Here is a 60,948-nt window from a genome sequence, read left to right on the forward strand (position 1 = left end):
AGTTGCAGGCTCCCTCCCTGGCTGCCCTGTCCCCACACCCTAAGGGTCCTAGCTCTTGCTTCTGAGTTCCGGGCCTGCTTCCCCCACCAGACCGTGTGCACTCAACAATTGGCATCCATCGTGGGATTTCAGCCCTGGGTACCTGTGATAGGTGAGGCCCTGCTTTAACCAAGTCTTAGGTTCAACTGGGCAAGCACCCGAAAGGGGGAAACTGAGGCTCCTCGCGGTGAGTTCTCTGGCCGGTGGGGGGGAAGCCGGGGAGACAGGGTGGGCACTCACCCCCTGGACCATGCTGGAGAAGTTGGCCTCCGGGACGCCCTCCAGGCGATGCAGGACATCGTCCACGTGGGGCACCTGAAATTGGAGGGGGGTGGGTAATGACAAAGGCTGAGAGGGATCCCTGAGGGAGGAGGGGGCAGAGGCCGCTGAAGCCTCAGTTTCTTCATGTGTAAAACGTCGGGACCAGCACAGCCCTGTCCTGGGTGGCCGTGAGACCTCAAGGAGCTCATGGCACTCCTCGTGCCGTAGGAAAGCTGCTGCCCCTCTACCAGGACGACCAGCATTAGCCCCGGGAGGGTGCAGAAGCATGGGGGTCTGCCTGGGGAAACAGGGCCCAGGGCGACTCCGGGGGCAGCAGGCAGAGCAGCCCCCCTCGCTCTAACGGCCTCTGTCCGGCCGGCACCTGGCTGAAGTCAGCTCCCAGCTGCAGGCCATGGGCCTGGCTCAGGGTCTCCTGGCAGCCCTGGCAGCTGGGCTCCTGCAGCAGGTCTCGGAGGCGCTCTCGGTGCACCGAAATAGCCTGCTCCAGGTCCTGCTGCCCCTCCCGCAGCTCCAAGAGGGTGGCATTCAGGGCTCGGAGGTGGTCCACGGAGACCTGCAGGGCTGAGAGACCCCCCAAATCTTGACTGAGCAGTCCCCCCACTGCTGCCACTTCCTCCGAGGCCTGGAAGGAAGTAGAACATCTCTCCCCCCCCCCCTCCCCCGCCCCACCCAGCCAAAGGGAGCTGCCAACATTGACCTCTAACCCCAATAGTTATAAGGGAAATGGCCCCAGGGCACATTCGGGCAGGATCTGGGCAAGGGTGCCCAAGGGGATCCTAGGACAAAGCCAAGGGTGGGGCTTGGCTAAGGCGGCAAAAGAAATCCAGGGCCGAGTGAGGGTGGGGCCTGGCCTCAGGAGACAGCACCCTGGACGCTGGCCCCACTCACGCTGGCCCCACTCACCCTGGCCCAGGCTGAGCAGCGAGGCCAGCACCTCATACACCGCGCTTTGGAGCTGGGTGTGGACCGCGGTCCCGAGGCTCCCGGCAACACCTGAAGAGCACAGGGCAGTCTGAGGGCTGGTCCCCAGGCGCCGGGAGCCCTCCCTGCCGGTCCACCCAGCCTCCCCAGGTTCTGCAGCAGCCTGACTGCCCAGCTGGGCCCAATCCCCACCTCTGTGAGGGTGTTCCCAGGGGGAGCCCAGGATGAGGGGATGAGAGGGACCCTCAAGACAGACCTGGGCAGCGGGCCCCAGGGGCTGGCCAGGCTGCCGGCCAGCTCTAATCCTCACCATCCAGGTCCTTCAAGACGCGATTCTGGGGAACGGAGAACTGCTGTGCCACAGCCTGCAGCTCCTAGGCAACACAGGGCCGTCACCTGGCAGGGCCCCTTCATCCTTTCCCAGCCCTTCCCCTGACTCAGGGGTGCATGTATGTAGTACAGTGACGCTCCAGCAGGGGGCAGCCAAGTACATGTTGGAAGGACCCACTCTGCTCTGACCTGCCTAGGCCTGGTGCTCATGTGGATGAGAGGTTACCCGGTGCTCACCTGGGGGACATCAGAGACCAGGCCCCGGAGGCTGAGCAGCATCTCGGGCACGGCCTCGACACTGGGGCCCATCTGCTCATGCGCACGCTGGTTGGTGACAAAGGCACAGACAACACCGATCCTGTGGGATGGGGCGGAGGAAGGAACTCGCTGGATGTCCTCGGGCACCTGGGCCTGGGCCCACCCTCCCGCCTGAGCCGGGCACCCCTCACAGCAGCACGAGGGTGGTCAGCAGCAGGAAGGTCATGAGGGTGCCGCGCTCACAGGCCATCTCCTTGTACTCCGTCTTCACTGGGCCCCCACAGCGCTGGTGGCCACGGCAGCAACAGAAGCAGAGCCCGGCAGTGGGCACCACCAGGAGGTAGAGGCCCGCGATGACAGCGCACACCACGTAGCCAGCCTCGTACCGCACCACCTGCAGGGCAGGGCGGCAAGGCCGTTCTGACCCACCAGCCAGCCTGCCCTGCAGGACACCCCAGGGCCACCAGGAGGGCGGATGCACCCAGCGGGCACTTTCACAAACGTCCTTGAACCCACGCAGGTTGCACATGTCCGTATTGTCCGTATTGTTGTTTACCACCTTACAACGGAGGAAACTGCCCTCCAGGGAGGTTGGGGTTCATTGCAAACCCCAGTTAATGGCAGAGCTGTGGTTTGCAATCAGGTCTGCTGACTGCAGGGCTCATGAAAGAGGGGAAGGGATGCCCAAGACCCACCCCGAGGGACAGCCAGCCAGGCGGGCTGAGCTGAGGGGGCCTTCTGCCTGCCGGCCCCCAGGCTCAGCCTGAGCTCCCTCTCCACCCTGCCCAGCCTCACCTCATCCACCTTCACGGAGGCCGGCTCATTCAGCAAGTTCCTCACCAGCTCTACGGAAAAAGGCAAGCTGGGTGCTGGGGGCTGGGGATTTGGGGTTTGGGGTTTGGGGTTTGGGGCAGTGACTGCTCTGCCCTTGTTCCCGCCCCCACACCAGGAGAGGCGGGCTCTCTGGAGGGTCTCCTCCCACCACCAAGGCACCCTGGGAGAAGGCAGTGTCACCACAGCCCCTGGCCATCATGCCCAGGCCTCGGATGGAGTGGCTGAGGGAAGGCCTGGCCACCCCCCTTTCTGGGCCCTACAGGCTGGCCCTGCAGCAGGAAGCCAGGCCACCGTCCTGGTGAAGAGTGGAGCTGAGCCTGGCCTAGCAGCTCCTCCCCTGGGAGGCAGGGGACAGGCTGAAAGGGCCCTGCAGCCCCTCCTGCTCCTCCCAGCCCCACGCACCACTAGACCCAGAGGAAATCCTAGCCAGCTCTTTGGGAACTTCTAACGTAACCTCTATGTTAGGTCAGAGAGACTGAGGCTCAGAGAGGAAAAGGGCTCCCCCAAGGTCCCACAGGAAGGTCCTGGGGGCGTCTCCAGGTGATGCCCCTGGGCAGGAAGATGGGGGTGGGGAATGCTGGGGATCCTGCCCTCCAAAACCCCTGCTCCACGATGGAAGGGGACAGGGTGCTGGCCAGGGCCCGTCCTGTGGCCCGCCTGGGGAGAGCACACTCACCGGCAGGGAAGGGGTTGAGCTGCACAGTGGAGAGGAAGCGACGCACGGTGCCGTAGAGGTGGTCCAGGGGCCCTGGAGCGCGCACGCGAGGGGCCAGCCACCGGTCCCTGGCTGCCCGCGTGAAGGTCAGGCGCGTAGGCGGGCCAAGGGACTCACAGTCCGTGGCCCGCGCCCCCGGCAGGCTCAGGGCCAGCATCAGGCCCAGGCCCAGAAGAGACGCCATGAGGCCGCCGCGGCTGAGGGCAGGCGGATGTGGGCTCAGGCGGCAGAGAGTGCAGGAGGAGCACAGGGCCGGCCGTGCATCCTTCACCAGCCCCGTCCTTCAGATCTCAAAACTGGCCCGACGGGTTTGGGCTCCAGAGCTACCTGGGCGCCCGCCCAGAGCGCTGGAAGGGCAGGGCGGAGGCCTGGAGTTGGGGGGCAGGGCCTGTTTGGACCGCCCTCGGCACCTGGGGTGTGGGAGCCTGGCGCTCTGGCCCCTCCCCAGGTCCTCCTGGGAGGGCTGCCTGCGAGCTGGGTTAGAGGCGCACTCAGTAGCTCTGGATTGGCTAGCGAGGCCCAATTGCAAATATTACATTCTGTGCTCAGACCAGCAGCCCAGACTGGGGGCTGGGAAAACAGCCACCCAGGGAAGCCCTGACCCCAGGGCGGCAAGAACAGCCTTCCAGGCCCAGGAGCCAGGCTCCTCTCCCAGCTCCTTCTGGGGCCCGCGGCCCTCTCACCCACACCTCTGCTGCCAGCCCACCTGCACCAGACAGGCCACCAGGCTTTGACCCGAGTGGCTCTCGGAGGGGCCACACAAGCAGGCACAGGCCTTTGGGTGGGCAGGTTCCCATCAAGGTGAGCCCCCTGGCCCAGGAGTGCCCCATCCAGTCACAGCAGAGAGAACTGGTCCAGGCTGTGCCCGCGATGTGTCTGCACAGGCCTCTGCTTCCTAAAGGGCTGTGTGCCTGACACCGAGACACTGCCTGCGGCTGGGGAATCCGCCAAGCGAATGGTTTGGCCCTGGCAGCGTTACCCATCACACCAAACCCACCCCGATGGCCACCCGACGAGGGGATCGGTAAAATGAGCGTCTCACATGGCACACCGGGCAGTCATTAAAGAAACGGCTGAGGAAATGGCTCTTTGACCTGGAAGAAACTCACAGGGCACAGACGCGAGAAAACGGCTGATCACGTAACAGCAGGCGAGGGAAGGCGTAAAACTCGAGCAGCTGTGGGTAAATCCACTAAAATCACGGCGGTTTTTATTCTCTTCTGCTCATCTCTACTGCCCAACTTATTTGCCCGGCACATGTGTTGTTTGTGTCCAAAGAAGTAACAGGAGTTTGTGAGATTCCATGGGAGCCCTGGAGGGAGGGCTGCTGCCCTGGTTTTCGGGGTGAGTGAGTTGCTCAGGGATTTTTTGCTGCTCATGGGGCGGGGGGGGGGGGGGTGGTCACTTAAATCTGAGTCAGGGCCAAGTCGGCTGCACATCCTTACCCTTCCCATCGCTGCCCTGCAGTTTTCTTAGAGCTGGGCGTCAAGAGGCACAGTCATGGAAGGAAGAGTCCTGTTAATAACGGGGTGCTCATCTAAGGGTGACTCAGAGATGAGGATCGCTGCGGGACGGGCTGGGGGTGTCCTGGCTCCTCAGTTCCGGTGGCGGGGGAGGTGGGGGGGGCAGCTCTGCCCCTGGAGGCCCAAGGCAAGTACATGGCGGGAGGCCCCTGACCACTCTGCCCTGGCACTGCCGCCTAAATGCAGGCCGTGCCCAACTCCCACCCTTCCCGTCTGACTCACTGAGCCCAGCACCTGTGCTGGGGCGCCCCGCCCCCAGGCTGCCATCGGGAAGGGCTGCTCTCCCCAGCGCCTGCCTGCCCCTCCTCTTCCTCTCCTCCTCCAAGTGGAGCTGTTAAAAAGTTACTCGCCTGGCGATGGCTCCCTGACTTCACTTCTGCCACCAGCAGGATGGAAATACCCCTTTCCCAGCTGAATCCCATCCACTTATGGAGCTACTAGTAGCTACGATTGGGCATTTTTTGGTATTTTCTGAGTTGGGCGCACTGGGGGCAGCGGAGAAACCCTGGGGGCTCAGGGCCATGAGCAGCCCGGGCCCCCAGGCTTGCCTCTCACCCTTCCTCTCTTCTTAATTCAAAGACACGTTTTCTCCAAGAAAAGACAAGGGTACCAGCCTCTTTCTTAGCTGAGGGCAGAGGGTTGATGAAGACACTGAATGCCTGCTTGGCAGTGGACAGGTGAGGCCGGAAGAGGGGAGCGTCCGGAGTCAGTGGCCACACCAGGCCTGTCCTTCCCAAGTAATTCTCTCTCTCTCTCTCTTTAATCCTCACATGAGGGTGTGTAGAGAGAAGAAGGGGGTGGGGGGGGGGGAGGGAGAGAGAGAGAGAGAGAGAGAGAGAGAGAGAGAGAGAGAGAACAGTTGTCTCCTGCATTCACCCGACCAGGGATCGAATCTGCAACCTTTTTGGTGTGTGGGATGGTCTCCAACCCACCGAGCCACCGGGCCAGGCCCCCGAGCGGAATCTTGATGGAGCAATCTGTCATCAGACTGGCTGGCCAGCCCGACTCCTCCCCTCCCACAATCCCACCTGGGAGAGCAGGCAGGGCTCAGGGGCCGCATGGGGCGCTGGACAGAGCAGGAAATGAAACTGCTGGAGGGCCGAGCAGATGGGCTGTGGGGGCTGGGCTCACTGGCAGCAGCCATGCCCCTGCAGCAGGCTAGAGGGCTTTAGGAAGTGGGACGCTCCATGTTTGGTGCTGCTCTGCCTCCTTTTATTCATGCCTTTCTGGGCATGGGGCATATAAGTAGGTCCCTTCCTCTTGCTACCCCCTGGGGCCCTCTGCCCTGGAAATTCTTTGATTGACCTGGGATCAGCTAACCATGGTTACCTTGGGAACACTTCCTGGGGCCACATTCCCACCCCTGGCTCACACACTCTCAGTTTGATGGTCCCTAAACCCTACAGCCCTGAGCTGGGAGAGGAGAGTGTGGGGGTGGAGACCTGGGCAAGGGGAGGGACTTCACCCTCCAGAAAGCAGTTGGGAGGACACCAGTTGTGGCCACCCTCTGGGAACAGAAATGTCCAGCTGTCCTCAGAAAAACAGCAGGCCAGAGGGCTGCTTCCTCTTTTTGCTGCCTCAGGTGTCCATGCTGTGCCCTGGGAACAGGTCGTAAACCAACCCAAAGGGCAAAGACCGGGCCAACAAGACGAGAGCGGGCATTCACGGGGCACAGAGGCTGGAGCGGGCATTCACGGGCCACAGAGGCTGGAGCGGGCATTCACGGGCCACAGAGGCTGGAGCGGGCATTCACGGGCCACAGAGGCTGGAGCGGGCATTCACGGGCCACAGAGGCTGGAGCGGGCATTCACGGGCCACAGAGACTGGAGCGGGCATTCACGGGCCACAGAGGCTGGAGCGGGCATTCACGGGCCACAGAGGCTGGAGCGGGCATTCACAGACCACAGAGGCTGGAGCGGGCATTCACGGGCCACAGAGGCTAGAGCGGGCATTCACGGGCCACAGAGACTGGAGCGGGCATTCACGGGCCACAGAGGCTGGAGCGGGCATTCACGGGCCACAGAGGCTGGAGCGGGCATTCACGGGCCACAGAGGCTGGAGCGGGCATTCACGGGCCACAGAGGCTGGAGCGGGCATTCACGGGCCACAGAGGCTGGAGCGGGCATTCACGGGCCACAGAGACTAGAGCGGGCATTCACGGGCCACAGAGGCTGAAGCGGGCATTCACGGGCCACAGAGGCTGGAGCAGGGCCAAAAAGCCACCAAATGCGTAGGCCACCCAATGAGCGTCATTCTGAAAGTTCTAGGTGAGAATAAAGGGCTGCCTTGGTGAGAACATTTTGGTGAGAATTTCCATCACCATGAGCCTAGAACCAACTCTGGTTTCTTGTCTCTCATTCTTGCATCCAATCAACTGTGTCCTTCCAGTGCCACCTCCCAAGCAGGTCTCCAGAATGGACCATGGAAGCCCTGGCCTGTGTGCTCAGTGGTTAGAGTGCTGACCCTGGCACCAAAGGGTCACAGGTTCAATGCTCGGTCAAGGGCATGTACCTTAGTTGCAGGTTCAATCCCCTGGCTCCAGTCGGGGTGAGTGAGTGAGGAAACCCAGACTATGTGACTCCCTGGCGTCAAGCCCTTCAGCGCTTCAGCGCCCGCACCAGCCTCAGGGTAAGTGAAAGCCATCATCTGTGCCACCAGGTCCCTCACTGGGGGCCTCTCAGCCCCATGCAGCTTCCGGAAGTGCTTGCTGTCACTGTCACACTCCTCTCTGCCCTTCCCTGCCCACGTGATGCCCCCCCCCCATTCTCCTCGCCTCTCTTTTACCCCAGTGCTGCCCATCCTTTAGCCTGGGCTCGGTGCCATCTTCTCTTGGAGGCCCTGGCGTTCCCAGCGCAGTGAGGGATCCCTTCAGGCCCATGTTACCGGTGCGCGCGTCTGCCTCCCCGCGTGCTCGGACTTGTACCCCCACCTCAGCCCCAGCACAGTCCCCAGACACAGGCATGCTCCCTACATGTCGTCCTGGCCTTGAGGAAAGCGGGTTTCAAAACATTCGAAGGTAAAACACGTTCTCAAGACCAGAGTTTGAAAGTGAGTGAGCTTCCAGCGGAGATGGGAGTGTCTCCAGCTGCAACCTGCGCTGTGGGGTGGTGGGCCTGTGAGGGAGGGTGGGGCGGACAGGAGGTGCTCCCCAGTGAGCACCTTGTGCCTGGGGCCGACTTCCCGACTTCCGAGCCTTGCCAAGCAGTAAGGACAAGCAGTAAGGACACACAGTAAGGCTTGGCACGTGCTGGAAGGTTCCTGTGACAGCCACTGCGGGCGTGGCTCTCGCAGGGCCACGGGCATGGCCAGGAGGCCGCAGGCGTGTGGGACCTCAGGCAGCCTCCCTGTCAGAAGTGGTCAGACTGGGGGGGGGGGGGGGCGGGGGGGGCGCAGGGCCCAGGCGCACAGGCTCTCGGTGGCAGGGGGAGCTTCCAGAAGAAGCAGCCAGTGCTAGAGGCCCTCCAGGAGGGCTTACTGTGGGGGCTTCTGTGCTGGCAGCCCAGGCTCCGGGGGAGGTTCTGCACCCTCTGCCTGGCCAGGGGAGCCCCTTGGGACCAGAGGGTTGCCTCGTCTTCACGCCTCGTTGGTGTCTGCATCAGCTGAGAAGACAGGGTCTTCCTCGTTACCAGGGCCTCCCCAGCTCCCCTCTCTCCAGGTCAGCTCCCTGCTCTCCTGCTGCACTTGTGGCCGCAGTCCCCGGGAGAAGGCAGGCAGAAGTCTGGTTTCAGAGCCTGGGCACTGGGGGCCTCCTGCTGCCCATGGGCATCACAGGGCAGGCTCTGCCCCTCAGGAGCCCGTCTTCGGAGGGAAACAGGCACAGCCGAGATGAGCTGCTGGCCCTGTGGGAAAGGGCCTGAGCCCTGTCCAGGCGTCCTTCCCTCCTCTGCAGGCTCCGGCAGAACCACGGATGGAGCCTCTTCCTGGGCACGTCTTATGCTGCAGCTAGAAAACCTGACCACCTTGTCCCCTTGAGACAGTGCAGAGTGGACACAGGGTGTAGGCATGAGGCCCTTCCAGTGGAGGCTGCAAGAGGAGCCCCTGCCATGCCCGGGAGACTGGGTGCCGCCCAGGGGGTGGAGTTTGCCTGCTCTGGCTCAGGGCCTGTCTCCTGTCAACACCACCGCACGACCCTCCCCTCCCCCCACCCCAGCTCAGGTGCCTGGTCCTGGTGACAGAGTGAGGATTCGGAAGAATCTCCATCCCCGGGAAGGGTGGGTTCAAACCCACAGCAGGAAACGGAGCTGGAGACGTGTGATGGCCAATTGGCAGGCAGATTCCTAGATGCGTAACCGTTTGTGGAAACACAAGGAGAATGGGTTAGCTGACAGCAAGTTAGCACGAGTCAGTAATGAGGCCAGACACCCAAGAAGCCTCGGTAACGCTAGCGGCCCGAGAGGTCAAAGGTGCCCCCTGCAGAGGCCCGGTCAAACCGTCTTGTGCTGCTCGGCCTGCTCTGAAGCATTTACTTCCTCTGGAGACAGCGGGAGCAGAAGAGGCAGGGCCAGAGCACCTGTGCCCAGGCTGGAGCCACCAAGGGCCAGGAGGAGGGCACGGGAGGTTCAGGGAAATACCCCATTGCCTTCTGGTCTTTGTGCCAGGAGAAGCCAAGAGACCTGCCCTGCCTGCCCGGTCTGCTCCCACCTCTCCCCACCCACCCTCCACCTTCACAGACCTGGCCGCCCAGGCCCGGCCCCAGCCTCAGCGTCCCAGCCTCTGAGGGAGGGGGCAGCGCAGACCAGCCCTCTCTCCCAGCAGCATCGCCCTTTCCTGTGTGCATTGCTCTGGCCGAGGAAAGGGCCGAGTGGTTGCAGTCCCCTCGACCAGTGGAAAGGACATAGGGACCCCCTGACACCCTTGGTCCCAGGCACCACTGCCCCCTGCAGCAGCCCCTCGCAGGTGCACCCCCAGGCAGGACGCTGTACACAGGAAGGAACCGGGCGGCCGCTTTTCTGGGCCCCTTCGAAAGGAAGGCCTGTCCTCTCTGGGGGACCCACAGCGAGAACTCTGCCCGCCCCCTCCATTAGAGAAGGCCACTCCAGGGTGAGGCTGCCACTGTGGCAGGCACATCCCGTGCACACGTGCTGCTAACTGAAACTCAGGTGTCACAGACATAAAATGTGGACATTTCCCCAGGACAAGGTGGGGGTGTGGGTGACACAGCAGTCGGTGTCCCCAAAACAACAGAGCACCATACACTGTGGTAGGGGCTTCTGAGTCACACACCATCTCCGTGAAGTGAGTGGGGGCAATGGTGAAACTGTTCACCCCCACGGGGGACCGTGTCTTCCTGACAAGATGCAAGTCCCCAGCCTGCAGCGTGAAGAGCTGCTTTCTCCGGGCCTTATCCTGGGGTGCAGGGGCACCTCACAGGCCTGAAGTTCCCTGTAGGGGCATGGGGCGGGCTGTCTGCGGCCAGCTCCACCCCACCTTCCCCATCTACATGCTGCACCAGGCAACTTTGGGGACCAGCTCAATACAGGGCTGGGGAGTGTGTGTGAGAAGGGGGTATAGGCAGGGCATTGGGTCCCTCAGCTGCTCCAGGGAGGGGGGCAGGGGGAGTCCTGGGCTGCATGGGGCTTCAGAAGCACCTTTGGGGAACCTCCAGTTGGTTGCAGGCCAGCTGGGATTTGGGGGTGACACCTGCCCCTGAAATGTGTGGAGAGGCAGAGAACTCCTTGCCAAGGTCTGGGCAGCCTGCGTGGTTCCCGGGGGACAGTTGGGGCTCTTGGGGATGGGCTAAAGTGCCGGCAGGACAGACCGTACGGGGAGCAAAGCAGTTGCGCCAGGGGCGGGTCCCCACCTCGCTCCGGCTGGTCATTCCAACGCAGAGGACAGTGGAGAAGGACTTGAAATGGAGATGACACTGGGCAGTGACATCCAAGTGCCGTGGACAATGGAGCAGTGTTTCCAAATGCAGGAAACCGCGGGTCTGACGGAGACAAGTGACGTGAGGGAGCCTTCACATGGGAGGAGTGTGGGACAGACGGGAGGACACTGGGCCATTCTTTCAAACCCTCGGGGCTGTGGGGCAGTGACTCCAAAAGCAGAGGACCCTGCACGGGGGACATCAAAGCAGAGTGAAGAGTCCGGCCTCTGGCGTGCACAGCAGGCGGCGCCCCTGACGCAGAGCTGCGGAGCCGTGCCTGGTGCCGAGGACAGCACAGCTGTGCCTCCCACACGCAGGGGACGGCAGGCAGTGCCACCCAGATGCGGAGGACACTCGTGCACTCCCAGGGCAGCAAGGAGAGCTGCAGGGCGTCCCAGCACAGCGGGCAGGGCGCAGTGCCTCCACGTGCCACAGAGGGCGCCTCGGTGCGTCCGCACCGCCTGGAGACAATACCTACAGTTACCTTGTTTTCAGTCACCAAGCTTGTGGTGACTTGTTTCAGCAACAGAAATCAGATACAGAAACCTGATTCCCTCCATCTCAAATATGAAACTTCTGGCAAAATAGCAATGCGCATTGATTTAAAAAGGAAACGGTGTGAAAGGGATTATACTGAACATCAGCAAACCGCCCCTTACCTTCTCTGCCCAAGGCACACCGCCCCCTCCGGATCCTGTGTTCTGGCACCTCCGTCCGTGTTCATAAAGAACGCCCTTACCCTGCTCTTCAGCTCTGTGAACTGTAGATACTGCGATTCACTTTCTGTTCTGAGAGATTAAAGCTGTTCCTGGAAGATGTGCTCCCCCCAAAATGATGGCACGAGCCACGGATGAGGAAGACACAGGGAACCAGTGTCCGGAGCCAGTGAGGCCAAGAGAGGGCTCCGGAGGAAGCTGTTAGCAGACCTGCAGCTGCCCGGCCGGCCAGCTGGGGGCAGAGAGGGGCAGTGAGGGTGAGGTCGGAGGGGTGCTGGGCGGGGGGGGGGGGGGGGGGGGGGTGTCTAGAATAAGGGGTGTGCGACAGGAGGTGCTTGATGGACTATTTGGAAATAATTAACCATCTGTGCCCAGTAAATTATGCAAGTCACCAAACAAGGGAAACTATATAACAGAGAAAGGGGATTCGTTCAGAGCACACATACCCGTGGGCCGACCCCGAATACAGATTTACTCAGCGTCCAGGTGTTCCCGAGGGAGGAGGGACAACGAAGGGAGACAGTGTGACCATGGAGGTGTCCGAAGACAGAACCAAGAGGGGGAGCTGTGACTGGGGCAGAGAAGGGAAGGGGCAGCTTTGCTGATTTTCAGTACCATCCCTTTCACACGGTTTCATTCTTAAATCAACGCGCATGTGTTATTTTGCCCAACGTTTATTATTTTGGATAAAGGGAATGAGATCCCTGTATCCGTTTTCTATTGTTGTTGAAACAAGTCACCACAAGTTTGGTGACTTAAAACAATGAACTCTATTATCCCCCCGATGTGTGATCGACGTCCGGGGGCTCGCTGCTTCCTGGGCTCCGGGTCTCCCCGGGCTGAAGTCAGGAGCTGACGGTGTGGGCCCTGGTCTGACGCTCAGGGTCCAGCCAACTCCCATGCTCCTTCAGGTCATCGAGAGTATCCATCCCTGAGATCCTACACCCGGGGTCCCCCTTTCCTTGCTGGCTGTCAGTGTGGGCCACTCCGAGCTTCTAGAAGCTGCTCTCTGCTCCCTGCACACAGCCCTCACACCCCACAGCCAACAATGGTGCAGCAAACCCTTCGCACACCAGGAATCGCTCTGACTTCCCGTCGGTGTGTTTCTCTCGCCTCGTCCACCTCATCTTTCTCGATGGCTCCTCTGCTTCCGATCCGGTGGGCCCACCGGGATGTTCTAGGACTGGCTTCCTATCTTAAAGTCAGCTGCTCGGTAACCTTACCTATACCTGCAGCGTCCCATCATGCAGTCTCTACAGTAGTGTTTGATTAACAAGGGACAGGAATCTTCAAGGGACATCTTTAGACTTTTGCCTATGACAGGTTTCTTGACGTTAAAGCTTCTCACTGTTTTATTTTGTGAGTATGAACTCTGACTCCGCCAGAAGGGGTCTTCTATGCCGGGTGTATGTGTTAGGATCAGATTCAGCTGACTATGTCAGAAAACACAAAATAGCAATAGAAAACCAAACAGAAATATATTCTCACATAAGATAGACTGGAGGTGGCAGTCCGTGGCTCACCGATGTTCGTGCAGCAGCCACCTCCCAGGCTCCTGCTCGGCACCATCCCCAGGCAGGGTCTAACCTCGCAGTCGCCTTGGGGAGCAGATGGCAACTGGAGGTCACACATTCCACCCTGGGAGAGCTGGGGGGAGGGGCGGCTCGATCCCTCCTGGCTGAGGCAGCCGCCCAGACCAACCTTCACCCCAAGGCTGGGCATAGCGACAGGGGGCTGGAAGCGAGGTGGGCCCAGGGGACAGGGAAGCGTGGACCTGGTGGATCCCACCTTCGCTGCCACCCTGGGTGTCCCCAGCAGATGGCTCTGCTCTCAGACCAAAGTTCAGAAAGTGCGTCTGGTTTCCTTTAACCTGCAGAATAACACATTACGTCTGCCTGCCCAATACATTCATGCCCTGCTCTCCTAGTCCCCAAGCAGTGAGAGCATTTTAGGACCAAATCACATAGTACTGAAGGAAATACAAACATCCGCAAGAAACTGCATCAAAATAGACTCCTGTGCTTGTCACACTAAACCTTTCCCCTCTCACCTGTGTTTCCCTCCCTGGGCGCGAATGTGACGCAGCACAGGGAGAACACACAGTCCCGCAGGGAGCAGGGAGCGTGGTGCCCCTGGGGCTGGGCGGCGGGCCAGCCCCAGTGAGTGGCCACAGGGACTTCCGCCTGGCGGTCCCAGGTCCTCCCTTCATGTCCAAACCAAATGGCCCAGCTCCCACCCACAGCACCCCCTCCACCTCCGTGCAAGGTCACCTCCTGTCAGAGACCTGGGGCACAGGAGGACTCTCCCGTGTCCCCTGCTCACCCAGCGGCTGGTCACAGCCAGGACTCTGGGTGCTAACCATTTCTCCACCCCTGCAGCACCACTCAGGAATTACATCAGGATATTTGTGTAATGGTTAGGGGGTGAGGAAGGTACCTGCCCCAGAGGAAGGGAAAACCCTCAACGTGAATGGCACTCATCGCAGTCCCAGCAAGTCACCATCCACAGGCCCTGCCTCCCTCACGTCATCTAAGTCTTCCTCCATCTCAGGTCCGGGTACTGAAGACCCAACTAGCCTGATGGCGACATCCAGAGGGCCTCTGCCTGGGGCAGGGGTTCGAGCTCCTCCACGTGCACAGCCCTTCTCAGGTGACATGTTACACTCAGAGAGAGGCTGCTCTGGTCCAGGCTGGCCTCCCACTCCACACTCCTTAACCTCAGGAGACCTCAAGCTCCTCAAATGCAAAAGGGGCCTTGGCCATGCTGACCTCTGGCTTTGACCCCTCCCCCCCAAAACTGACAGCTGATGACCTCTGGCTGCAGGAGAAGTTCTGGCCTAGAAAACACCTTTCTCACAGAGGACGCAGGGCCCTCGAGGGCAAAGCGCCAGGCTCTTCACTCTCACATCCGGGCCTTCCTGGCCCCAGTGGGAGAGCGGACAAAACCAGTAACGGAGAACCCTGAGGCTCTGATGGAGGGGCAGCGGGGGTGAGAGCTGACATCTGTGGGGATAAATGACCACCGTGTAGAGCAGTGATGGCGAACCTATGATACGCATGTCAGAGGTAACACGCGAACTCATTTTTCTGGTTGATTTTTCTTTTTTTTTTAATATATTTTATTGATTTTTTACAGAGAGGAAAGGAGAGAGATAGAGAGTTAGAAACATCGATGGGAGAGAAACATCGATCAGCCGCCTCCTGCACATCTCCTACTGGGGATGTGCCCGCAACCCAGGTACATGCCCTTGACCGGAATCGAACCTGGGACCCCTCAGTCCGCAGGCCGACGCTCTATCCACTGAGCCAAATCGGTTTCGGCTTCTGGTTGATTTTTCTTTGTTAAATGGCATTTAGATATATAAGATAAATATCAAAAATATAAGTCTTTGTTTTACTATGGTTGCAAATATTAAAAAACTTCTATATGTGACATGGCCCCAGAGTTAAGTTAGGGTTTTTCAAATGCTGACACCCCGAGCTCAAAAGGTTCGCCATCACTGGTATCGGGGCTCAGACTGCTCCAGGATGGCCAGGCCAGGCGCACCCTGTGGGAGGAGTCGCCGGCCCTTCAAAAGAAGGTGACAAATGGGAATTATGGGCGTCAGGAGGATGGGGCCAGGAGGACAAGAGCTTAGGGAATCAGCTAGAACCGGGGCCGAGGCTAAATCAGGGACCAGGCAGGAAGCCTGAGGCAGACACACACTCACTTCAGAGTCCGTGTGAGGCAGTCAGGTGACCAAGCGGCAGGGGGACAGAGTTTGGCATCAAGGGGTGGCAGCAGGCTGAGCACAGCAGGCACCAGATACACGGGTGAGAGCCAGGTGAGTGCAGATACCAGGGCACCCAGGGGGTGAGCGCAAGTCCCTGCAGGCAGCGGGCAGCCGAGGGCAGCGGAGAGGAGGAGGCCTCTGCTCCGCTGGTGCAAAGGCAGCGGGATCTTGGCATGAACTGGAGGCAGAGCTCCCTGGTCAGCTTAGGGCCTCCAGGTTCCACTCAACCAAAGCCCCGTCAACAAGCCTCGGGGGCCAGCGTCGCTGCTCATGGGTGGATGCGGCATCCAGGGCACCCTGGGAGCTTTCGGAGAGAAGTGGCCTGTGTCCAGGCCTCAGTGGTGACACAGCGGGAATCCCCTCTCTGACTCTCTCTGGCAGAAAATCCTGCCACCGGACAGCACCTGCCACCCTTTGGAGCAGCCCTGGGCCTCCGCACCTCCACACCAGCTGCAGGCAGACCTGTCCCAGAGCCCACAGCATCACGAAGCGTGACCACAGGTGACCCATCTGACCATAACACTCCCTGACTTAAAACACTCCCAGGCTTTGTGCCCCTAATACAGTCCTTCCCCCTGCATTTGTCAACCACGGCTCCAAAGGCAGCTCTCCACGTTCATCCAGCCTCACCTCAGGTCCCATCAGACTGAGCAAGACTGCCTTTCCCAGCCTCCCCTGTGGCTGGGTGGGGCCATGTGACTAACTCTGAGGAATGGGCTCCAGGCAGAAGTAAAGTGAGTTACTTCTGGGCTAGAGCACAGCAAAGCAGAGGGGGCACAGATGCCACACGTCCAGACGGCGATGTCACAGGAAGGTGGCACCTCCCACAGCCATGGCAGAGCTGCCAAACCCAACACCCTTCACCCACACCCCCCTGTACACACACAGCCCCAGCCAGCGTCAGACATTGGCCAGAGTGAAAATCGATCCTTGCGGGACTGGGCACTGAGATCTGGAGTTAGCCTGTCATTGAAGCATCCCCTGGACACTCCTCACCAAACACGCCACGTGTGGACCTGGCACGCTGGGCACCTTCTCACGCTGGTCAAACCTCTCACAACCAACTGTAAGCTCCAGCGACATCTGCCACAGACACAACATTGCCTCTGCCCCTGGCGTGACAGTCCTCCGCGCCTCCATCTCTCTGCCACTGAACATGCTGTGTCTTGACCCAATGACCCTTGTATAGTTCTCCCAAGGACCTCGTGTAGTTCTTCTGGCCAAGCTGCCTACTGCCCTCCCCGCTCCCCGCCCCCAACCCCCCACCCCCGCCCCCTGCATCCAGCATGGAAAACAGTTCTTGCAGCATGGAAAATGCTCAACAAATGCTAGCAATTATCAGGAAAGCGGGCTCTTTGATCAACGGGAAATTGGGGGACTGGGCTCTGCGAGGGAGGAACCACCGAAGGTGAATCATTTAGACTTTTCCAAACTCGTCCCCAGAGGACCACGCCACAAGTCAGCCACACAGGGAGAGCACGTTTCCATGTCTGGGAACTCCTCCTCCACCCGCTTTCAAAGGCGCCTGAAGCACATTGTCATGGTTACCTGCAATTGTGGCATATTGGCACGCAGATATAATTTTTGGAAACAGATAAAAGTCGTCTTCAGCTAAGCCTGCTGGATTAAGTAGGTAACCACGATGAGTAATAGTGTTTGCTCAAAAGTGAGTGACGGTGACTTAACAAAACCAGTTCTTTCCTGGCTCCAGACACACAGGTATCTCTTGTGATCTGACCCCTCCCAGGCCCCGGACTGACTGGTAAAGCACTGCCACCTGGTGGCTCAGAAGGGAACTACAGGGCCGTTCCTGAAAGGCCAGAAAATCCTTAAAAATGCAAAACCAAAGATCCTGGGCCTGCATCCTCAGAGGTCTTCAGTTTCCCCCGTCTCCAAAGTGTTCCCGGAAGTTAAATTAATGTCATCTACTCTGCAACGCTAAGTCTGCGAGGCTGTGAATATTTCCTGCCTTCCATTTTCAACTTGGAGACGTAAATCATACACATACTCACATAAACTTAGACACATTCTAGAAAGATTTTACATGCACTGCAAGCACACATCTTAACGGGATAGTTCGGACAAACAGACACACCTGTGTACTCCACATCCAGTCAAGATAAGGGGCATTTTCATCAGCCTGGGCAGCCCCCGTGGCCTCCCCAGCAGCCCCCCGCCCCCCAAGAGGCGGTGACGCTGCTCTTTCCCATCGCTGCTGACCAGCTTTGTCTCCTCTGGTTTCATCTGCGTGCACTCATACAGAACGCACTGTAGCGTTCTGCCTTCCACGTCCCGTGTTGCTGGGATTCGGCCAGGCATCAGCAGCTCATTCTTTTCATGTTGAGTAAGAAGTAGTGCATTGTGTGAATGTGCCATCACTTGTTGTTGCTTTTATTATGCTGCTGCTGGACATTTGGGCTATTTCCAATAACAATAGTACTACTAGGAGCATTCTGGATTAAGTAATTTTGGAACATATTTTTCATTTCTCTTGCGTAAATATTCAGGAGTCTGATTTCTGGGTCAATGGGTAGGTGTGTGTTTACCTTTGCAAGAAACCACTAAGCCATTTTCCAAAGTGGTAATAGCATTCGTACCTTCCCAGCAGAAGTGCGTGAGTTCCCTTTTATTTCTAAATGTTGGGGGAAGTCCAATTCTACAGGAGCAGCAACATAAAGTATGATTTCAGCATTAGGTGAGGCAGGTGTTCGATAGAATGCCTCACACTCTAAAATGGCAATGTCGGCCCGACCAGTGTAGCTCAGCGGTTGAGCATTGAGCCAAGAACTAAGAGAGGCCACTGGTTCAATTCCAGGTCAGGGCACATACCTGGTTGGGGGCTGGGGGGGTGGGGGGAGGCATGCAGTAGGCAGCCAATCGATGGTGTTTCTCTCTCATCAATGTTTCATTTTTCTATCCCTCTCCCTTTCTCTCTCTCTAAAAAATCAATAAAATATATATTTTTAAAGTGGAAATGTTGGATTAAAACATAATAAATCCCAGAAAAACAAAAAGCTATCACCTCACACCTATTAAAATGGCTGTTATAAAAAAGACAAGAAATAACTGCCACCTGCTGACTCAGAAGGGAACTACAGGGCAGTTCCTAAAAGGCCCTGTGTTGGAGAGAATGTGGAGAAAAGGGAACCCTAGTACGCTGTGGTGCGATATAAATTGCTGCACTCATTATGGGAAACAGTATGGAGGCTCCTCAAAAAAATAAAAAGTAGAACTATCATATGATCCAAAAAAATCTAAAGCACTAATTCAAAAAGGTATCTGCACACCCATGTTCATTTACAACGTTATTTACAACAAAATTTGTGCACTCAGGGAGGGGGGGCCCTCAGCCTGGCCTGTGCCCTCTTGCACTCCGGGAGCCCTCAGGGGAGCAGGCCTAAGCCCTCAGTCAGACATCCTTAGCGCTGCTGCCGAGGTGGGAGAGGCTCCCGCCACAGCCACTGCACTTGCCAGCGGCGAGCCCAGCTTCTGGCTGAGTGGCACTCCTCCTGTGGGAGCACACTGACCACCAGAGGACAGCTCCTGCATTGAGCATCTGCTCCCTGGTGGTCAGTGTGCATCATAGCAACTGGTTGTTCCTCCGTTTGGTCAATTTGCATATTGGCTTTTTATTATATAGGAGGATAGCCAAGATCTAGAAGCAATCTAAGTATTCATTGGCAGATGCATGGATAAAGAAGATGTGGTACATATATACAACAAAGTATTATTCAGCCGCAAAAAAATAAGGAAATCCTGCCATTGGTGACAACATGATGGACCTTGAGGGTATTATGTGAAGTAATTGTAGTAAGTGAAGTAAGTCGGACAGAGAATGTATGTATGTCTGACCTCACTCCCCACCATGTGCCTGTCTGTCTCTCCTGTTTTTATTAATAATTACAATACATTTATTGTTATAGAAAAGTTTTATAATTTTTAAAAGTTGTTGACAGTATTACAGAGAAAGAGAGAGAGAGAGAGAAACATGGATGTGAGAGAGAAACATAGATCGGTTGCCTCCCATACACACCCTCAGCAGGGATTGAACCTGCTACCTAGGTAGATGCCCTGACTGGGAATAGAAACTACGACCTTTTTGGTGCACAGGATGATGTTCCAGCCAATGGAGCCACCAGGGATATCAGGTTTTGTTTGTTTGTCTTTCTTATTTGTTATTTGTTGTTTTCAGTTTTATAACCCACATGGATGAAATCATATGGTTCTTTTTCTGTTTGACTTATTTCGCTTACTTAGCATGATATTCTCAAGGCCTATCCATATTGTTGCAAATGTCAGTATTTCATCTTTTATGCCTGAGTAGTATTCTATTGTATATATGTACCACATCTTCTCTACTCAATCACCTATCAGAGGACACTTGGATTGTCTCCAGGTCATGGCCACCATAAATAATGCTGTTATCAACATAGGGGTGCATGTATCTTTGCAAATAAATGTTTTTAAGTTTTTCAAGTAGAAAGCCAGAAGAGAGTTTGCTGGGTCATGTGGTAACTCGATTCTTAATTTTTTTGAGGCGCTTTCATACTGTTCAGGTCCTCTGCCCATTTTTTAATTGGATAGTTTGTTTGGTGTTGAATTGCGTGAGTTCTGTATATATTTTGATATTAATCTGAGCTGTTGTTTGCAAATATCTTCTCCCACTTGTTTGGTTGCCTTTTCATATTGTTGGCGGTTTCTTTTGCTGTGCACAAGCTTTTTAGTTTGCTATAGTCCCATTCATTTATTTCTGCCTTTACTTCCCTTAGACCTTGGGATCAAATTAATAAAATCTTCTCTAAGACTAAAGTTCATAAGTTTCATACTAATATTTTCTTCTATGTAATTTATTGTTTCAGGACTTATATTTAGGTCTTTAATCCATTTTGAGTTAATTTTTGTATATGGTACAAAAATTACCATATTCCTATATATTCCCCCAAATTACCATTCCTATATATTAATAATAAAATTTGGGGGGGGGGAATGAATTATGCAATTCCTTTAACAATTGCAAGAAAAAGAATAAAATACCTAGGAATAAACTAACAAAGAATGTGAAGGACCTACATACTAAAAATTACAAAGCATTATTAAAAGAGAAAGAAGAAACACACACACAATGAAATGAGAAGATACTCTGTGTTCATGGATTGGAAGAATCAACATATTTAAAATATCCATATTCCTCAAAGCAATATACTGATGTAATGCAATCCTCATCAAAATCCCAATGACATTTTTTTTAAATAGAACAAAAAAATCATCAGATTTGTGTGGCACCACAAAAGACCCTGCATAGCTAAAGTAATCCTGCAAGAAAAGAATGAAGCCAGAGGAATCACACCCCATGACTTCAAATTATGTATAAGCGACAGTAACCATGACAGAATGATGCTGGCAGAAAACAGACACATAGACCAAGGAACAGACTTGAGAGCCCAGAAATAAACCCACATGTATGTGGGCAAATAAGTTTTGACAAAGGAGTCAAAAACTTACAATGAAAACACTCAATTCTAAGAGCATTAGTGATGCAACAGTAATATTCTTGGTCTCCTGGCAACAATACTGATGGTATTGAGGCCAATGGAGTGCAGAGAGTGTGGGGAGATCAGTCAATGCGGAACTACGAAGAAGGAAGCTAGTCTTCAGAGTAGGGTTGCTGTTAAATTTAACAAAGTGTGCTACCCAAAGACACGGTGGGAAATCCCATAGAAAGGAAGTTTTGATTTGATACTTTTTCCTTGTTTCAACTATGAGTAGACACTAAAATTACATTTTAGTAGAAACTTATTTTGTTCAACTAAAATGTATGTAATGAATTTCATAGAAAACTAGTTCTTTTATTAATAATTGTTTCCATAATTATGGTTGTGGTTAAATTGAACTCAGTTAATATGCTGGAAAGATGCATTATTTTAATATTTTAATTTATGTGCTAAGTCAACAGTAATAGATAAGAGACATAATATAACTGATGTGTTAATATGGTATCAAGACTTACATTTATTCACAACTCCAGGGTAAGGGAATTACAAAAGCCTCTAGATCAGCGGTTCTCAACCTGTGGGTCGTGACCCCTTTGGCAGTCGAACGACCCTTTCACAGAGGTCGCCTAAGACCATCCTGCATATCAGATATTTACATTACGATTCATAACAGTAGCAACATCACAGTTATGAAGTAGCAACGAAAATAATTTTATGGTTGGATCACAACATGAGGAACTGTATTTAAAGGGCCAGAAGGTTGAGAACCACTGCTCTAGATTAATTCACTAAAACAGTGGTCGGCAAACTCATTAGTCAACAGAGCCAAATATCAACAGTACAACGAATGAAATTTCTTTTGAGAGCCAAAATTTTTAAACTTAAACTATATAGGTAGGGACATTGTTATTAACTTAATTAGGGTACTCCTAAGCTGGCCTTTGCTAAAAACGTCCTCAGTCTGAGGGGTCGACCTCAGGAAACATACCCCCACTTTTTCTAACGCCACTTCTTCAAAATAGACTCGCCCAGGCCGGAAACTGACTTCTGCGCATGGGCCACGAAGTTTCAATCGCACTGTATGTGCGTGCCCACACGTGGTATTTTGTGGAAGAGACACACTCAAGGGGCCAAAGAGCCGCATGTGGCTCGCAAGCCGCGGTTTGCAGACCACTGCACTAACACATTGGCATCTCAATAAATAGCCTAATAGTAAATGATTTTTTTTAAATTTTGCTCCAGACATATTTAAAGTGAAGTATTAAAGTAAAATTCTTATTTTTTTAATACCAAGTGTGCTTAATTACAACATATCAGCAAAAGAAAGTTATATCCAGTAAGCTAGTGTGTTCACATGTTTTTTTCTATAGTTTTGAACTCCCCTCCCCTCTGAGATCTGGCAGTCAGTTCCATGTTTCCATGCCTCTGCACCTATTTTATTCATCAGTTTATTACGTTCATTAGATTCCACATTTAAGTGGAGGGGGAGATGGGAAGAGATTAACCAAAGAATTTATATGCATATATGCATAGCCAATGGACAGACAATAATGTGTGTGGTGAAGGCCTGAGATGGGGCAGGGGCTGGAGAAGGGAGGTAAAGGCCGGGGAGGAGCTGGGGGATATCTGTAATACTGTCAATAATAAAGAAGATTAATACATTTAATAGCACTAATAATAAATTTAATGTATTTTATTAAGGCCATTCCATTTTAAACTGTCAAGGACTGCATTTTGGAAAAAAAAATTGTTTTAAAGAATACTATTCAGCTGTTTTTTCTTGTGAGAAGCAGCTATGGGAGAAAGAGGAAAAACAAAAGGAACTAAATATTCTAGCCAAATCAGGAGCAGCAGGTGTTGAAGTCAGGGAGGGAACTCCTCATGACCAAGAGAGTTAAGAAAAGAGACACCAGGAAAACAAGCCACTTATTTCATAAAAACTGCCTTCTGGGGATGAATTTAAGTTGTGTTTGTGTTGGCAATGATTGAAGTAGTGTGGGGAGGAAGAGGAGTTGTGTGTGTGTGGGGGGGGGGGGGGGCAGTCGGATGGGTGGGAGTTAGGAAAGACATAGGCCAGACAGTATATTCACTGGAGAAAGTTCAGCACTAAAGAGGAAGGAAAGAAGTGGAGAGATCGCCCTCCTGCGGTAAGTGGAACCCACATGACTCAGTACACATGGGCCACCTTGAATTGTGTGAGGACAGGTTGCCTAGAAAATGTTTTTAGCTACAAGGGGGATGCGTCTGAGGAAGGAAAGCCCGTGGGCCTAGGGCAGGGGTGGGCAAACTTTTTGACTCGAGGGCCACAATGGGTTCTTAAACTGGACCGGAGGGCCGGAACAAAAACGTGGATGGAGTGTTTGTGTGAACTAATATAAATTCAAAGTAAACATCATTACATAAAAGGGTACGGTCTTTTTTTTTTTTAAGTTTTATTCATTTCAAATGGGCCGGATCCGGCCCACGGGCCGTAGTTTGCCCACGGCTGGCCTAGGGTGTGAGATTTAAGCACTCAGCTGCCTTTGGACAGCAGTGGCTAGCAGCCTTGGCAGCAGCTGTTGCAAATGCTTGCTATTGCCTTCTCCTTTCCTTTCTTCCTTAATTCATTTCTTTCCTTCCTTCTCCGCTTACTCCTTTCTTTTAATTTTTTAAATGAAATACTATGCATTTATTCTGTGGATACTTATATAACTGAACCTTTATTAACACATACAGAAGAGAAATTCAAAGTCCTAAAGCAATCTAAAAATGATGGGAAAGTATTTGAGTGTGTAACATTATTTTTTTAAATATATTTTTATTCTACATGATGGAATACTATGCTGCTGTAAAAAAGAAGGAATTCTTACCATTTGCAACAGCATGGACGGAACTGGAGAGCATTATGCTAAGTGAAATAAGCCAGTCAATGAAGGAAAAATACCACATGATCTCACTCATTTATGGATAATAAAGACTATTATTAAAAAAATAAAATAAAATATATTTTTATTGATTTCAGAGAGGAAGGGAGAGGGAGAGAGAGAGATAGAAACATCAATGATGAGAGAAAATCATTGATTAGCTGGCTCCTTCAACCCCCACACCCTATCCCCCCCGCACTGGAGATGGATCCAAGCATGTGCCCTACCAGAATCAAACTGGTTCATAGGGTCAACGCTCAACCACTGACCAACACTGGCTGGGCTGAATGTGTAACTTTATTAAATGTGTTTTTCTTTATTTTTATTGTTGACACCATTACAGATATTTCCATTTTCCCTTCTCTTGCCCAACTCCACCCAGCCACCACCCTCCCTTCCCTCACATACTATTGTCCATGTCTCTGGGTTATGCATATGTGCTCTTTGGCTAACACTTCACCTTCTTTCACCCAGTCTTCCCATCTCCCCTCCGCTCTGATAGCTGTCAGTCTGTTCTGTTACCCGTACCTCTGATTCTATTTTGTTTGTCCATTTATTTTGTTCATTAGGTTCCACATATAAGTGAGATCGTATGGCATTTGTGTTTCTCTGGCTGACTTATTTCACTTAGTATAACAATCTTCAGGTCCATCCATGCTATTACAAAGGGTAAGAATTCCTTTTATTTATGGCCATGTAGGATTCTATCATGTAAATGTACCACAGCTTTTTTATCCACTCATCTACTCATAGGCACTTGAGCTGTTTCCAGATTTCAGCTATTGTAAAGAACGCTGCTATGAACATAAGGGTGCATATACTCTTTCTGATTGGTGTTTCAGGGTATTTTTAGATATAGTCCCAGAAGTGGGATTGCTGGGTCAAAAGGCAGTTTTATTTTTTAGGAAACTCCATACTGTTCTCCACAGTGGCTGCACTAGTCTGCATTCCCACCAGCAGTGAACTAGGGTTCCCTTTTCTCCACAACCTCACCAGCACTTGTTGTTTGTTGATTTGTTGGTAGCCATTCTGGCAGGTGTGAGGTGATAAATCATTGTGGTTTTAATTTGCACCTCTGATGATTAATGAGGTTGATTATTTTTCCATTTTTTCAGATGGTCTATTGGCCATCTGAATGTCCTCTTTGGAGAAGTGCTTATGTAGGCCCTTTGCCCATTTTTAAATTGGATTGTTTATCTTCTGGTGATGAGTTGTATAAGTTGTTTCCATATTTTGGAGAGTTACCCCTTATCAGATGAATCGATGGTGAATATGTTCTCCCATACAGTGTCCTTCCCTTTTCATTGTGTTGATGGTTTGTTTGATTGTGCAGAGCTTTTCAGTTTGATGTAGTCCCATTTGTTTATCTTTTCCTTTATTTCCCTTGCCCTAGGAGACATATCAGCAAAAATACTGCTTCAAGAAGTGTCTAAGATTTTGCTATATATGTTCTCTTCTAGGATTTTTATGGTTTTATGACTCACATTTAAGGCTTTTATCCGTTTTTAATTTATTTTTGTGTATGGTATACGTTCTTGGTTTGGCTTCATTTTTTGCATGTATCTGTCCAATTTTCCCAACACCATTTATTGAAGAGGCTATCTTTACCCCATTGTATGCTCTTGCCTCCTTTGTCAAATATCAACTGACCATCAAGGTGTGGGTTGATTCCTGGGCTCTCTGTTCTGTCCCATTGGTCTATGTGCCTGTTCTTATGCTAGTACCAGGCTGTTTTAATGTATACACGTTTCTCCCTGACTGTCTCTGACCACCCTCCCCTTTTCCTGTGTGCCTGCCACAGGCTCCCTCCAGAGCCTCCCTCTAGTGACACACCCAGCACCCTTCCAGGGTGCTCCTTCCCGGACCGACTGGAAGAGAGCAGCGGTTCATAAAGTGCATTCTTATGGCTGACGGGGTTCAGTGAGGGGAGAAGCTAACAAGTATATGAGTATTTGAAAGCCGAGGCGTTTCCTGGAGCATTCTGGTGAGTTCCTACTTTTCTGCCTCTTCCAATATTGTTCATGATCCCTGTGAAAGTTGCATGTGCTGTTGGCTATAATTCCAAGGTCCTCTTCAGCCTCCAGAAAATCCTTGACCCCTTGAGTGTTGACAGGGTCATCCACCAAAGGATAAGAGCTCTAGAATGAAGTGGGGAATGCTCACCTGGTCACTGAGTATATTGTGAGGGTCCTGGCGAGCGGAACAGGGTCCAGTGCAGAGGGGATGGGGCTGTGGTCTCACGAGGCCGTTCAGCTCCCGGCTTGCCCAGCAGCCTCCCGCACTCCGGAGTCTTCTCCGTGATGTCCACCCAGTCGCGCCCTCCAAAGGGACCGAGAGCGCTCTCGGGCCAGCTCCCCTCGCTGGGGTCGGTTGCAGTTTGGGGCAGCAGCGCCTTTGCATGAGGCGCATCAGAAGCAGAAGCAGCCTGACACCAGTGGTGGCTGTGGAGCTCTGGTAGCTGCGACCCCCACCAGCCGCGGAAGGAGCGGAGGGAAGGGGAAGGGGCGGTGCTGCCAGGAGCGCTCACATTTCCCTGGAAGGGACTGGGCTACACTGAGGAGCTGGAAGGCGATTTCCTCAGAACAGTGCACACTTTCAGCGCTTAAAACCAACAAGCAACATCGCAGCAACACAGAGAAAAACACACGCACACACAAGCCAGCGTAAGTGTGGGCGCTGGAGCAGAATGGGAGGAAAGTGATAAGATTTCTCTGCAGGAGGCAGCCAATCGATGTGTCGCTCCCACATGAATGTTTATGTATTGTTGAATTTAGAGTTAGAAAAATACATTGTGATCAAAGTCTGTTTTTGTCTGTTTATCTAAATGTAGGTATATGTGTATCTATCTATATGTACAATCATTTATGATGTCTAGTTAGACTTGTATTTTTGAGTCCTCATACAAATTTTATAGACTTTCTATTAGCTTTAATTTTTAGTTGAGAAAATAATAGTGGATTATTAAAATGTAAAGAAAAAACACTTTGATTATAATTATCTGCAATATTCAATGTAATACTTTAAATAAAATAGACATAGCCAAATTAAGAGGAACCAGGTATGGCTATTTGGACTTTTTCTTTTTCAGTTTTTTGTGTTTTTTTTAGAGCAGTGGTTCTTAAAGTGTGGTTCCCTAATCAGCATCAACAGCATACATGGGAAGCCGGTATACATACAAATATTGTTTTTCAGTTTTTTTCTAGAGTAGTGGTTCTTTTTTATTAATTAAAGTTTTTTAATTATATTTTTATTTATTTCAGAGAGCAAGGAAGAGGGAGAGAGAGATAGAAACATCAATAATGAGAGAGAATCATTGATCAGCTGACTCCTGCATGCCTCCTACCAGGGACCAAGCCCTCAAAGCCAGCAACTAGGCATGCACCCTGACCGGGAATCGAACCATGACCTCCTGGTTCATAGGTTGATGCTCAACCACTAAACTACGCTGGCCGGGGTAGAATAGTGGTTCTTAAAGTGTGGTTCCTTAACCAGCATCATCAGCATCACCTGGCAAGTTGGTATAAATACAAATATTCAGGCCTACTGCTGACCTGAATGAGAAATTCTGGAAGCAGGACTCAAAAACCTGTGTTTACAAACTCTCTCTCTCTCTCTCTCTCTCTCTCTCTCTCTCTCTCTCTCTCTCTCTCTTTCTCCCTCTCCCCTCTTTCCTTACTTCCTCCTTTTTTCCCTCCATCCCTCTCTCCCTCTGTATAATTTGTAGGACTACTGGCCAGGGGTCGTCATATTACTTGTATATTTGTATGTGATATTTATCAAAGAACTCTATTGTTGCTTTTTTTGCTCGCTGCAGTTTTCCTGACTGATTCATTACTTTATTTAGTGATAAGAAGATTCTTATTGTCACTGAAGGATCCACTGAATTATCTTATTATTTCAACTACATTACAACCTTGAAAATAATCCCTCCAATGTAAGTTTTAAGTCTTTCTCATTCTCTTTGAAAATATCTATAATAATAAAAGCATAATATGCTAATTAGACTGGATGACCTTCTGGTCGAAGCCAGGGCTACGAGGGAAGCCCAGGGTCCCGGGTGCCAGAGGGAAGCCGGTGCTGGCAGCCGGGGGAAGGAAGGCCTACTCTTGCATGAATTTAGTGCATCAGGCCTCTAGTCATTCTAATATTAATACAAATATGAAAAAAGTTGCTAACTTTTTCTTTTCCTCCCATAATCAGAAGGACCACAAGATCATAGCAGGGTGAACAATTATGATTTACTATAGAAACATCTATTTGCAGTACTTTGTGAAATTTTGCCAACTCTTTTGTTTTGCCTTGCATTCCTAGTGAATTTATCCAATTGAATAATGGAAACCACTATGTTTTGATTTCAGTGTTTACTCTAGTCAGATACATTACAGGTATGGTAATTTTGGTTGAGCCAGATGGAAAAAGTGATAGCTTTAAGGATAAATTGGGAGAAGGCAGAGAGTCAGAGAAGATGTATATGCTCTGCCAAATACTAAACTACTGCTGATCTCCACATTTGGAGAAGGATTTCAGATTTTATGCTGATGTTTGTGTTTATGTGGAATATTATTGAAGGATTTCTGCCTTGAATCTGGGCTTTCAGTCCATAAAAATATAGCTTTATGGAGAAACTAAGATGGCGGCATAGATAAACACCGGGAAATAGTCGCCCCACACAACAATTGAAAATTAGCCCAAAGGACGGAGCAAACATCGTCCAAAACAACAGGAAGGCTGGCTGAGTGTAATTTCTACAACTAGAAGAAAAGAAAAGCACGCTGAGAGCCAAAGGAGCTGCGGAGGCTGAGCGCAGAGGTACGCGGCGGCTCGCGCGCGCGGAAAGGGGGTGGCACCTGAGGACGCGGCTGTCTTTTTGAATCACAAGCTCCCGACTGCTCTGATCTCCGGCTCCGGGAAGTCTCTGGGGACCCAGGTCTCATACGGGGAGAGGCTGCTCTCTCAGGCGGCAGCGGGCGAACTTGGGGCAGATTTCCCTCGGAGGTGCTTGCAGCCATTGCCGGGACACTGAGACGCGCGACTCCGGGCGCGGAGAATCAGCCATTGCTTCTTTCTACGCCCTTTGACTCCCTGAGACCCCGCCCCACCCGGGCTGCGGCAGAGGCTTTTGCATGTGAATGCCCCAGAACTTTGCAACCTGATAATTACCTAACTGCAGCCTGGCCAGCCAGACCCGGAACTTCCAAGAGAAGGCCCAAGGCCCCGCAGCGGCTTGCATTGCTTCACAGCTGAGCCTCTTCGTAGTTCCTGCTGTGTGGCCTCAGGCAGGGGCTGAATTAGCACCTCCTTAGATCCAGGAGCCACTGTGCCCAGTGGTCAGAGGGGGACCATTCTCCCGCTTCAGACACAGCTGCTTCCCACAGCCAACTGGCCTGGAGGTCAATTCCTCCCAGTGATCCTACAACAAGCGAGGCACCAAGAGTGCACCAAGAGTGTCCAACCCAGGTAACTGGGGAGGCTGAGCCACTGGGCCCTACAGGACACCTGGCGCGCAGGCCACTCTATCAACACAGGGAAGCAGCCAAAATGCGGAGACAAAGAAACAGGTCACAATTGGCAGAAACGGAGGAGGCCAGACGACTGGATATAGAGTTCAAGGCCACGTTTATAAGGTTTGTCAAGAATTTTATGGAAACCGCCGATAAATTTAATGAATCCCTCAAGGAGTATGGTGAGACCATGGAGGTCATGAAAAAGGACCAATTAGAAATTATGCATACACTGACTGAAATAAAGAATACTTTACAGAGATCCAACAGCAGACAAGAGGATCCCAAGAATCAAGTCAAAGATTTGAAATGCAAAGAAACAAAAAATACCCAACCGAAAAAGAAAAAAGAAAAGAGATTCAAAAAATATGAAGATAGTGTAAGGAACCTCTGGGACAACTTCAAGCGTACCAACATCAGAATTATAGGGGTACCAGAAGGAGAGAGAGGGCAAGATATTGAAAACCTTTTTGAAGAAATAATGACAGAAAACTTCCCCCACCTGGTGAAAGAAATGGACTTACAAGTCCAGGAAGCGCAGAGAACCCCAAACAAAAGGAATCCAAAGAGGACCACACCAAGACACATCATAATTAAAATGCCAAGAGCAAAAGATAAAGAGAGAATCTTAAAAGCAGCAAGAGAAAGACAGTCAGTTACCTACAAGGGAGTACCCATCCGACTGTCAGCTGATTTCTCAACAGAAACCATGCAGGCCAGAAGAGAGTGGCAAGAAATATTCAAAGAGATGAATAGCAAGAACCTGCAACCAAGATTACTTTATCCAGCAAAGCTATCATTCAGAATGGAAGGTCAGATAAAGAGCTTCACGGATAAGAAAAAGCTAAAGGAGTTCATCACCACCAAACCAGCATTATATGAAATGCTGAAAGGTATTCTTTAAGAAGATGAAGAAGAAAAAGGAACTCTTACCATTTGCCACAGCATGGATGGAACTGGAGAGCGGATAAATACCACAAGATCTCACTTATTTGTGGAATATAATGAACAACATAAACTGATGAACAAGGACTGATCCAGAGACGGAGAGGCATTGATTGGACTGTCGGGCCTTGGAGGGAAGGTAGGGGAGGGTGGGGGCAAGGGGGAAAGATCAACCAAAGGACTTATATGCAAGCATATAGGCCTAACCAATGGACACGGACAACGGGGGGGTGAGGGGGTGAGCGGGGAGAGGGGGGGTAGAGGGTACACATATGTAATATCTTAATCAATAAAAAATATTAAAAAAAAAAATATAGCTTTATATTTCATTCTCAATAAACACACTATCAGTAACTCAGAACTATACTATACCCAAACATAAACATAAGCATTGTGGATGGATTTGTTGTAGTCTTTCCATTGTTAATATAACAGTCATCCTCAGTTTATATTTAGCCAGCTTTTGGATTTAGCAATTCAAATTAAATTTCCCAATAAATTTTGTAATGTTTTTTATCTTTGATATAAGTATTTGATTCTGCTATATGAGCTATAACAGTTAAATGCTGAGCCATAATCCACACATGAAGTCTTACTGTTTTAATGCCATATTTGAAATTTGTATTTACAACATTGTACTGATGTTGTACATTATGTGAAAATGAATAGTAGCTGTGCCAAAGAAGCATAAATTACCCTCAGATCTGAATTATCTGTTAATATAGGTGAGCATGTTGAAGGTGTGTATAGATTCCAGATTAATATAAATCACATATTTATTCCATTGCAAAATGTATTTCATTATATTTCTGTATTAATATATGTCTATATGTATATATGTGTTTGTGTGTGTGCCACAAATCTACTATCACAGATAATAATGTGTGTATCACATATTTATTTCCATAATTAGACTTTTTCCTAAGGCTATTTTTAAAAATCCTAATTTGCATTTTCTGTGCAATATATACATACATATTTATATAATGAATTCTCTAATGCTTTTGGATTAAAGGTATATATTGCTTTTGACCATTTTGACATTCAGTCAGTTGGGTCTAACACCCAGACATCTTTTTTTTTAAATGATTTTATTAGTTTCAGAGGGAGGAAGGGAGAGGGAGAGGTAGAAACATTGACCAGAGAGGAACATTGATCGGCTGCCTCCTGCACACCCCCTACTGGGGACTGAACCTGCAACTAGGGCATGTGCTGGGAATTGAACTGTGACCTCCTGGTTCAAGGGACAATGCTCAACCAACTGAGCCACAGCAGCTGGGCCAGACATGCTATCTTGATCTCACTTTATTTTTAAAAATTTAATGTAATTTTATCCTCACCTGAGGATTTTTAAAATTAATTTTTAGAGAAAGTGGAAGGGATGGAGAAAGAGAGAGAGAAAGAGAAAGAGAGAGACATCTTTGTGAGAGAGACACATGGCCCGGGCGGCGTCCCTGCCTTCCGAAGTCCCCAGAGGTTCACCTCTTCTTCCTGAACCCCTGAACCCCTGAAGCCTCAGGCCGCCCCGCCTGGTCCAAAGAAGCAGGAGCCCCTCGTCCAGACAGCAGCCCCGCTGCCTCAGGCTGCCCCCCAGCCCAGCTTGGAGACGCCACCCAGCCCCCGCCGCGGAGCAGGTCCTCCCACAGCCTGCCCTCTGAGCCCTCGGCGCAGCCGCAGGTGAGACCCAACGCCGTCCCCGCGGTCAGCCTGGAATCACCATCGAAGAGGACCCGTTTGAAGACCTGTCAGTCTGCTGGCTGTGTCACAGGCCCAGCCGCCCGTGCACCCGCCCCTGCCCTCACCCCGGGCCCCAAGGGGGTGGTCCCACTGCCTCCTGCAACACTGAGTAACATCAGCATTTAAAAAAAAAATAGATGATTTACCTTTGTTAATTATAATACAGTATCACATTTATTGAAAAATTTCAGTATATTTCATGTATTCGCTCAAAAATACCCTGAAATAACCTGTTGGATTATCTGACTTTTTCAGATCTCAATCCATTCTGACTGCATGATATTGTTCTATGGCTATTTTTAAAAATTGTCTTTAAGTTATTTAAGTTCCTAATTCACAAATGACCAATGATAAAACATAAGGTGACATAGCAAAGTCTTAATTGACCTTTAAATAAAGGTATTCTGCTGTTTTAAAAGAAATCCCATGTATCTGGACAACATACCTGCTTTATGTCCAAGTGCTGTTAGAAATTTAATTGGAAAATAAAGTTCATTTTGACAGCATGTGGCTACTTGTTTCATCTCATAGGCCCTGTTTAGATGGACTGAAATCAGTGTTAGAACTTCCTCCGAGTTTGAAAAGCATTCTAGGAAATTCTTTCTTTAAAGGTCTTCTGTATGTTAAATGAAAGTCTCAACCTGCAAAGCAAAGAATTAAGGCAATTATTCAAGTAATTCCACCAGAAACATGTCATTTAGTAATGAACAAGGAAAAGTGAACCTAACTTATTTATGGTCCAAGTCACTAATCATGTGTATAGGCCAGACCAAATATAATTATTGGATATGAAAAAGTGATATAATACCATTTCATCAGATGTAAAATAATTAATCCAATAAAAAAATTTTAGTAGATCTAAACTCAAAGCTTAGCAAACAAATTAAAACCATCTTTATCTTAAAGATGTGTCTCAAGTTTTAGTTCATTCAAATCCAATTGTTTAGCACTAAAAAAATATCAGCAAAAGGAATTATAGTCACTGAGTGGGATGTGAAATAGAAACATCCAAATGTAGTTACCCAGCACCCAGTAAAATTGCTGATATGATTTCCTACACTAAGTAAACAGACTTACATGTTAACATTAAACAATTCAGCCCTCTAGGAAAACTATGAATATAAATAAAGCTTTCTAAATATTTAGGTGTTTTTTTTAGCCTTATAGTTTATATCTCCAGTTTTAATCTTTTACTGCAAAAAGTTTGAAGTGTTCTTAAGAATTTGCTGTTTTTTTGTAAATGGAAACTAAATATCTAAGAGGTGATTGAAATGTCAAGAGTTGAATGAAAGGTATATATTAGCTTTAATGTTGACTATGTTAAATCAGGTTAATTTTTCTCCATGTTATTGCTCATTATATAGTTCTGAGACATGTATGTACTTTTTTGGAAAATGTATTTCATTATTGACAAAAATTAATGTTATATGAACAGTATGGCAACTATTTTCAAATGGATGATAATTGTACTCTTATTCATCTACCTCTTTTTTTTTTAAAATATATTTTATTTTTTACAGAGAAGAAGGGAGGAGAGCCAGAAACATTGATGAGAGAGATTGATCAGCTGCCTCCTGCACGCCCCCCAGTGGGGATGTGCCCGCAACCAAGGTACATGCTCTTGACCGGAATCGAACCTGGGACCCTTCAGTCCACAGGCCGACGCTCTATCCACTGAGCCAACCCGGTTTGGCTCATCTAGCTCTTGTACCTATTTCATTTGCTTTGTCTCATGCTTTTGTGCACTATGTGGGAAAAGCACTACAGAGATTATGTTATTAGATTAAATAAGTTTTTAAAATATCACTGTGAAACATGCAGCATTGTGCCAACTGCAAAATGGGTAAATAGCTATTATTTAAAATACTGCCAAATGAATTGTTTGCAGTGTGTTCAAAAAGTACTTATAAAGGAACTTTACCTTGGAATTTGTGCAGAATGCCATGATAATCAATGAGAAGGGGCTGACTTTCAGTAAAATATGGCTCTATATAAATGACTTTTACCTTCCATAATAGATTAACCAACAGATGACCCCTTCACATAGTTTAATGGTATATTTTCTCTACATAATGTAAATTATCAGATTACTAAAGGTTAAGGTAAAGATAGATGATTACCATAAAAAAATGAACCACTGACACAATGAAAACAGATTTTAACCCTATAATGTGCAAGGAAAAATTGCTACAGATAAAACAGGGGTTTTAAAGAAAATAAACATATTTTGAACAGCAATAAAAAAGATACTTTTTTAAAAACCTAACTTTAAAATTTGTTTCAAGAATAGGAAATCTGAATACCTCTAAAATCAAGCAAAACTCACATCACACAATAACCCAGTTTACCAGGTGACTGCAACTAAAGTATTCAAGGAACATAAACTTTTCCAGGATGAGGAAATCACTAAATTGGGTAAATCCCAGGAATGCAAGTATTCTTTAACATTAGGAAATCCTTGAAGGGAGAATAAAGGGTAAAAGGTAAAGGGGGCCAAATATATGGTGACAGAAAATGATTTGAGTGTGGATGGTGGGCACACAATGCAATACACAGGTCACGATAGAAATGTATACTTGAAACCTACATGATCTTATTAATCAGTTACCCCAATAAATTTAATTTAAAAAAAAGAAATAACTAGAAAATCCTTGATGCAATTTACTATATTAACAGGTTAAAGAAAACCATATGATCTTCTCAAAAAATGCAGATTTAACTAGTATTTAAGAAAAATTATTTTTCAAAAGATAAAAAGAAACATTACATTATATTTGTAGTCATTTTTATTGGGCTATATCAGCAGAAAGCATACATGATGGACAGGACACATAAAGGACTCTATAAACAATACATAATAGTTATTTAGCACCTGATGCCTTACAAATCACTTTGTATCTATTATCTAATCTAGCCACTCTCAAGAAGTATCATATTTTAAAACATAAATGAAGAAACCCATTTTTAAAAAGTGTGATGTCCCAAATCTGTTATTTTCATTTTTTATTATGTTGATTCTCTGATGTCCTGTGTTATATGTCAAATTAAAAATGACAGATATCGCCCTAACCAGTTTGGCTCAGTGGATAGAGCGTCGGCCTGCAAACTGAAGGGTCCCAGGCTCAATTCCGGTCAAGGGCATGTACCTTGGTTGTGAGCACATCCCCAGTAGGGAGTGTGCAGGAGACAGCTGATCAATGTTTCTCTCTCATCAATGTTTCTAACTCTGTATCCTTCTCCCTCTCCCTTCCTCTCTGTAAAAAATCAATAAAAATATATATATATTTTAAAAAGTTTAAAAAAATGACAGATGTCTAACTATAGATAATACATATTTTTAAAAAAACAAAATTCAGAATTCAGTTCTCCAGTGGTTCCCACATGCTCTTGGAACAGAGACAAATAAAAATGTTTAATTCCATAGTTTATATTCTTAGTCATATCTATCTTTCCTTCTCAAACTTGTAATCTACAATTAAACACTGGCTGCCCTGGCCCATGTAGCTGTTGGTTGGAGTGTCGTCCAGTGGATTGAAAGATTGTGGGTTCAATTCCCAGTCAGGGAACAAACCTAGGTTGCAGGTCTGATCTGAAGTCAGGGCATGTACCGAAGGCAACCAAGCAGTGACCTCTCTCACATCGATGTTTCTTTTAATCTTCCTTCCCCTCTCTCTAAAATCAGTAAGCATATCCTGGGGTGAGGATTAAAAAAATAACACTGGTATCCTTGCTGGTTTGGCTCAGTGGATAGCCCATTGGCCCATGGACTGAAGGGTCCCAGGTTCAATTCCAGTCAAGGGCACATACCTCGTTGTAGGCATGTGGGAAGCAACCAATTAATATATCTCTCTCATATTAATGTTTCTTTCCCCGTCTCTCCCCTTCCCTTCCACTCCCTCTAAAAAAATTTTATTAGAAAAATGTCAAGTGAGATTAAAAATAATAAAATAAAATAAATAACACTGGTGTTTTTCCCCACTTAAAACCTATAGTTTCTTCAAAGCTGGATGAAGCTTGAAGCCTGGTGGTTTCTATCTACCAACTTCGCAGCTTCTCTCTGGGGAACAAGTGAGCATCCTCTTGGTAGTCAATCCTGACTGGTTACAAACAACCTAGGTACACCACAAGCTCTGGCACAACTTGACATATCACTTCCGTGTCAAAAGAAAGGACATCATGGGAAAAGGGAGGAGTACTCTCCCCTCTTCCTCTAAGTACGTATAGCTAAAACCCTGGACACCATATATAAAACAGTGTAAGATGTTCTGAGGATACAAGCTACTGGGGCCAGGGACCTGAAGAATGACAGCACGGAGTCCCTTGAGTTTTCCTCTTGCCCCATCAGGAAGCTGGCAACCCAGAAATGCCACAGATTCAGACCAAAAAAGGTCCAAGAAAAGTCTTCTCTTTTCACCCAAAGGACTAAGAAAGGAGTAGACTCACAAGACAAAATTTTTAGACAATAACCACCCTCCTCTGGCCAAAGATCATGGGAGAAAACTTCAGCACTATCCACACCAACAAAGGCAAAGTGGGATGCCTACACTTCCACCCTCACCAGGCTGTAACCCCCACCCTGGAGTAGAGTCAAAGAAGCTCAAGTGAGGAGAGAGGATAAAAAAATAAAAAAACACCAAAAAACCCCTCTCTCATCCCACTCCAGCATATCAATGGAAACCATGTGGGGAGACCAGGCTTCTAACCCTACCCAGAGAGCAGACATCTCCCCTTCTTTACTGGTTTGGACAGTGGAGGGTCAGGACTCTCAGCAAGTCATGAGGTCACTCCCCACCCAACCCTACCTCATGGTGTCAGTAGAGGCTGTGTGGGGAGCAGTAATGAGACACTTCTGCCCCTCCCAGCTACGTGCTATCAGTAGAGCCTTAGTGGGGAGCTGTAACTCCTACTCCTGCCCGAACAGAGGCCAATGATGAACCTGGACTTCCAACACCAACTAGAGGCCAAGTAGAAGCCAGTCCAAATAGAAGATTTAAACAGTATAGTCTTCTAACATAATGTCCCAAAATGTACGGATTTCAACTGAAAATCACTCATCTCGAATGAGAAGACAATCCACAGAGGCCAGCACTAAGATGATCCAGATGTTAGAATGACCTGTTAGATTAAAACAGCTACCATAGAAGTATCCCAGTAAGCAATTACACACACGCCTGACACAAATTTAAAAACAAAGTCTCGGCAAAGAAACAGAACAGAGAATCAAATGGGACTGAAAAATACAATAACAAAAGCCAGTGATGGGCTCACGAGCAGAATGGAAGGCACAGAGGAAAGAATCCGTGAACTTGGAGATAGAACAATAAAAAACACCCAACCAGAACAAGAAAAAAATTGCTATGTACTGACTTGGGTTCCCCCTTCCCCTACTGTGACTGTATTTAGAGATGGGGCTTTTAGAAAGTAATTAAGATTTTAAAAGTTTATAACTGTGAGGTTCCAATCTGAGAGGGTTGGTGTCCTCTAAGAAAAGAGAGCTCAATCTCTCCTTTCTCTACACATATGCACGGAGGAAGGGCTGTGAGGGCACAGTAGGAGGGTGGCTGCGTGCAAGCGAGAAACACACCAAAACCAAATCGGCTGGTACCTTGCTCTCAAAGACTTCCATCCTCCAGAACTGTGAGAAATACATGTCTGTTATTTGAGACCCCCAGTCTGTGGTATGACAGCCCAACAAGACCAAGGCAGATTTGGGCGCTGCTATACCAAATACCTAAACATGTGGAAGTAGCTTTGTTAACTGGGTAGCGGGTGGAGGCTGGGAGGGTTTTAAGGTTCATGCTAGAATACAGACATCAAAGGCCATTCTGATGAGCTCTCAGACAGAAATGGAAACAGGAAGAAAGGCGATTCTCATTGTAAAGTGGCAGCAGCCTTGGCTGAACTGTGTTCCACTGTTTTGTGGAAGAGAGAACTTGGGAGCAATGAAACTGGGTATTCAGCAGAGATTGTAGGCAAAGCATTAAAGGTGCAGCTTGCGTCCACCTCACTGTTTATAGTAAAATGTGAGAGGAGAGGGATGGATTGAAGAAACAATTGTTAAGCAAAAAGGAAAAGAACGTGGAGATTTGGAAAATTCTGTCTATCCACATTGCAAAATGAGAAAGCTTGTTCAGCTATGGCTGAAGGGCCATTTGATAAAGAGATCATGGGTGTGACTCACGGGTTTAATCAGCCATCTCAGCAGAAGCCAGGAATAGAGATGGGATTAAACCATCAGAAACACCGCCAATTGGTACTAAAGGGGACAGAAAACACTAGACAAGATGAAGGCAGGCTTTCAGACTTCTTAGATCCTACAGGACCAGACAGCAGAGCTGCAAATGTGCCCAATACTACAAGGAAAGGGGAGCATGACTGAATAGATTCAGAGACCATCAGGCTCCCTCTTCAGTTCCAACAGATGGGGAGGACCCTGAAGTGTCAACAGGCCACATGGCCTAACACTGAAGCTTTGGGGGGTAGGACTGCCCAGACCAGTCTCAGTGGCAGGACTGCTGAAGCAGAGGATTGTGAAGGTGGAATCCCTGCTTTAGTGAATCTGGAAGGTAAGGCATCAAGATCTGATGGAATTCCCCACTGGGTTTTGAACTTGCTTGGGACCTATTTACTCCTTCCTTCCTTCCTTCCTTCCTTCCTTCCTTCCTTCCTTCCTTCCTCCCTTCCTCCCTCCCTCCCTCCCTCCCTCCCTCCCTCCCTCCCTCCCTTCCTTCCTCTCCTTTTAGAGTGGATCATCTGTCCTGTGCCTGTCCCACCATTGGTCTGGTTTCACAAGTTCACAGCAGAGAGGAATCTGCCTTGAGTCTGAAATGTACCTTGAGTCTAACCCATACCTGCTTTACGTGATCTGTAGGTGAAACTGTGATGCTAGCATAAGTTAGAGTTGATGCTAGCATAAGTTCAGACTTTGAGAGTTGTTGGGATGAAATGAATGTATTTTGCATGTGAGAAGAATGTGAATTTGGGGGGCCAGGGGCAAATGCTATGAATTGTGTCCCTCCCAAATTCATATGCTGAATGCTACTTCCAAATGTGACAGTATTTGGAGAAAGGACTTTTTAGAGGTAATTAAGGTTAAATGAGGTCATAAGGTTGGGGTCCTAATCTGATAGCACTGGTGGCCTTTAAAGCTAAGGAAGAGAGATCTTGCCGCTCTTTCCACGGGCATACATCAAGGAAAGGCCATGCGAGGATACAGCAGGCAAGAAAGCCAGGAAGAGATCCAGGACCAGAGACCGAAGCCAACACCTTGATCTTGGACTTGCATCCTCCATAATTCTGAGGAATAAATTTCTGTTGTTTGAACCACCCAGTCTATGGCATGTTATTTTAATGACAGCCTGAGCAGATTAAGATAAACATATAGTGAAAAACAATGAATAGAGTCTCAGGAACCTGTGATATTATAAGCAATGACCTAACATTTGTTTCAGCATCCTGGAAGGAGAGAAGGTTTGGGAGGTGGAGGCTGAAAATGTATTCAAAGAAATGATAGCTGAAAATTCCCCCAATTTAGCAAAAGACATAAACCTATAGATTCAAGCTTAGCAAACAGGATAAATTCAAAGAAATCTACACAAAGATATATCTTAGTCAAATTCAAAAATTAAAAACACAGCACTCAAAACGTTTCTAATAATAACCTTCAAAGTTTCAATTAAAAAATATATATATCATGTCATCTTCTTCTACCCAAAAATAAAATGGTGAAAGGCAAGTATTTCAAAGTCTTTTCAAATTTTCACAACCTAATATTCAGTGTCAGTTCAGGCCTACAACTAAATTTTACTATGGTATGAAAAAGTCTAAAGTACAAACTACATACAATGAAGGTAAATCTTCATAAATAAGCACATTATCAAGTAACTCAGCTTAAAACACAGAAAACATCAAAGGCGCCTCTGTACTCCCCCTTTCTAGGCTACAGGTCTGACCCTGGCAATTAACATGATTTTCAGTAGATGTCTCAATAAGCAAGGTCTAAAAGACACAAAGTGCAAAAGTGAACTGCCAGGCCAGTGTGCTGTGGATTCAGGGGAAGCTGCCCTCATGGGAACTTTGTGACTGGCTACCTCACAGGCCTCACTTTTCCCTGGATGTGCGTAATCATCTGAGTAGTTATCTCAATCAACAATTGTCCCCTCAAGAATTGTTGATTGAGGTAACTACTCAGATGATTAGTCACACCCAGGAAAAAAATTTACAGTCTTTAACCATTATGAATTCTATTTTGCTGGCCAAAGGCTGAATGCTCACTAAAGACTTTTCCATATTCTTTGGTTTCCCCTCCAGCATGAGTTTTCTGATGTTGAGAAAGGGATGAACTCTGGCTGAAGGCTTTTCCACATTCCTTACACTTATAAGGTTTTTCTCCAGTGTGAGTTTTCTGGTGCTTTGTGAGAGATGAGCTCTGGCTGAAGGCTTTCCCACAATCATTACACTTGTAAGGTTTCTCTCCAGTGTGTGTTCTTTGATGACGGATGAGGGCTGAACGGTCACTGAAGGCTTTGGCACAATCACTGCATTTATAGGGTTTCTCCCCTGTGTGAGTTCTCTGGTGTTGAGTCAGGGCTGAACAGTAGCCAAAGGCTTTCCCACATTCATTACACTCATAAGGCCTCTCCCCAGTATGAGTTCTCTGGTGCTGGATGAGGCCTGAACGATCACTGAAAGCTTTCCCACATTCGTTACACTTGTAGGGTTTCTCTCCAGTGTGAATGACCTGATGCTGGGTAAGAAATGTGCTTTGGCTGAAGGCCTTCCCACATTCATTACACTCATAAGGTTTCTCTCCGGTGTGGATTCGCTGATGTTGAGTGAGATATGAGCTCTGATTAAAGGCCTTCCCACATTCATTGCATTCATAGGGTTTCTCTCCAGTGTGAATTATGTGATGGCGAATAAGGGCTGATCGGTGACTAAAGGCTTTCCCACATTCGTGACATCTGTAGGGCTTTTCTCCGGTATGAATTCTCTGGTGGAGAGTAAGGTGTATGCTCTGGCTAAAGGCTTTGCCACACTCATTACACTCATAGGGCTTTTCTCCTGTGTGAATTCTCTGATGCAAAACAAAAGCTGAGTAATAACTAAAGGCTTTCTCACACTCATTACACTTCCAGGGTTTTTTCCCTGCACAAATTCTCTTATGCCTCATTAGATCTGAATTTTGTTTTAGGTTCTTTTTCAATGAATCACAATTACGTAGTCTTTCTCCTTGCTGTTGAACAAGTAATGACCTCCGGCCAAAATTTCTTCCAAATTCATCACACTGGTAACTTCTCTCCCCAGATTTCTTCTGAGTGACAACTTCTTGTATTAAATGTTTCCCCTGGTTTTCCTGCTGACTCTCTAGAGAATCCTCACATCCACTGTCACCTTCCTTTGGAAATCTTTCAATTAACACTCCAGGGGCTGACTCTTCTTCAGAAACATCCTGCTCTCGAGTTAGCTCCTTGCCTTCTGGTCTTATCTCCCAGTCTAACAGAAACAAAAATGAACATGTATCATTTACTAAACTGAGAGTAAGGTAATTACTGTGGTGGGAACAGTAAAACAAACAAAAAATGCTACAGGGAACACATGAACTTAAAAGCTCTCAAAACAGCCTTGCAATCTTAAGAGAACATGAGAAAAGAAAGATGACTGGGCAAAGAAGTACAGCTGCATACAGGGAGAGGGTGAGTAGGCCTTCAGAATTCCTCTGTCCAGTGGCTAGGAAATGAGAAAAACTAATGGAACAAGACTAAGCAGAGGCATAAAAAACAGTCTGGGGAAACAGGTCTGGGATCAGAGAAATATAGTTTCCCAGAGACTGCCCACTGCCAGCACCACACCATGGCATTATCACGTCACACCTTTAGAATGGCTATCATTAGCTGATCTCCTTCTGCCAATCTTTTCCCATTCCAAAATATCCCACTCAACGCTAACAGACTAACCTTCCAAAACTACCACTCTCACACAAAAATCTGTTAGTTCTACTGTCTTGAGATAAGACACATATTCTAGGAACTAGCATTCAAAATGGTCAAGATCTACAAATTCGCCCTGGCCAGTGTGGCTCAGTTGGTTGAGTGTTATCCCATGCACCAAGAGGTCACCAGTTCAATTCCCAGTGGGGGTCTAGCCAGTTTTGCTCAGTGGATAGAGTGTTGGCCTTCAGAATGAAGGGTCCCAGTAGGGCACATACATGCCTGGGTTGTGGGCTCAGTCCCCAGTAGGGGCTGTGCAGGAGGCAGCCAATTGATGTTTCTCTTTCACATCCATGTTTCTCTCCCCTTCCCTTTATCTCTCTCTAATATCAATAAAAACACACTTTAAAAAAATATCTACAAATTCAAATCATCACAAAGCTTAGTAATTCAGAAGCAACTGGTCATTCTCTGACTGCCCTATACCCCACAAACTGCAAAGAGTAAAATAAAACTAAGTTGGTTTTGTTTTTTTTTAAATGAATAGCATGTAGAGAGGGGAAGGTCAAATCCCCATGTACTAAGATTGGTCCCCAACCTGTCAGGATTGCTACCCCCAAATGCTAGCCTTTTTAGTAAGAGTTTGGAGGGGAAGCTTCACTGCTAAAAATGTTTAAACATTTCCAGGCTTAAATGGTCTTTAATATCCATTCCAACCATGATGGTATATACAATAAGTCAATATGACCAAATGTTCTCAACTACACATCCTAATTAGGGAAGTGCCTGAGATTTTAAAGGACAAATAGATAGATACAGGTTACAGCCAAATGGACTTCCAGCTAAGAGGATAATTAACTTATTACAGGTCACAGAGCTTGAGTAGCTGAAATTTTGGCTTGGACCCGGGAAGGTTGGGTCCAAAGTCTGAACTCATAACCACATGCTATGCTACCTCTGCTTAAATAGAAGAAGTCAAGGGGAAATTCAGAGATCAATTTATAGCCATTGCTGTTAGACAAAGAGTTACACTACCCTCAGCGGTAAAATAACATACATGAAAAGCCTGGTTTAGAGCCTTGCACGCATGCAAATTATGAACATACATTAAAATGCTACTTTCATTTCACTTTATTGGAGAGAGGGGGTATTGGTTTAAAAGAGTAGAAAGTACTTTCTAAAATATAAAATTATGAATTTATAACAGACTAGAGGCCCAAGTGCACAAAATTTGTGCACTCAGGGGGCATGGGGTGGGGGGTATGGGCACCTCAGCCCAGCCTGTGTCCTTTTGCAATCCAGGAGCCCATAGGGGATGTCCGACTGACAGTTTAAGCCCACTCCCCACTTCTGGCTGAGCAGTGCTCCCCCTGTGGGAGCACACTGACCATTCAGGGAAGCCCCTGTGTTGAGCGTCTGCCCCTGAGTGGTCAGTGCACGTCATGGCAACCGGTCGTTCCGCAATTTGGTTGATTTGCATATTAGCCTTTTATTATATAGGATCATCATCCACAGAGGGTAAAGTGTGGCACAGGAGAAAGGGACTTCAACTTTTCTATGGTCTAGCAAAATCTGAAAGGCTCCTTCACAAGCATTTCAATGGCCATGAGGGTTTTAAGTTCTCTGTTTCCAACGCACACTCACCTGGACTAGTGGTTTTTGAGGCTTCTCTCTCCAGCTTCTCCCCAGACTCCAACTGAGAGATTACATCAGGCTTGGAAATTGGAAGCCCTGTTCACGGAAAGAAAAAGAAGTCTGGTGAAAAGCCCAGGATTAGCTCTTTGGTCATTAGGAAAGACCCTATATGAGAGGTGGGTTCTGGATTTCTCCCTCACCAGTGCTCAGGAGACAGGAAGGTTGATACGGGGTCTATTTGAGTTCAGAACAATTAAGTCCCTATTTCTACCTCTCCCTATTAAAATAATAAGCACCCACTTCTTAAGAGGTATTTTCACTAGAACTCCATCTTAATGTCTTTGATCAGATAATAGAAAAGAAGGCTATTACTAATTCAATAAAAAGAAGTCCATTTCTAACCCTAGGGGTTAACAATATCCAGAAACAAAAAGCAGAAATTACATGTCTCAGGCCTTTTAGAAATTAAGACTCTTTTAACCATGTGTATGCCATAAGCGTCTATAGATACAAGTGGCGGACCTTTTTAAATTAAATTCAAAATATCATGGCAGTTAACTAGTTAATCTAAGAACCTCTGAGTTCCTTGGAACTGAGGAAGCAAAGCTCACAGGGACCGAGGAGCTATCCTTACCCAGCAAGACCAGATTCCTATGCTTCTCAGGCACATCTCCCTGCGGAGGGTTCAGCTGTCCCCACTGGGCGAGAGCCTCAGCCATATCCCTGATCATGAGCGACTCCTGAAAAACCAAATACATCCATGCTCACCAAAGGACCACCTTCCAGAGGTCTCTGGGAAGGACTCAAAGTGACAGACAGAAGAAGGAAGACATGAAGGATGGGAAGGCTAGACAAAATGACCTCTAACATCCCTTCCAACACTAAGATTCTCTGGTGTATAACAGTCCCCCCTTATTTGTGAGGAACATGTTCTAAGATCCACAGCAGATGCCTGAAACTGCAGACAGTACTGAACCCTATATGCAGTATGTTTTTTCTTATACGTACATACCTTTCCACTTAAAAGAAGCACTATGACTTGTCTTTGACATATCTCAATTGCCAGCATCATAGAGGCCTGATGGGTCTGACTCCCTCCTGTCATCTGCCCTCAACTCCACCATACACTGCTCCTTCTGCAGTCTCTGGGCTGTGTGTGGCCGCCTTTCCACAATGCTCTCCCCTTGCGCATACTTCAGCTCTCCAAATCCCACTCACGTTTCAGATCTCAGCTCAGGTGTTACCCTCAGGCAAGCCTTCCCGGACTCTCTGGGTTGTAGCACCATGTTCCTTCCCTTCTCTTAGATCATGCACACATTGAGGAGACTTTCTGATCAATCTCTCTCTGTCTCATTCACCATTAAGCACCTGGAGAGCAGAGGCCAGCTCTGTTTTCCCTCACTGAAGCAGCCCTGGTATCTGGCACACTGTATTGGTCAGACAGTTGAAGGAAGGAAGGAACACTTGAACAAGAATCAGTAGAAACAACGTTTTAAATGGGGTGTTCTATAAAAGTGTGTGTGGGAACAGAGGTGGGGAGGGGAACAGAAGTGTATCAAACAGGATCAGTCTTCCAGAGCTAGTGAGCCAAACTGGAGCCATTGAGGTACAGAGCGTGGAGAGCTTCTGGCAAAGGCCGAGCAGGATGAAGCCAAGAAGATGCAGCGCATCATGGTGCACCAGGAGCTGGAGCTGGAGTTCCACCTGGGTAACCTGCTGACCTCTGACTGGAAGCCCTTCATGGGCCTGCAGTGCAGGGACCCATACCTGGAGGCTGAACTGTGGGCCTTGGTGAGCAAACTGTAGGCCTTGGTGAGGGACAACATGCAGCTGCTCAGCAACCATGGAGCTCAAGGAGGAGGCACTGGTGGTGTGGCTGCCGGAGCCCACCACTTGCCTGCCGCACAAGAAGTTGGTGCCCTGGCCATGCAGCTTATAAGCTGGCAGCAGTTCACACGCCTCAAGGGCATTTGACCCAAGAAGAAAACCACTCTGGTGTGGGGTGAGGTGAGTGGCCATGGTGGCACCGCTGGGGCTACCAGCACGCCCGCGACAACACCAAGGAATGGCTGATCAAGGTGTCCAGCAATGCTGACCCCTTGGAGGATCTGTTCACCAAGTAGATTCAGGCTAAGAAGAAACAGGTGGCCAAGAATGAGCGGAACCGGCTGCATAATTTAGCCCACGTGCACAGGCCGATATGCACCCTACCAGACACCAGAGTAAGGAGGAGCAGGGCCATGCCTTGTAAGTGGCCAAGGTCTCCACTGCTTCTCTGGGGCACTTCCAGGTGCACCTCCCAAAGAGAAAGTGCCCCAAGGATCTGGCAAGAAGAGGAAGTTTCAAGCCCTTTCAAGGACTTTGCAGGGGAGGAAAAAAGCCAGTTGGAGATGCTGTGAGTCATGAACAGCAAAAAGCCTCAGTTGGACGTGATGAGGGCCACCTATAAGCAGATGAAAGAGGAGGACCAGAAGGAAGTGGCCAAGAGGAGGAAAATGAGCCAAATGAGCAAGAGAAAGGCGGGGCAGGGTCCTGGAGGCAAAAGGAAGGGGGGTCCACCCACCCAGAGGGATTGGAGGGGAAGAGCCAAGGAGGCTTGGGAGGCAAGATGAATTCTGGGCTACCTGGCTTGGGTGCAAGAGGAAAGGAGGGAAACACCGAGGAGGAAAGAGGAGGAAATAAAGTTCACTCTCCAACCTGCCTGCCTATACTAGTAAACCAAGAACTATTCTAAATGTTAAGGTCTAAGTCAGGGGTCCTCAAACTTTTTAAACAAGTGACCAGTTCACTGTCCCTCAGACCTTTGGAGGGCCGGACTATAGTTTAAAAAAAAACTATGAACAAATTCCTATGCATACTGCACATATCTTATTTTGAAGTAAAAAAACAAAACGGGAACAAATACAATATTTGTATTTGCATGTGGCCCGTGGGCCGTAGTTTGAGGACCCCTGGTCTAAGTCCTGTAGGGGGATGCAGAAGAAGGTGGCCACTGCCTTCATTGAGCTTGAGGTTGAAGCGATAGGACTGCCCTTCCCTCAAGATAGTATGTAAGGGATTAAAAATGGAGGCAGAGTAGGAGAATGCTGCATGGACATGCTCCCAGGAACAAGCTGGAAATACAACTGAAATACGGAAAGGCTTCCTAAATAATCAATGGAAAACTCAACAGAAGAGAACCCTGATATCTAAGAACCAAAGGTGGAGACCAGATAGAGACTGGGAGGAGGGGCGGAGGCATGAAAGGGCTGGCCAGGCACCCACAGACAGCAAGTGAAGTCCCGAAGAGATATCTCAGCTGTGGGGGAGGCCAAGAGACATGAAAACATGCTCAAAGTCATTAATCATCCGAGAGATGCAAATCAAAACGACAATGAGGTATCAACTCACACCTGTCAGAATGGCTATCATCAACAAACGACAATTGCTGGCGAGGATGCAGAGAAAAAGGAACCCTCGTGCACTGCTGGTGGGAGTGCAGACTGGTGCAGCCACTGTGGAAAACAGTATGGAGTTTTCTCAAAAAAATAAAAATGGAACTCCCATTTGACCCAGTGATCCCACTTCTAGAAATATATCCCAAGAAATCAGAAACACCAATCAGAAAGGATATATGCACCCCTATGTTCATAGCAGCACAATTTACAATAGCTAAGATTTGGAAACAGCCCAAGTGCCCATCAGCAGATGAGTGGATTAGAAAACTGTGGTACATCTACCCAATGGAATACTACGGTGCTATAAAAAAGAAGGAACTCTTACCATTTGCAACAGCATGGATGGACTGGAGAGCATCATGCTAAGTGAAATAAGCCAGTCAGAGAAAGATAAATATCACAAGACCTCAATCATTTGTGAAATATAATGAACAACATAAACTGATGAACAAAAATAGAGCCAGAGGGGGAAAAATATTCTAGAATATAATAGAAGCAATCCTGTTATTTTCAGATTTTTAATATTTCTTACAACGTTTGTGATATCATACTATGTTAGCAGTTTTGGTAATATTATTATACTTAAAATCCTTTTATTCTTGAAAATTAATGTTTACTGCATGTAATATTATATGTAAAATTATTTTTCTTGAACAATTGGTGTTTATTGCATGTAACATTATCATATTTAAAACGTTTTTCTTGAGATATTGTTTACTGCATGTAACATTATTATATTTAAGATCATTTTTCTTGAAATATTAAGGTTTACTGCATGTAACATTATTATATTTAAAAGTTTTTCTTGAAATAAAATAAATTGGGGGGGAAAAGATTGTATGTAAGCATTGGACTTTACAAATTAATGTTTTTCCAACAACTAAGTCTTTGGATGGAGGTTTAAAGCAGTGGTTGCCAACCGGTGGTCCGCGGACCACTAGTGGTCTGTGAGGTCCAAAAGGTTGGTCACCTCTGATTTAAAGGATGTATTTGAGGACATAAGAATTAGGAAAAGGCCCTGGCCAGTTTTATTTAGTGGTTAGAGTATCAGCCTGCAGGCTAAAGGGTCACAGGTTCTATTCCCAGTCCACTCTCTCTAGAAATCAATGGAAAAAATGTCCTCGGGTGAGGATTAAAAAAAAAAAAAAAAAAAAGAAGAAGAATTAGAGAAAGAAATTTGGTTGAAACTGGGAAACAGCCTTTTTGTCTTTTTTTAAATTTTGAGTGTGATGTGAAGGAGAGCTGTTGATATTTCAGAGACTTAAAATAGATTGATTTCAGCGTTATTTTTATAACAATCTTGTGTGTTTATCAATAAAGAAATACACAAAAATTACCTTTTGTGGGGGCACACAGAAAGGTTACATTCTCAGAATTGGCCTTAAAAGTAATTGTTGTGAAGTTATTTAATAAAAGTGTGTCTGTATCTTTAAAAAAAAAAAAGTGTGTCAAACACTGCAAACATTGCAGGAATGTAGCCTAACCTTGATCTAGATGTTAGGCACAAAGTTTAGACTGTCTGCTAAAACGTGGGGCAAGGGAGCAGGGTGGATAATGCTCCTTTGAATGTGTAGCTGAGTCTGCTTACTGCTGCTAAGTGAAATGTCTAATCATTTTTCTAATTCTGTAAAAAAATTTCTATACAAATTCAACTTAAATGAGACACATTAAAATAGATCAGTCCCTGGGGGATGCTAGCAAATGAACCAGTCTTATCCCTTTTTGAAACACCACTGTTGTCATAGCTCCCTGAACGTATGTATGAATATAAAGATTAACTGTTTATATTCAGTATTGTAAAGTGTATGACATAGCTCTTCAAGAACAACTGATCAAACAATTCACATAATGAAATACATTTAAAGAACTACCTACTTTGAAAATCCCCTGCCCAAAATAATTTAATTCATTATTCTAATACTTGAAGTCTGAAATCACTACTCTTTTATTTTAGTTGATGGTCCCTTAAGGCCAAACACTTCAGGAGTGATCAACACAAGCAAAACATAGTTGACCCTTGAACAACAGGGAGATTAGGAGTGCTGATATCCCACCCTGCACAGCTGAAAATTCACATATAACTTTTGACTTCCCCCAAGATTTAACTACTAATAGCCTATCCTTACCAATAACATAAAGTCGATTAACACATTTTTGTATATTACACATATTGTATACTGTATTTTTAAGTAAGCTAAAGAAAACTTTATTAAGGAAATCACTAGGAAAATATATTTATAGTATATACTAGAGGCCCGGTGCACAAGATTCATGCGCTGGGGGGTGGGAGGGCCTCAGCCCGGCTTGCACCTTCTCGCAGTCTGGGACCCCTCGGGGGATGTCTGCCTGCCAGCTTAGGCCCAATCCCTAAGCCCCCTAAGCTGGCAGGCAGACATCCCTCTTGCAGTCCGGGACCCCTCGCTCCTTACTGCCCGCCTGCAGCAGAGACAGGAGAGTCTCCTATCACCGTCGCTGGGCTAGCCAGCCGTCTGGCTGAGCAGTGCTCCCCCTGTGGGAGCGCACTGACCACCAGGGAGCAGCTCCTGCATTGAACATCTGCCTCCTGGTGGTCAGTGCGCATCATAGCGACCAGTCGTTCTGCCCTTCCATCGATTTGCATATTATGCTTTTATATAGGATTGAAAAAAACTGGCATATAATTGGACCTGTGCAGTTCAAACCGTGTTGTTCAAGGGACAACTGTAATTTATAGTCTTCTTTCTTCACAAACAATACTCACAATAACAAACTGGCAGTTCCTTTCAGACGTCAGTTCCCTGAGAAAACCTCAGTAATCAAATTCATTTATGGAGCTACTGCTCAGTGTGCATGTGCTGGTGCTGGGGGCATGGGCAGGCTAAGCAGACACTGTCCAGCAGATGCTACCGACTTTCTCTCCAGCCTTCCTTTCCTCTGAAGGAAATCTACAAATTCACACATCAGAACCAGTACTGGTGTTTTTTCCCAGAGTTTCACACGAACCTTCTGCACCTGTGTGCTACGAGGCCAGGGCTGAGGCTAAAAAGTGGTTCCAGAGCCTTTACCCCGGGTCTGCCTTTCTTGGTGTCTGAGGCCAGCCCCTAGAGAAGCATTTTGACCAATCTTCTCTCTCCAATCGGCCGTGGCACGTTTCATCCTGTGGGCTTTGGGAATAAGACCCAGTGTAGGTTTTCCTGTGGTCTGGCTACAACATACCCCAGCTTCCCTCACCACACTCCTGCTCACTCCACAGAGATACACACACACCCCTTAAAGGCCTCCAACTCTCTCATCACTTGGAGACTTTTCTTTGCCAAAGCTGGTCTCTCTTGGAACATGCCTATATTTTACCCTCCAACTCCATACTCTCTCTTGTTTTTGAAAGTGCAGCTTTTGATCCCAGTCTTCCCCCCCCCCCCAAGATTCTAGAGGATGGCAAACCTCTTCCAGGTTCTATTATGACTTGTCCCTGCCAGTCATTTCTGCATTTAAAAATATGTATGTCTATTTCTTCTTGCTATTGAATTATTTTCCTTATCTACATCTTACCTCCTCGTTAACTTCATGAGATAGGAGCAAGTGGCTTTTATTACTTTGCCTTCCACCATGAGGCCAACTACATTACTGCAGAGCCACTAAGTGTGCATTAAGCACTAAGTGGGGAGGGGAGAAGTAATGCCAGGAGGGAAAGTTCTGTACAGTGAGGAGCATGGGTCATGAAGTTCATCTCTCCTCAGTTTATCAGGGTAAACACAGTGGTCAAGGACTCAGAGCTGAGCAATTCCCTAACAATGGAAGAAACCATGTCCATGATCTGAGAACAGAAGGGGAAAAAGAAGTAATCTAGACCCACCTGGGCTGCAGGGGTCCGCAGCACAGTGAGCACGCCCCTTTCTTCTGGGTTCCCAGCATGGAGAAGGTCTGAGTCCTCAGAAAGTGACCCTGGAGGTGGAGAAAGGAGCCAGGATGATTACTCTTGCCTTGCAGTGAACTCGCTAAAACTGCCACACACATCTACTTGTCACCTAAAAGAATCACCCAGGGAACCAAGGGATAATCCCACAACATCTCTGAATCAAGACGGCCATGACCATGGATGGCTGCCTCAGGCTCCTCCTATCCTCCGCTTCCTTAAACTTCAACAGAACTCCTCTAGACACATAAGTTGAACACATATTTCTGTCATCTGCTGAGCGACAGTCAAAATAATAATCAAAGAATCTGTGTCAATCCCTGTCTCCCTTAAGGATTCACTCCGGCTCTATTCCAGGCTCACTGGAGGGAGGAAGACTAAATTCTTTTTGAACACTGGTTTTTCGGATACAATACTTGCTTTCGCAGTAAAGCGATGGGTCTTGAAGGGAAATATCAAGGATTCTAGACAAATCTTGTGACTTCTCAAATCCTCACTTTCCCCATCTGCCAAAAGGGTCGTATCTCCTTCCCAACAAGAGTCGTTATCAAAAGTCAAACAGATCTGTAGATTCGGGGGCAAGGAGGCAGGCGCACCCTACAGGCAAGCAGGCAGTGCAGGTAGCGGCTCTCCCTCCGGAAGGGGCTCTCCCAGAGAAGTCGGATGCTGCCCATTCGAGCCGGCCCCAGCCAGAGGGCAGCCTTTCCCCTTTCATCTCTACAGCAGGCACCGCGTATTCCTCCGAAATTCTCACCTCTGCCCCCAGGCTGAACGGCGACTCCCTCCCTGGGCCGTGCAGGAGGCCCCCACCGCGAGACCAGGGTCCACCGCTCTGTCCACCCAGAGGCCCGGGGAAGCGCGCGACCCTCACCGGGCCGCCGGGCGCCTACCCCGGGGCTCCCTGCGCCCTCCCTCCAGCCACTCGGGTTTAGAGGACCCGCGCTCAGCCCTCCTCCACCCGAGGCTCGATTTCACGCTAGACACGGAGGAAGCCGGGCCAGAGACAGAGGCATCTAGGAGCCAGCGGGTCCAAGACCCACCAGCCCGAAAACAAGGTCGAACTACAACTCCCAGAACCCTCTGCGCGATGTAGCACGTCACCGGACGCTGCTTCCCAGGGGCTCCCGGGCACTCCAGTCAGGCAGCCTTCCGCTGTCACGGCCTTGTATCCCGTCAACGAGTGCAGGCCCCGGGAGTGCTCGGCCGCTCGGAAGTCGCCTTCCAGGCACAAGAAAGGTTACCCCTTCTTCTAGGCCGTCTCTGGGCTCTGGCCCCGAAAGATGCCCTCCGCCGCGCCGAACCGCACCTCGCTCGGAACCCTCACTCCCTGCAACTGGACCCCGCGGAGGGCCGCGCCCCCATCCACAGGATTCCCGCCTCGGCTGCTGAGCTCGCTCGGCGGGGCGGCGCCTGCGTCGCGTCCCCTGTACTGCCTCTCCCCGGCTTTAGGCCCCTTGTGGTGGGGACGGAGATCACCCCAAGTCACCCGGGATGTTTATTCCGGGCTGCACCTCGGAATAAGGGAAAGTAGGATCTCAGCCCCGGAAATTACCTCAACCCAGAAAAAGCTAGGTCCCCACAGGTCCCGCGGACCGCAAGGAGATGAACCTGCAGCGCCTCCAGACTCCCCAGCAGCTCTAGGAGCCGCCGGCAGGGAGTCGGTATCTCCAGGCTAGTGCATGCTCTCTTGCTTATCCTCCCACTATAAAGCAACTAATTTTCCACCCAGATCAAATCCCAAGAAAGAAAATCAAATCAGCAAGACTGTCTGTGTTTCGCTACAAGCCACAAGGTTTGTTTGGCCTCTTCATAGAGTCCGCAGTTTTAGCCAGGCCTTAGGCTTCCCAGAGTAAAGATGACATTTCTCGGCACCCCGCCTCTTGCAGGAGGATGGAGGGAAGAGCGCTTTTTACAGTGAAGAGGAAAGCGCCTGCATGCTGGCTGGAACACGGACAAGTCGTCATGAGCATGTGGACAAGGTTAACACCCTAGGAATGGCGGACCAACAAAACAAAGAAGTGCCCCTGACGGTTTGGTGCAGTGGTCGGCAAACTGCGGCTCGTCAAACTGCGGCTCGCCAGCCACATGCGGCTCTTTGGCCCCTTCAGCGTGGCTCTTCCACAAAATACTGACTCCTGCGCATGGGCCGCGAAGTTTCCATCGCACTGGACGTGCGCGCCCGCACGTGTATTTTGTGGAAGAGCCACACTCAAGGGGCCAAAGAGCCGCATGTGGCTCCTGTGCCGCGGTTTGCCGACCACGGGTTTGGTGGAACAGATCTTGTGCTTTTTAACATGAGTGAGGTGTAAACTGGTATTTTGTATAAACCCCTATTGTATTTGGTTTCTGCTGCACACATAGCCACACTGACCTCCTAACTGGCCTCTAGGTTGTCTGCTTTTGGCCCAATTGGCTAGGCCTGGAGGAGAGGGGACGTATGGAGAATATGACCCTGTTGACTCAAAGAACCGCGAAAGGGAGTTCCCACCCCTTCCATCAGCAGAAATGGGCAATTTCTTAAAAAAAAGCGGGGGGGGGGGTACTAGTATGTAATGTCCCACCAGTTGACATGTCGGAATACCAGGAAATATCCTAATTTTTACTAACCACAGAAATCCCCCCCTTTTTTTTTTTTTTTTTTTTTTTTTTTTTACCAAATCAATGGTCAGTTCTCTATCCTCTCAATTTTTAACAGTAGTTGATAAAACTGGTTATTCCCTCCTTGTCTGGTCACTCCTTAGTCTCCTTAAGTCAGTGGTTCGCAACCTTAGCTGCACATTAGAATCAACTGGGAATCTTTTTAAAATCCTGGTTTCTGGGCCTCATCCTCCGGAAATTCTGTTTCTTTGTTACTAATGTTGTGGCCCCACCCCATAACAAAGAAACAGAATTTCCGGAGGATGAGGCCCAGAAATCAGGATTTTAAAAAGATTCCCAGGTGATTCTAATGTGCAGCCAAGGTTGAGAACCACTGCCTTAAGTAGTTCCTTCTCTTCCCAGTCTCCAAACCAGTGTTTCTCAAATTGTCTGTTGCATGATCAGAATCACCTGGATGGCTCCTTGAACACTGGGCCTGAGGATTTGCATTTCTAAGAAGTACCCAAGTGATACTGAACGTGCTCATTTGGGAACCAACTAAATGTTGGAATGTCCAAGGGCTCAGTGATAGTAGGGGAAACCTATACCATCCAAATATGGTCAACTGCCAATTTATATGTTCAGCCATTATTCACATTCCAGGTAGAAAGAAGGGAAGGACAAGAACAAGTGGGAATTTTTAGCTGTCCCTCAGTCTTTTAAGGTGCTGTGGGGTCCCTGTTTAGAGTGCACTGTGTGGTCAAGGCCACTCTGAGCCTGGGACTCATAATCAGGCTGTTCAGGACTCTGAGCCTGGGAATCCTAATTAAACTGTGAAGACGTGCCTTTGCCAAATGGTAACACCAAAATACTGATGTTACCATTTGTCAAAGCACCACTTTTGTTTCAGCATGCATATAAGCTGCTATTGACCAGCCTACTGTGGCTGCTTTTGTATGGAATAAAGGATGTCCCATTTGCCTGCTTGCACATGCATGTTCTGATTCCTGTCACCCAGGAGGGTTAAGTCCTTAGCTGAGGAGCTTGCACCTGACAGGTGCCTTGCTGGAAGTCATGTCCAACAAATTCCAAATATATCAATACTAGTGGCTGGTGCACGAATTCCTGCACATTGAAAGGAAATTAGTTAGAAGAAATATTTTAATATCGCCCTTTCTCTATAACAGAAGTGTCAACTAAATTCTTGATCGACATGACAGAATGAAACATACACATGCGATTGGCGCCAGCGAGAACTTTATATGTATTGCACATGTGCAAGTCAACTTAGCCTTTTATATATATAGAATGAACTTGCTTAATTAGACCTGCTTTCTGATTTAACTCAACTTTTTCCAGCCCAATGAAGCACCCCAACTTCTTTTTCAGGTAATTGTCAGCAACATAGCAGTAAATATCAACATGAAGCACATTATTACTGTAGATCACACAGGGAGAACAAAGGGTAAAATATTTAACTGCAGCAGTGTTTGACTATATTCTGCACAGTGAGAAAACCTCAAGTCATTTTCAAGGTCCACCATTTCTTTTTAGTTGGGCCAAGTTTCTAAGCTTTCTAAATCTCTGTTTTCCGGCTTATGAAAAGAAAATAGGATTCCACTGAGTCTCCTATCTACCTACTCCAGGACTTCTGTGAGGATCAAATGAGATGAGGCAGGGGAAAATGCTTCACAGACATTTGGTTACAGTGTGAAATGTTTCCACCTGGCTATAAAGCAAGTTGTGTTCCTGGGCTGAAGAAACTCCAAGGAGGCTAGTCGCTAGGGAGAGGAAGCTGGGCATTGCTACGTGACGTCATTACCTGGATGGACACTTAGCATATTAGCCTTTTATATATATACTAGAGGCCAGGTGCACAAAAATTTGTGCACTGGCGGGGGGGGGGGGGAGGGTGTCCCCTCAGCCGGGCCTATGCCCTCTTGCAGTCTGGGACTCCTCGGAGGATGTCCATCTGCTGGTTTAGGCCCACTCCCTGGGGGAACAGGCCCAAGCTGGCAGACATACCTCTGGCAGCCCAGCAGCCCTCAGGGATGTCCACTTACCAGCGGGGAGCAGACCTAACCTGCAGTCGGACATCCTTAGTGCTGCTGAGGAGGCGAGAGAGGCTCCCACCACCACTGCTGTACTGGCAGCAGTCAGCCTGGCTTGTGGCTGAGCAGAGCTCCCCCTGTGGGAGTGGACTGACCACCAGGGGGCAGCTCCTGCATTGAGCATCTGCCCCCTGGTGGTCAGTGTGTGCCATAATGACCAGTCATTCCCAGTCGTTCTGCTATTAGGGTCAATTTCCATATTACCCTTTTATTATATGGGACTAGAGGGCCGGTGCACGAAATTCATGCACTGGGGGGTGGGGTTCCCTCAGCCCAGCCTGCCCCTCTCACAGTCTGGGAGCCCTCAGTGGATGTCCTACTGATGGCCACTGTCTGGCAGCAGAGGCTTGGAGCAGGCGTCCCGTGTGTGTGTGTGTGTCCCCCCACTGGGGGTCTGCCCCCAGCCACATTGGAGGCTCAGAGCAGGCACTCTGTGTGTGTGTGTGTGTGTGTGTGTGTGTGTGTGTGTGTGCTGGGGGCCTGCCCCCGGCCACACCATGGAGGCTTGGAGCAGGAGCCCCTCTGTGTTGATCTCTCAGGCTCCTGGCCTCCACTGCATGTTGTACTCTCCCTTGAACTATGGCCAGGATGGGGGTGTTGCTTGCAAGCCGGGCTTTCCTGCTCCCAGGTCTCCATGACAACCTAGGAGCAGGCCCAGCTTGGGGCTGCCCGCAGGCCAGGATTGCTTTCCTGCTCCCGGATCACCATTGCGACCAGGGAGCAGGGAAAGTTTGGAGCTGCCCACAGGCCAGCCTTGCTTTCCTGCTCCCGGATCCTCATGGCAACCGGGGAGAAGGAGCAGCTGGAGGCTTCCTGCAGGCCAGGCTTGCTTTCCTGCTCCTGGATCAGGCCCAGCTGGGGGCTGCCCTCAGGCCGGGCTTGCTTTCCTGCTCCCTGATCAGGCCCAGCTGGGGGCTGCCCTCAGGCCGGGCTTGCTTTCCTACTCCCGGATCAGGCCCAGCTGTGGGCTGCCCTCAGGCCAGGCTTGCTTTCCTGCTCCGGGATCCTCATGGCGACCAGGGAGAAGGCGCAGCTGGGGGCTGCCCTCAGGCTGGGCTTGCTTTCCTGCTCCCAGATCAGGCACAGCTGGGGGCTGCCTACAGGCCGCATTCTTCTACTTACCGATGGCCGGATCACCACAGCGACCCAGGGCCCAGCGGCACTTTCCTGCTCTCCAATAGTCATAGGGTCCTGACTGGGGGCGGGGCTTAGCAGTGTGGGGCTTAGGCGGCACGGGGTCCCAGCTGGGGGCTCAGGTGGCACACAGGGGTCCCGGCTGGGGGCAGGGCTTATGCCCCGCTGCCCAGGGCTGCACATGGGGCCCGGATGGCAGCTCGCACTGTCCTGCCCTGCCTGTAGTATAGGATAGAGGCCTGGTGCACAGGTGGGGGCTGGCTGGTTTGCTCTGAAAGTGTCCAGGATCAGGGTGGGGGTCCCGCTTGGGTGCCTGGCCAGCCTGGATGACGGCTGAAGGCTGTTTGCAGCTGGTCACACCCCCTTCAGGGTGGGGGTCCCCACTGGGGTGCCTGGCCAGTCTGGGTGAGGGCCTGAGAGCCATTTTCAGACTGGAGGGCAACTTAGGCTCCCAGCCTCTCCTTTTTTTTCCTCATTTTTTTATTCTGGGATTTATTTACCTTCTATAGCTGTCACTGGAGCTGAGAGCCGACTCCAGCTCTGAGGGCTGAAAGCAGGTTTCTGGGTCTGTTTGGCTTCTATAATTGAAACTCTGTTGCCATCACAGCAGCTCTAAGCTCTGAGGCCGAAGTTGGCTGAAAGCAGGTCTCTGGAGCTTGTTTAGTTTCTATAATTGCAACATAGTTGCTTAGAGTGCAGCTCAGAGGCTGGCAGCAGCTGGCCAGGAACGTTGGCTTCCTCCGTCACTGGAGCAAGCAAGCCTCCTGTTCGCTTCAGCTGCGTGGCTGCCGGCCGCCATCTTGGTTGGCAGTTAATTTATCTGCTGATTAGCCAATGGGAAGGGTGTCGGGGTTATGGTCAATTTGCTTGTTTCTCTTTTATTAGATAGGATAGAGGCCTGGTGCACAGGTGGGGGCTGGCTGGTTTTCCCTGAAGGGTGTCCCGGATCAGAGTGGGGGTCCTGCTGGGGTGCCTGGCCAGCCTGGGTGAGGGGCTGATGGCTGTTTGCAGCTGGTCACACCCCCTTCAGGGTGGGGGTCCCCACTGGGGTGCCTGGCCAGCCTGGGTGAGGGGCTGATGGCTGTTTGCAGGCTGGTCAAGGCCTCCCCAGTGGGGACCCTCACCCCATGGAGGTTTGGCCAGCCTGTGTGAGAAGCTGATGGCTGTTTTCAGGCTGGCCACACCCCCTTTAGGGTCGGGGGTCCCCACTGGGGTGCCTGGCCAGTCTGGGTGAGGGGCTGAGGGCTGTTTTCAGGCTGGCCAAGCCCCTCCAGCGATGGAAGCTCCAAGCCTCTCCTTTTTTTCTTCTTTTTTTTTTCTTCTGGGATTTATTTACCTTCTATAATTGAAACTTTGTTGCTTTGAGTGGAGCTCAGAGCTGGCCAGGGCGGGTGGGAGGGAAGCCTCCTGCTCGCTCCAGCTCCGTGGTTGCTGGCTGCCATCTTGGTTGGGTTAATTTGCATATAGTCGCTCTGATTGGCTGGTGGGCGTGACTTAAGGCATAGCGAAGGTATGGTCAGTTTGCATGTTTGTCTTTTATCAGTGTAGATATAGATATCATTGGCTTGGTATTTAATATATCCATATACCATTGGACTGATTTTTTATATAGCAGCAATTCATTGTCCTAATACTTCCCTGCAAGAGAGGCTGAGAAATATTGTTGGGCACTCTGCTCCTCAGAACAGACTCAGAGTTCCTATTATTAAAGAAGAGAAGAATAATGACTACAGGTTAGGCAACTAACAGCCTCTGGCATAGTAAGCATTACTCAATGCCCATTATCAGCACTTTGGCTATTGCAAATTACTTTATCATGAGGTTCTATAAAATGGCTCAATACATTGAACAGCTAATCCTAGGATAATTAGTCATTTGCCTCTTCTGCAGACTTTGCACAGGTTTAATACACATGAATGATGGAAAGACATCTACATCCTTACACAGTACCTCTGGCATGTTCAACAAGCTTGGGCACTATACCAGGGGCCAGATATTTGATTATCATGGGGACTGATTTTTGTGGCCTCTGCAACTTGGCTTCACCATCAGTCCATTTGTTCTAAAGTCTCAGATCCATGCTTATTAACAAGATGAAAAAAGAGAATGCCATGTTAATTCTCTATCCATCTGCTGGAGTGCTGACATGGCACCAAAAAATTAAAGTAATTGTGCTTCTTAAAAAACACACCTAGACATGAGGATCCTGTCCTTATCTTGGTGCTCATGCTCTCTCTCTCTCTCAACTGCTGCATTACTAAGCAGGAATTCTCATTTGGAATCTTCATTCTCATTAGGAGTCTGCATTTGGTTTCACAGATGCTGATGTTGAGGACATCGTGTCTAATAGGACTTGGTGGCCTGGATTTCAGTTATATTCTCACCCATGCTGCTTTTGTACTGACTACTCAGATGAGCTTTGTCTGGAGTTGACTTTGACTTGGTGGTATTTGAGATTAGACAGCCCCATCTTCTGGTTCATTATTGCTGACTTCTTAAGCCTGGGACCCATCCTTCTAGCTGCACAGGCTGAAGCTGACTGTTGCAACTGGACTTTGAACTTTTTGGTATGAATATTTTTTCTTCAGTAGCTATGAGTGAATATGTGATGAGAAAGGAAGGCAGCGTATCCATGGTATCAGTGGAATATCAGGGCCAGATCAAGGAATCTTACTAGAAGTCATCAATAAGATTAAAGCAAAGATAAAAACAACCATCACCCTAGAAACAAGAACAGTTGGGTGACAGGTTGGTTCACTAAAGGTCAGGTTAGAGGGAGAAGAGTCAAAGGTCAGGGAACGTAGGGGTCTTTTGGTGCTGAAGTGAAGTACAATAACATATAACCCAAATCAGAGCTCCATGAAGCTCCATGTAGAGTGGACTAAAAGCTATTAGCACAACAGTGTAAAGTATTTGCAGTCCTAAATCAATATTAGCTTGATGTTTATTTTCCTAGTTCTAGAAAGTGCACTTGGTTTGGGACTAGATAGGTATTTGTTAATTCAGTGCTCATATTTTCTCTATCATACTCTCTTTATTTCAAAGTTCCTAGCATTGCAGAACCTTTCCTTTGAAGAGTTGATTTGTGGAGTACTTCTGTTAATATGTGTGGTAAGTATTCACTTCTTTTATAATTTAGATAGGGCTTATTTAAGCACCAGAGAGATTATTTCATTTCCTTGAAACTAATTTCAAAGTCTTAGGCTAAAACACTACAAACAGTACCAAGTATTCCACCTTTTGTCTTAAGAATGCTGACATACTTCTAATTTGGCCAATTTCTGATTCCAAGATTGGATCCTACTAATGGCCATTAGGTGTAATGAAAACCTCAAAATTTAAGGCCTCCACTACTACATGCCCTGTTGTGAGATACCAATTAAAAGGTAAAATGGCCCTTCAGAACTTTAAGCAGGAATTGGAACAGTATTTCACATTTTTAAAAAAAATCCCTTGCCTGGTGAGGCTCAGTTATTTGGGTGTCATCCCATGCACCTGCCGCTTGATTCCTGGTCAGGGCATGTGTCCCATTGCAGGTGATGTTTTTCTCTCTCTCTACCTTCCACTCTCTCTAAATATCAATTTAAAAAAAAGATGTAAGAGTCAGGATTATAGAACAACAATAAATCCTCTGAATACCAAATTTAAAAAGGTAACAAAGAACTATTATATTGATGCCCCCACTTATTTTTACCTCTGTACTCAAAAATCTGTTAAAATTCTGAATTCTAGTCTCATCTTGCTGACATTGCCAGAATATCTTAGAGAAATATTTGATCCTCAATTTACATTTAACAAATCTGTAAATGAAAGATTTAGAACTCTGAGACAGTCACCAGCCAAAAGGTTATCAATAACCCTTTTATTTTCTATGTAACATTAAATATTATCAGTTATTATCTACTTCAATAGATTCTAGAGCAGCTGTGGGCAAACTACGGCCCACGGGCCGGATCTGGCCCATTTGAAATGAATAAAACTAAAAAAAAAAAAAAAAAAAAAAAAAAAAAGACCATACCCTTTTATGTAATGATGTTTACTTTGAATTTATATTAGTTCACACAAACACTCCATCCATGCTTTTGTTCCGGCCCTCCGGTCCTGTTTAAGAACCCATTGTGGCCCTCGAGTCAAAAAGTTTGCCCACCCCTGTTCTAGAGTGTTTTTCTTCATGTGGCTTCAGAAGTCCACACATGGAAATCCTTCATCTGCTCTAAGAAAGGTGGGCCAAGATCAACAGGGACATTAGCAAGTTGGGGTTCACCTTAAGCAAATGCCTAGAGTTAAAGTTATTTTATTTGGTAAAATAAAAATATTGGGCTGGGCCTAGGGAACGAAGATTTTGGAGAGTCAAGACTTAAAAGTTCAGCAATGTGGGATCACATCAAGCCAAACCTTT

At 48.3% G+C, this 60,948-nt stretch overlaps 2 protein-coding genes and 1 pseudogene across 5 annotated transcripts in view; 1 reads left to right on the plus strand and 2 right to left on the minus strand.

Moving 5' to 3' along the window:
- PROM2 (prominin 2) overlaps nucleotides 1-3,712 on the minus strand; it is a 12,720-nt gene extending 9,008 nt beyond the window's left edge. Inside the window, exons 1-8 of the mRNA XM_081100647.1 lie at nucleotides 3,341-3,712; nucleotides 2,626-2,675; nucleotides 2,022-2,224; nucleotides 1,810-1,930; nucleotides 1,553-1,616; nucleotides 1,225-1,314; nucleotides 683-882; nucleotides 280-354 (exon numbers count right to left, since the gene is read on the minus strand). Coding sequence (XP_080956773.1) covers nucleotides 280-354; nucleotides 683-882; nucleotides 1,225-1,314; nucleotides 1,553-1,616; nucleotides 1,810-1,930; nucleotides 2,022-2,224; nucleotides 2,626-2,675; nucleotides 3,341-3,563 — 1,026 coding nt within the window. The 5' untranslated portion in view covers nucleotides 3,564-3,712. The remainder of the gene's footprint in view (nucleotides 1-279; nucleotides 355-682; nucleotides 883-1,224; nucleotides 1,315-1,552; nucleotides 1,617-1,809; nucleotides 1,931-2,021; nucleotides 2,225-2,625; nucleotides 2,676-3,340) is intronic.
- A 28,275-nt stretch (nucleotides 3,713-31,987) lies between these two features.
- Nucleotides 31,988-52,091, minus strand: ZNF892 (zinc finger protein 892). Of its 3 annotated transcripts, XR_013996524.1 has the most exons (5): nucleotides 51,482-51,773; nucleotides 50,668-50,756; nucleotides 44,033-44,138; nucleotides 43,408-43,494; nucleotides 31,988-32,475 (listed from the first exon to the last, which is right to left on the minus strand). XR_013996524.1 is itself a non-coding variant. In XM_081101318.1 (4 exons), exon 4 carries the CDS (start codon nucleotides 41,004-41,006, stop codon nucleotides 40,062-40,064), a length of 945 nt encoding a protein of 314 aa, XP_080957444.1. In that variant the 5' UTR covers nucleotides 41,007-41,329; nucleotides 43,408-43,494; nucleotides 50,668-50,756; nucleotides 51,482-51,798; the 3' UTR covers nucleotides 39,166-40,061. The 3 variants fall into 3 exon arrangements, 1 of the variants encoding a protein (XP_080957444.1); XR_013996523.1 differs by lacking the exon at nucleotides 44,033-44,138 and having other exon boundaries at nucleotides 51,482-52,091; XM_081101318.1 differs by lacking the exons at nucleotides 31,988-32,475; nucleotides 44,033-44,138 and adding an exon at nucleotides 39,166-41,329 and having other exon boundaries at nucleotides 51,482-51,798.
- LOC308526399 (ribosome biogenesis regulatory protein homolog) lies at nucleotides 41,876-46,080 on the plus strand (annotated as a pseudogene). The gene is made up of 2 exons: nucleotides 41,876-41,906; nucleotides 45,011-46,080. The product of its transcript is annotated as a ribosome biogenesis regulatory protein homolog (transcript).
- Nucleotides 52,092-60,948: the final 8,857 nt, after the last annotated feature.

The sequence above is a fragment of the Myotis nattereri genome (assembly GCF_964212035.1).
Source record: "Myotis nattereri genome assembly, chromosome: 10".
NCBI lineage: Eukaryota > Metazoa > Chordata > Mammalia > Chiroptera > Vespertilionidae > Myotis > Myotis nattereri.

Excerpts from the sequence above, each read along its gene's own strand:
- ZNF892 (XM_081101318.1), bottom strand. The coding sequence starts at position 41,006 with ATGAGGCATAAGAGAATTTGTGCAGGGAAAAAACCCTGGAAGTGTAAT.